General features: G+C 35.1%; 5 protein-coding genes across 8 annotated transcripts; 3 read left to right on the top strand and 2 right to left on the bottom strand.

Moving 5' to 3' along the window:
* Positions 1-20,194: 20,194 nt before the first annotated feature.
* On the bottom strand, positions 20,195-22,293 carry LOC131628454 (uncharacterized). Its single transcript, XM_058899294.1, has 10 exons — positions 22,240-22,293; positions 21,938-21,954; positions 21,773-21,857; positions 21,608-21,679; positions 21,489-21,507; positions 21,228-21,381; positions 20,757-20,867; positions 20,629-20,665; positions 20,395-20,490; positions 20,195-20,293 (listed from the first exon to the last, which is right to left on the bottom strand). Exons 1-10 carry the CDS (start codon positions 22,291-22,293, stop codon positions 20,195-20,197), a joined length of 744 nt encoding a protein of 247 aa, XP_058755277.1.
* A 6,101-nt stretch (positions 22,294-28,394) lies between these two features.
* LOC131628452 (uncharacterized) lies at positions 28,395-28,988 on the top strand. Its single transcript, XM_058899293.1, has one exon. The coding sequence runs from the start codon at positions 28,395-28,397 to the stop codon at positions 28,986-28,988; it is 594 nt and encodes a 197-aa protein (XP_058755276.1).
* Positions 28,989-33,322: 4,334 nt separating this feature from the next.
* LOC131628436 (uncharacterized) lies at positions 33,323-37,578 on the bottom strand. 3 transcript variants are annotated; one of them, XM_058899271.1, is made up of 9 exons: positions 37,248-37,575; positions 37,102-37,161; positions 36,940-36,993; positions 36,556-36,606; positions 35,708-35,770; positions 34,937-35,539; positions 34,618-34,689; positions 34,109-34,365; positions 33,323-33,556 (listed from the first exon to the last, which is right to left on the bottom strand). In XM_058899271.1, the coding sequence occupies exons 1-8, from the start codon at positions 37,416-37,418 to the stop codon at positions 34,132-34,134; spliced, it is 1,308 nt and encodes a 435-aa protein (XP_058755254.1). In that variant the 5' UTR covers positions 37,419-37,575; the 3' UTR covers positions 33,323-33,556; positions 34,109-34,131. The 3 variants fall into 3 exon arrangements, with proteins under 3 accessions (XP_058755254.1, XP_058755255.1, XP_058755253.1); XM_058899272.1 differs by lacking the exon at positions 33,323-33,556 and having other exon boundaries at positions 33,855-34,365; positions 37,102-37,155; positions 37,248-37,578; XM_058899270.1 differs by lacking the exon at positions 33,323-33,556 and having other exon boundaries at positions 33,855-34,365; positions 37,248-37,572.
* Positions 37,579-42,454: 4,876 nt separating this feature from the next.
* LOC131628435 (uncharacterized) lies at positions 42,455-49,532 on the top strand. Of its 2 annotated transcripts, none has more exons than XM_058899269.1 (5): positions 42,455-42,884; positions 42,976-43,037; positions 43,872-43,959; positions 48,477-48,576; positions 48,673-49,532. In XM_058899269.1, the coding sequence occupies exons 1-5, from the start codon at positions 42,742-42,744 to the stop codon at positions 49,351-49,353; spliced, it is 1,074 nt and encodes a 357-aa protein (XP_058755252.1). In that variant the 5' UTR covers positions 42,455-42,741; the 3' UTR covers positions 49,354-49,532. The 2 variants fall into 2 exon arrangements, with proteins under 2 accessions (XP_058755252.1, XP_058755250.1); XM_058899267.1 differs by having other exon boundaries at positions 48,474-48,576.
* A 9,787-nt stretch (positions 49,533-59,319) lies between these two features.
* Positions 59,320-61,575, top strand: LOC131628451 (probable LRR receptor-like serine/threonine-protein kinase At1g53430). The gene is made up of 5 exons (XM_058899292.1): positions 59,320-59,415; positions 59,503-59,713; positions 59,798-59,862; positions 61,307-61,351; positions 61,450-61,575. Exons 1-5 carry the CDS (start codon positions 59,320-59,322, stop codon positions 61,573-61,575), a joined length of 543 nt encoding a protein of 180 aa, XP_058755275.1.
* The last annotated feature ends 10,514 nt before the right edge of the window (positions 61,576-72,089 follow it).

Here is a 72,089-nt window from a genome sequence, read left to right as displayed (position 1 = left end):
CTTTATTTACCGTCAAATGGTATCTTACCTCCAAGTGCTGGTAAGAAGTTTGATGAGGAAACAAACCTTTGAAGTTTCTTTATTTACCGTCAAATGGTATCTTGCCTCCAAGTGCTGGTAAGAAGTTTGATGAGGAAACAAACCCTTGAAGTTTCTTTATTACCATCAAATGGTATCTCATCTCCAAGTGCTGATGAGAAGTTTGATGAGGAAACAACCTTTGAAGTTTCTTTACTTACCGTCAAATGGTATCTTACCTCCAAGTGCTGGTAAGAAGTTTGACGAGGGAACAAACCTTTGGAAATTTTCTCTTTATCTGAGATATTGTCCAAACGCAACTAAGACCAGTTTCGAGATTTGGACATCCGGAACGGGAGGAGGTTGTTTACCTTTCTCTAAGTATCAACACTTAGTTAAAGAAGATGGATTGCGCATCCTACATTGCCATCCATTCACCAGAATCTACATCAAGTATTTCTGCAGGAGTTTGTCTCCTCATCCCCCGCCAAGTGCGACAACGGGATCAAATCATGCAAAGATTTTATCAATTACAACATCTCAGGAGCGTCCAAAATTCGGGCATTCTTTGATATTTAAGTCTCTTTTACGCAGGAGAGATCGAGATCTCAATCTCTCTCCCTCCAGATAAAAGAAACTTAAATAGGGGCATCTGTCATACCCTAATTTTTGACCCCCCTGAGATGATATATCTTCAGGATTTTTTATCAGGTCAAGACAAGTACCCAGAGCAGTCATTTCTCCATCTGGTACCTAATCGAGGATGCTCAAAGACAAGAAAGCTCAGGCAAAGGATCAATCAATACAAAGACTAGTCTCTAATACAATCATGGGGCTCAAAAACTTCACTTTTCTCATCTATGATTGATTAGACATCCAGTCATATGAGTACAGGTTTACTCAGGTCACCAGACTAGGGTTTTGAGCCTATCAAGGACTGAAATCAGGGATCACATCTGGGAAACCCTAAAAAAACCTCAGAGGGTCATTCAAAGACATCAATCATCTTCAAATAACTCATATTACAAGGTCTACTGGACATCACACTTCAATTCAAAGTCTACAGTCATTACTTTCACATGGTCGACAAATTAGGGTTTTGACCTAATTCACCAAGATAGTTGACTTCTGATCAGGGCATGAATCCAAAACTCAAGACATGATTCAAGGATCTCTACTACCTCCATATAATCCATTTATATCATCCATTTGGGGAGAAGATCTTATTTCTACACAAAAGCCCAAAAAAATTCACTTTGTCAGGAAAAAGTCAACTGTGAAGGATCATCATTGACTTTTAAGGTTTTTGGTCAAAAAATGACTTTCAAAGATCAATATCATCAATATATGGATGTCAAAGTCATTTGGCCAAAGGAATTCAAAGAAATTCATCAAGGAGCGAAAAGTCGGGAATTAGGGTTTTTGAAGGCATGGTGAGATCTCAAAATTTCACCTACACAACTCAAAAAACTTCCAACATGAAAGTTGTAGATCTTGCCAAATAAAACAACATCTTACAAGGGAACTTTTTTCAAAAGATCAACCATTTATGAAGTTTTGGAAATTTTGAAGTTTAGGTCATAAACACTTAGAAATTTTTCTAAGTGTTTTAACCTAGTTTTCTTCCAACTTTGGCCTCATTTTTCACAAATTTCCCAAAGGATTCTGAAGAAGACATAAACTAATGATTTAAAGTAGATGTTTAGGGCTTTCCAAATTGTGTTCAACCTTCTCAAAATTCAATTTGAGCTAAGAGTTATGCTTGTTCAAAGTTGGCCTCATGAAGTAAAATTATAGGTCATGCATCATTTTGGAACTTTGAAATTTTGTGCACATGACCTCAAATACAGATGCTACATGACCCATAATACATCTGCAAACATGCCATGCATTCATTTTCACCATGCCATAAGAATTGAAGAAGATTCTAAAAACAAGAACATGTGATTATGTAATGATTACATTTGTGAATTTATGGCAAATTGATGAATCACCCAAGGAATCTTCTCATCAACCAATTAGAGCTCATTTCTGGCTCAGAATTGTCCCCTAAGATCAAGCAAAATCGAGGGCTAGGGGATTGATCAAATGGAATCAAAATTCTCATCATTGCATAAGAGATATTTGCAAATTTCCTTCATGGCTAAGAAACCAAATCAACTTCACTAAGGAAGCTCACTCCTCTGCAGCTATACTGATCCATTTGCCTATAAATACAGATGCATTCCTCATTCAAAAACACACCAAAGCAACCATATTACTTGCTTTCTCTTTCTCTTCTTTTGTTCATTATTTTTCAAAGTTCTTTGGCAAGAAGAATCGATTTCTTCAAACCAGAGCTTATCTTTGGGAAGTGAGCATTCTAACATCTCAAGGGAGGTCATTTGAGGTGATCCAAGCACCTGGATCACTTCTGTAGGTGGAGGAACACCATTGTTGCTCTCACTTTGGAGCATTTGCAGTTGGAGGTCCATGGAGTAATTCAGGAGGTTCTGAGCCAAGCCAATCATCCAGGCACACTCCTCAGGTCATAGTGAAGCTAACCAGATGGCTGCAGCCCATCTGTAACTCTAAATTCAACACCCTCCATGTTCACTTGAAGCTGAAATCGAGGGAGGTCCATAGAACAATTCAGAAGGATTCAGGCTATAATAAACATCCAGTTAGCATCATTGAGTCTCAGGGAAGCTATTGAGATCATTCATTCAAGCCCAGGTGCCCTCAATCATCCTCACGACCTTCAGTTTCAGAGGTAAGTTTCTGAACCTCACCTCTTTAATTTAAGCACTCTTTGTGATAAAGCTCGATTCTATCTTGTTCAGCATCATCAGAGGATTGAAAACCCTCTATCATCATTCATTTATCTTTCAGCATAGCCATTTAATTTGATTTTTAAGTTTTAGGGTTCTTCACGATTTCTGGTAAATTAGTTAGATGTAGTTAATATAAGTACATGTTAGTTACATATTTAGAATCGTGAGTAAATTTAGAGCAAGTTTGGTCTTTACATCTTTGCAATTGGTGGAGAAATGAGCAAGTTCATAAATTTGAAATTTGAGAGCTTGAGGTTGAAGACGAAGATGGTGGTGGCGCGCAATTTTCAAACTCAGGTCTAAGTTTATTTTATTTTGATTGATACCTGTTTCATTAACGACTAAAACGTGATAGCCCAGTGGTAGAGAGTGTTTGTGTGTTGCGCGTGCCCAAAGTCTGGGGTTCGAATCCCCCTCGCCCCAGACTTTTTGATTCTTTTATTTTTTCAATGATTTACTACTTGTTTTAAAACATAACCAAATGAGTGCAAGTTACTATCACCATGCGCGCGCTGGCCCAGTGGTTTGGTTTTGGGTGTGTGACCTAAAGGGCGTGAGTTCAAGCCTTGGTGAAGACATTTCTATATTTTTTACCACTTTTCACACTTATTTCCTTCACAACTTCACATAAATATTTAACCTATCAAATTAAATCATTTTCACTTCATTTTTCACACACTTCTTATTTAACATATCTATTTTGTGAATAATCAAAAAAAATCATAAAAATATTATTTATTTCATGTATTTTTATTAGGTTTAAAATAGTATGTTTTAAGTGTTTTCTTAAATACTTTAAATATATATTATCACTTTATTTTAACCTAATCACTTTGTAAATAAGTTTATGATAAAACCCTAATTATTTAGGTCTTAATTAAGTAAAAATCTTTATTTTTACTTTGATTAAGTTGACTTCTGTCAATTTTCAAAGCTGTTATCAATCTCCGATTAAACGGATGATTAAGGTTTTCAAACAACAAAACCTTATATCATTTCAAATCATTTTCAACTGCTTTTATCACCAGTACTGCAAAGTACTGGGCCTCTAATAGAGTGTAAGTCCCAAAAACCTTCTCTTCTTAGCTTGTTTTCAAAACTGTATTTTCAAAATCTTCTTTCTGTTTTCAAAACATTCTTCTGGTATTTGAAGGGCATTATTCCCGGTGAAACTCTTCAGATACCTATGTGACCTTTGTCCATCTTCACTTCTTCTGTTTTCAAAAACCATTAACTGTTTATCATATATATATATTCAACTGTTATCAACAAAAACAACAAAAATACTGTTGAGGCTCTGTACATACTTCTTCAATGGCCTCCACTCCATCCAGGTTAGGCTTTACAAGCTTTCAATTTACAGTCTTTATTTAAATTACTGTCAAATATAAACTGTGCATATATTAGTTTAGAACTGCGTTTGAGTATAAACCCTAGGACAGTTAAACTATATATATATTATAGGAATATGACCTAGGATTGAGAATGTCTTCCCGGTGAAGGCTCTTTCCTAATTAGAGATCTGTAGTTCAAACCCCCAAGATGAATTATTCCCGGTGAAACATCTTGGCAAAAACCTTAGAATCCAAAAAATAGGACACATCCACCCAAAGAGGAATTATTCCCGGTGAAACCTCTTACCCATTTGCTTAGAGCCAAAATAAGTTCAAAACTACATAGCTTTCTCTTGTGCTATAACAAGGACCCTCGATTAGCCTCCTCTTGGGCTTTGTACAAGGACCCACAGGCTTCTTAAAAGCATTTCCAGCTTCCTCTTGAGCTTGTATACAAGGACCCATCAGGTTTCTTATAAACATAGGAACAGGTCTTTAGTCACCTTTTAGCCTATCCTGGTGAGTTTCTTCCAATTTAAACCAGACTTTAAACAAGCTAAGTTTGTCTCAATTTTGCATTGAGTACACTTTTTGGAATGAGAGACATGGACAGTCTCTGTCACCCTCATCTTCATCAATCTTCCTTAGCAGAGTCTAGGATCCATGTTTGATCATCCTCAGCATTGAGTCAGCCTTCATCTTGGGCTTTAAACAAGAAGTCTCACTAGATAATCTTTCTGCCATTCATTTTAATGTCAAAACCCTGGAAAGGGTTAGCCTCCAACATCTGTCTAAAATGTCAAAACCCCTGGAAAGGGTTAGCCTCCAAAGTCAATTAAAATCAACCTCCATTTCAATAAATCCCTGGAAAGGGTTAGCTTCCACACATTCCTTCATTTCAATAAAACCCTTGGAAAGGGTTAGCCTCCAAAGTCAATTATTAAATGTCAAAAAATAAAGATTCATTTCTCTTAGGAGATAATTTCCCCAAAAGAGTCAAAACCCCTGGAAAGGGTTAGCCTCCAAAGTCAATTAATAAGAATGTCAAAAAAATAAATAATTTCATTCTCTTAGGAGATAATTTCCCCAAAAGAGTCAAAACCCCTGGAAAGGGTCAGCCTCCAAAAAACATGATAAAAGTCAGTCTTTTAACAGACAAATTCACCAGCTGAGTCAAAATCCCTGGAAAGGGTTAGCTTCCAAAGAAAAATAGTCTTTTAATAAATAAAACCTCCTCAGTAGAGTCAAAACCAACAAAAACAGTTAGCCTCAACCTTGGGCTTCATACAAGGCACCCAAACAATAAAACTCCCCTGTCAAGAGTCAGCCTCAACCTTGGGCTTTGTACAAGGCAGATAATAGAGTCTCCCCAGTGAGTCCTTCGTCACTCAGTAGCCACAACCTTGGGCTTTGTACAAGGCAGATAAACCATATCTTTCATGTGTCAAAGATTCCTAACACTTAGAATCTTTCCCCATATAGTCATCAATACTTAATTCATTTAAGAGTCCGCCACAACCTTGGGCTTTGTACAAGGCAGAAAATAGTATTTTTCCCTAGCTAAAGTCAGCCACAACCTTGGGCTTTGTACAAGGCACATAAATAGAGTCTCCCTAAGTAGAGTCAGCCTCAATTCTGGGCTTTGTACAGAACACTAAAATACCCTGTAATTAATCCCCAGTGGAGTCATCTCCCAGAGTCAATAATATTAATTAATCAATCAAAAAGCCTCAAGCTTGGGCCTCATACAAGCCAGCTAAAAGTCAAATCTTTTATACAGTAGATAGACATAGCTTATCTCCATAAAGAGATATTTTTACTACTCTACCACATTCAAACAAACAAACATTCCATTTCAATTTTAATCAAGTCTCCCATTTAGGATTATGAAAGGCATGAGCTGGCAGTAAAACCCAGACATGTGGTAACTTTCCCTAATTTGGATGAGCATCTTTCTTTCATTTAAGAGGCATTTGACTGGTATACTTGCACATACACAAGTAAGGTCCCCCTCTTGAATGAAATGAATTCAGTTATTCTGTCACTCCTTTAAATGTTTGTGGTAGAATAGTACAAATACCTCTCTGTAGAGATAATTTCATGTCTCTTTACTGTAAACAGAGATTTAATTCCAAGCTTCAACCTTGAGCTTCAAACAAGGCACCAAAAAAACAATTAATTTCCCTAGTTAGTTCCCCGAACTACATTAAGCTCTGACTTCCACTAGGGATATGTAGGCATGAGGTTCACAAGGAATCTCAGCGAGCTAATAAAATACCAAAAATAGTCAGTTTGTTTGTCTGTCTGTCTTTTTTTAATCAATTCAATTCCTTCTCCTAATACAAAGGAGAAACTTTCCCAATCATTAGCAATAAACACAATCACAAATGACACAGAGAAGGTTCATGTAGAGTACTACAGATATGTAGGGTGCTTAAACACTTCCCTATGTATAACCGACCTCCCGGACTCCAGAATTTCTAGTCTAGGTGAAATCCCCACACTTAGCAAACTCCTAGGGTTTAGTTGAGATCTTTTTTCCCCTTTCCTACTCGTAGGACAAATAAGAAAGTTCGTGTGATATCGTAGGAAGAACTGAAATAAAATTCATCCCACCACGGGCGCATTCTCCTTCCAAATTTCGCGTGAAGGGTTTAGCGTGCCGTCCTCCCAAGTGAAACGGGGAGGTAAAGAAAACGACCACCACAGAAACTCTCACTTTCTCCTTTGATCTCATCTCGCTGCTCCCTTGATTCAAATTGAATCATTGCGATTCTGAAGAAAGCTCGGTGTTCTTCGAATTGGAGATCTTCGAATTGGAGAAAGATGTAATGAAAGAAGTTGATTGATGATGTATGGAGCGTGGATGACGATTGCAGGTGATGATTGAAGAACGAAGTGATATTGTCGATGATGTGACTCTCAAATTTTCGTTGCGATGATGAAGTGATTTGCAGATGATGTGAGATCGCAGAGAACGCTAAAGGTGAGTTGATTCTTTTTCCTTTCGATCTTTCCTTTTTGCGTTTCTATATCTGTGACGTGATCTTGAACGATGCTGTTACCGTTTTTTGTTAGAGTTTTCTGATGATCATTGAGTTGAGGTCAATTGGTGAATGAAGGTTGTTGAAGCCGATGAAGATGATTGATGTGAAGATTATGCAGGGTTCTAGAGGATCTTGTTTGTCTGTGAATTCAAGGATATCGTCAATTGAATGGAGAAAGATTGATTGGTTCTGCAAATTCTCAATGAAGGTTATGGAGATGGTTGAAGATCGATGATCTTGTGATGAAGATTTGAAGTTGCAGAGATGGTGAATCGAGAGAGAAAGATGAAGATTCAAGGGTGAGAGAAAAAGTTTGTTACATTTTTCTGTTATCTGATTTTTTCCCCTTGCAATTTCCGTTATGCTTCTCCTATAAACATCCTCTGAAATTCTGTTATATGCTGCACTCAGTTTTGGGATGACTTTTGAAATTGATTTTACTCTGCCGAACCGGCTTCGATTTTTTTCTTCTTTCATGTGCAGGCTAAGGCTCGGTTTGATGGCAGATAGTGCTGCAGGGTCGGTTCGTTTTTGAAGGTTCATTGCATATTATTAGTTTGCACATGATGACAAAGGATGTGGATCAAGGACGCGAAGCATGGATAAGGCACAAGGACTCAATGTCACATTTGGATATTTTTTAATAATACGACTACTGTACTGAAACTTTGTAATAGAATGGACTATGATTGTAATGGGCTTTGACTTTAGGAATGGACATCTTGGAGAATTATATTTGTGATATTTGGATTTTGAATTTTGTAAAAATGTGCTTGTATGTTGAAATTGAACGTGAAATGAACAAACTTCCGGGAATGCAATATCTCTTCTTTTTTAAGAAACGAGAGTTTCTCCTTTTCCTCCAACATATCTCAACCTTGAATACCTTGAATTCAACTGATAATTGCAACCACAATGATGAACTCCTAGCTTTAGTCTCAAATTACCTCACATCATAAGCAACAAGTCATAAACGACAGAGAGAACAAACAATTGTCTTGATCGCTACTTTATTTCTTTATGCCATAATTTGCATTTGAACTTCAATCCAACACAACAATAATGCCTTAAGGAATCCTTGAAGAAGATAGCAATTAAAGCACATAAGAACACCTTGACACTGAAATCCAATGACCCTCAGGTGGATTAACGATTGCAGCCACCATGCATAAGAAACTCTTTATTATTTTCTTTGATTTTCGAACGACGAAATAAACGTCCTTTCATAACTTATAGCACAGAGAAAGAGGGCAAATTTTGGGGTGCAACAGTGTCGTAACATCTATCTCGCAAGAATTTCAATAGGGTCTAATGTCGCCTCTAAGGCTATCCCTAGGATTACATGTCACCCGTCTGCATTGCATACAAGGAGTTATGATACGAGGAGTCTTTCGCATACACATGCATTTGCATTTTCATGCATTCATACACTTACATTGACATTCACATTTGCGTTCATATCTTCGCCCGCATCCATACTTTCCGTGCTAGCCGATTTCCCGAGACTCATGGAGAAAAATCAAAGGATCGTAAACTACGGGGAAAGGAGGATTAATTAATGGGAATGAGCTTGGTCTTACAAAAGGAAAAAAAGGTTGCCTTTCATCATGTCAGCCGCTTGTCCATGCCTCATCGTAACAGGATTGTAAATGCAACCAAGGTTATCGTCAAGCAAGGATTTGTTCAACAAAGAAGTTCCCTTATAGATACACTCAAGGGGTATCTAGTCATAAAGGGGTTCATCTACGAACATAGTGAAATTTACAAGGACGCTTTGCGATAATCTGGGGGCAAGGGTCAGTCCAACTGGGGCAATACCCTGAACAAAAATGCATAACTACGATGGAGAGAAGGCGATGTGTGTTAACTCCACACCAAGGGGCAAAAGGGTCATAGGTTCTCTCTATCCATATACAAACTCTGGAGGTTACGAACGGTGTGATACTATCCTTAGAAAAAGCAAAAGAGGTTCAGTCAAAGGAAACTCATGAAGTTCTGATACGACGAAAACCCACCGCTAACAATCTATTCCCGACAGGTTTGACGTGCCCAAGGAGAATTTGAGGTTACCCTTTACTTCTACAAGCCCATGAACTAAGGAGTAAAACAAGTTCAACGGATTTACAAAAGAGATTGTCCCTAGGATCAATAGGTGTTTATCATGTCAGAGTTTCGACCCCTACGATTGCTAAGTGTTACTCAAGATAAAAGTTGTACCTTCGGATTAGCAATTCTAATGAGATAACCATGCAGGTTTTGACATCAATTCATTCGCTCACCACTACGACTTTTCACTCGCACATTTCTATTATATTCTCAATTTCAAATTTAGGATTATTAACAAACTTAAGGGAGAATGACGAATACAAATAACTAAGTCTCGCTAAACGTATGCTTTCAAGGTAAGACCGAGCCGAGGATGTAAAGGCATTGTTTCAATTCCTAAACAATGGAGATATAAGGATGTTAATCCCTCGTCACCCCCTCGAGCCAGGAGTTGGAGTTCGTTTCTACTTTTTCAAAAAACCTTGATTTCAACCAGGGGCAGGGTAGATATCGGTTAATTCAATGGTGTATTTTGGTTGTCAAGAGAATCAGTCAATCCAAGAAAGGTTCAAGCATAAGGATCAAGCAAAGAAAAGGTTCAAGCATATCTTCTTCCTCGCATGAATCCAAGATTGAGGAAACAATGGAGGTAACATTCACAACATCTTCTTCCTCAATATATCATTCAAGACCGAGGACGTATCAAAGACGAAGCTTGCAAATCAAAGTTATGGCAGTCACAATATTCAAAATCCAAAGATCAAAAGGAGCATTAAAAAAAAGGAGGAAAACGCCCGCTAAGTCAAAATGAAAATTCCATGAAAGAAAATAAAACGACTTAGGCAAAAATTAGGGCATCCCGATGGATCAAATTCAAAGGATTTGGTTCAACAAAATAAGGGATAAAAACAAAGGCGAAATACAAAGGATAATCTTGTGACTGCTAAACCATCAAAGCTTCACATTAATACCTGGATCTTCACAACCTTTTCCATCAGTGCTTGGATCTCTACTAAAGTTTTTGCTCAACATCAAAACAGAAACGATTCTCTTACAAACAAAACACATTCATTAGATTAGGCGAATTTTTAGGATTTGGAGAACATCAAGGAGAAAGGGGAGGGTTAAATAAATTTTGAGCCTTGTATCCATTGTTTCTTAAAACCGTGAACCAGGCCAAGTTACAACATTCAAAAGTCCTAATTGAGGCAAGGTTAACTATGAAAGCATATTAAGCAGGATTTTGTTATCCTGACTCCCAAGTTTGTTAAAACTATTTCTAATCACTACGCTTCTTCAAACATTCATTTCTAATCATCTAGTCCTAATTCATAACGGACTTCGATTTCAAAACTTGCATACACATTGCATTGGAGTTACTTCTCAGATGGTACAACGTCATCTGCGAGTATACACTTAGCATCGAGGAGATCTCGAAATGGGTTAATCAAAGGTGATCCTTTTCTAATAAAGACTCTGGAATGGGGGGAACCATATCTAGGGGGTTCTCCTAAACAGGGGCAAAATTTCAAGGATCACAGGGGCATGCAATCAAACATCCTATTCACCAGGGGCATTCATCCTAAAGGTTCAATCGACTTGGGGCACACCTCAAAACAATAACAAACAGGGGCATGTCAAACATGGGAAGAATTCAAATTCAAAAGGATAGAACACTATGGATAGCCCTCCACATACTAGAGATCAAGGGCATACCCTTCAATCTAAACGTTGAAGCATACGACAAGGTTATTTCTCGGGGCACTTCTTTCATGGCTTGGAGATCATAGGCATCTTTTCCACTAAACATTGGGGCATTGGATATCAAATCCATAAGGCGCACAACAAAAGGAAAAGGCGTCTTCATGCTTTACAACCTCGAATCAATCTTTCTCTTAACTACAAAGTTCAAGAAATAGGTATTGGGAAATCGCGCTAGCATCCAACAAACTTAAAACTCCAGCAAGCTATATACGCTTTGGTTATCAACAACCTATCATTGGAGCATCATGCAAGTACATATAACTCATGCATTACATACAATGGCTGATACATTACACAGTACCTTTTCAGGTAGTTTTCTGTAAGACAATTTGTCATCCTTTTCAGGAACCTCCCCAGGTAGTCTTCTTTAAGACATTCCTTATCCTTCGCTCAGAACCTTTTCAGACAGATTGCGTCCTTTGCTAAGAACCTTTTCAGGTAGTCTTCTTTAAGACAAATGTTCATATCCATTCCAAAAACCTTTTTTGGGTAGTCTTATAGAAGACATTATTTCGGTCCACTCACTACATCAATCAAAACATCCAAGTCATCATAAATCATTGTCATGCATTAATCATGTCGCTTCACTCCAACATCAAACCATGCATATCATCTGGTACATTCATATACTATAAAAGCCCAATTTTCATTTGCAAATCCAAATCCTTACAAAGTCCAGTTCTCGTCCTGGCAAATCATTACAAAGTCCAGTTCTCGTCCTGGAAAACCATTACAAAGTCCAGTTCTCGTCCTGGCAAATCCTTGCAAAGCCCAGTTCTCGTCCTGGAAAACCTTCAAATCCAATTCTCGTTTGGTAGTCAGTTCCCGTCTGACTGTTACATTAAATCCAGTTCCCGTCTGGTAGTCAGTTCCCGTCTGACTGTTACATTAAATCCAATTCTCGTTTGGTAGTCAGTTCCCGTCTGACTGTTACATTAAATCCAACTCTCGTTTGGTAGTCAGTTCCCGTCTGGTAGTCAGTTCCCGTCTGACTGTTACATCAAAATCCAAATCCCATTCCAATTCCTATTTCAAATCCTATTTCAATTTCAATCCAAATCGTCACCTATTGCGTTACGTCTTATCACTTTAGTCCCTTAGCAGTGATATGGCACCGAGTTCTTTGGTACGTTAGTCCCTTGGCAGTAACCAAGACTCATTTCAATTTCAATTTCAATTTCAATCCAAATCGTGACCTATTGCGTTACGTCTTATCACGTTAGTCCCTTGGCAGTGATATGGCACCGAGTTCTTTGGTACGTTAGTCCCTTGGCAGTAACCAAAACTCAATCCTATTTCAATTTCAATTTCAATTTCAATTTCAATTCAAAATCATCACTTATTGCGTTAGTCCCCAAGCAGCAATAAGTTATGTCTTATCACGTTAGTCCCTTGGCAGTGATATAGAGTTACGTCTCTTTACAAATAGGGATTTATTTTCCCTGTTTCTCAAAACAAGTTCTTCAAACGGGTCTTATCACGTTAGTCTCTTGGCAGTGATATGACGCTGAGTCTCTTTGGTACGTTAGTCCCTTGGCATTAACCGAGACTCAATCCTATTTCAAATCCTATTCCAATTCAAACAATCCTTCAATTGGGTTTATCACGTTAGTCCCTTGGCAGTGATCTTCTTCAAGATTTCAACAATAACAAACAAGGTCCTATTTTTCTTTTCCAAAACTTACTAACATACTTCAACTAACATAACTAACAATCATGCATCATTCAATAACATACCTCATTCATACATAATTCATATACATACATCGCTCTCATTTATTTTGAGAAGCTCACTGCATCATGCATCGCATGCATCATAACATTGCATAAAAATTCATATTGTCTTTTTAGGCTATGCTACAATCAAAACATCATGTTCCTCCCGCAAAGCATTGGCTGCACATTCTGAAAAATGGTATCTACCTTGAGTGGCATCTTCAAGCCCATCTCCCACAGAATTTCTTCCCAACAAATGCAAATTTCAGGGCATTCTCAGTGTTCAATCATCTTCTACCTTTAGATCACGATAGGCAGACGTGCCTATCCGACTCTTTAGATTTAAGAAGATTGAACAGGGGCAGCTGTCATACCCCAAAATTTGCCCGATCAAATCTATGTCTATTAATTCATCAGGGGTATTAAAATAAGGGTCAGGGGTTTAACATTTCTATTGATAAACCCATTCTCTTATAAGCTGCGTTGAGTAAAAAATGGGGTGTAATTAACAGGTATTTCTGGCCCAATCATTTCGCCCAATTTATCCCATTATAAGGTTTTGACCTTTTGATTAATTATTTATTCAGGGTTTATTTGTATTGGATTATTATTATTATTATTAGCTATTAGGATTTAAGATTTATATTTTTTTAGGATTTATTAGTATTAATTTTACTATTATTATTATTAATTAGTATTAATATTATTTAGGATTATTATTATAATAGAATTTGGGCCTTTTTCTAACCTAATCCCTCATTATAAATATAGTTCTTTTTCTAACAAATAGGGGAGGCCAACTCCATTCATAAAATCCTTATTTTCAACACAAAAAATTCACTGTACATACACACATTACACGAGCCTCTCCCAATTCTAGGAAACTAACCAATAATCCTGACCTACATTCACTCTTTCCACCATTCTCACGTATATAATTTTCCACAAACAATTTCATCCAGCCAAACTTTGTATATACCAGCACACACCATACACAAATCTGCCATTGTTTTACAATAACTAACATCATCAAAAGCAAAAAGATGTCCATATTTGTTCCTAATTTCTAACTAGCAAAAACGTTACTGATAACAACCCTATCACTAGTTTTTATGAATTTCTCTTCACTAATAATGCCTCTAGCACTTTGAGTTTCTTTATTTTGCAGACTAAACATGGTACTTGTACAGAGAATAGCATCAGCTTATTCATCATGTTAAACGACATCAGATTGGCGAGATTCGCTTCGCAGGCCGCGAGAAGCTCTGTAATCCGCCAACAAATCTCTGCACGATACTGATACGCCGTCAGATCGCTGCTACGACACCACCGCCTTGGCCTCCGGTTTCCGATCGTGAAGAAACAGCCGCAAATCCCTGACGAGACGCGACGTCGGAATCGCCGACAAGCATAGCCTCTTCCCCGCCGCGACACTCCCTCCGATTCGCATAGCACCGCAGCTCTGGCACGCAACCAAGTGACATCCTCCACACGCACCACCGACAACCACCGCCGCATCGCACCGTTTGCAACACCAGCTCAAGGAATTGAGATTTGATGGCCACAACATGTTGTTAGAAAATAGAGAAATTGGATCTGAGCAATTTGGGATGTCTATCCAAATAAAAATGGTCAAAGATTACACGTTGAATCCAAATGGGCAATCTCTCTCCCTCTCTGTTATTGACTGATACAATATTTTCATTGGGCCCACGCTAATTTTGTGTTTGACTCCTTCCCTTTTGCATCGATTAGTTTAAACTTATTGAATTCAAGGTGTTTTGCTAACAGCCAACAAAGCTTGGTTGAGTGGTTACGTTGCTAATCTCGAGGTCTAGGGTTCGAACCCTGGCCTCTGCAATATTTTTTACAAGATCTCTGCCTCCAGATCCAGTGCTTCAGGCAAGCATATGTTTATGGTGTTCCCACAGTTCACAACCATCTGATCTCCAATGATCCAGATCTAACGTCCAGGATTGCACCTCCACCATGGAACTTCAAAGATCACCCACACAGGACTGGTGCCAGGTTTAATTTATTTATTTTATTATTTAAACTATTTAGATTAAAATGATAGTTAATATTATTTGTTTTAATTAGTTTATTAATTAGAGTTAGAATATAAAATTAGGATTAGGATTTAGGATTATAATATTTCCCGACTTCGATTATTTCGACTTAATTAATTTAATTTTAATATTAAATCACAAAAACCCTATAAAGGTGTAAGTATTAGGGTTTTCCCGATCCCATTGCCCAGTTGGCAAAACATTAACATTCGATTAATTCTCTCCTCGACCCGACTAAAGCTATTAGTCGCATTAGACGAGAGATAAAAGAATAAAAATTACAAGATTAAAATACATTTAATTTGCTGCCCGCGACGATCGAATCTATCGATCTGAGTAACCAGCAATGCCCCATTAATCCGTTAGCTATACTGATCAAATCTATTGATCATCGCATCTAACGGTGACATATCAAATCAGGGTTGTACGCCCAAAACATCTAAAACACACTAAACCACGACACTACGGATTTTCATCCTTTTCAATCAGGCAACTCAAAATGCCTTGCAAACCACAACATTTCAAAACTACGACAGGCCATTCAAAAAGCCTTCAAACAACCTCATACTAATTCAAAGGCGTACAACCCTGTGCCCAAACTACGTTGACTCTGATTCTCCCTAAGGAGATACGTAGGCACTTGGATAACCAAGGCGAGTCCCCTTCTTTTCCCCTGTTCATTTCCTTAGCTATTAACCTCTATAATTTTGCCATAAATTGTTACCTTAGATTCAAAGCCATAGGAAAGGGTTGAGGGTGCCTAACACCTTCCTTCGACCTGATTATAATAATCTTACCCCGATCTCTTAACTGCGTAGGGTTTCCTATTCGCCCTTCAGAATAGGTGGCGACTCTAAATTTAATTTTTTAGGGCAGGTTGCCACAGCCTTAAATTAGAGTTTTAACTTGGTAGAAAGTAGCAAGGTTGTTAATGGTTAAATTGACATCAACACGGTTTCAAGTCAAGGCAGAGATTGTTGAAATATGCCTTAAAAAATTTGTTGATGAAGAGAAAGAATATATGTTTCGAGATAGTCAAAAATCAAAAAAGTCAAAAAATAGTCTGGTTCGAGCGATTCACAAGTATCGAATTTGGTCGATTCACTTCGATTCATGGATCCATTCATTAATGTTAAAATATTTTATATTAATTTAAATATCATATAAATTATTATAAAAATATATTATAAGATATTTATAATATTATATATATATATATATAATATTCTAAGAGATATTATAATATATTTATCATATTTGAGCTATATTATAAGATTATAATAATATCTTTTTTTTTTAAGAATTAATGACTTATGTTTTGAATTTGTCATGGATATATTGGATTTTAACAATTATAAATATGTATCACTTCTGTTATTACATTATGACAATTTTAGAGCTTTAGAGTAAAAGGTAGAAATAAGGATTTAGGATATTCTAAGGACAAACTTAGAAAGGTAAGGATTTTTTGAAAACCTTTGGAGTTATCTAAGGGGATTGAGAAATACACATTGGGTTAGTGTGATTCATATATTGATAGTTGGAAAGATTAAGAAATACTTGGGTAGAAAATAGGGATTTGTTCTTGGAAACTTTAAAGGATATTTTCTTGTAACTCATTTGTAATCTCTTATAACAACTTTCTGAGTATAGTGAATTAGAGAGATGTGCTCTCCTTTAAACGTAAATCTTTTGGTTGAACTGGTTAAATAAACCTTTCGCCTTTCTCGCCTTATTTTCTTCTGTAATACTTTCTGTTTATTGGTTATTATTGTTGAAGGCCATTAATTTTGGTTGTTATTGTTCTTTGCCTCACATATCAAAGCGTTGATTGAAATTAAATCTTGTCATTATCACAACAATATATATGAAATCAAGGTGTCAAACTTCATATTATGACACCTCTGATAACTCTTTACCACATATACATATAACAAAATCTATTGTTGGATTGAAAGCTATTATAATAGATCATGTTGATAAAATTTAACATCAAACTGCAATGTACATTTTCTTTATCATCTTTGGTTCATCCTTTTCAACCTTGTTTTCTACAACACCATCAACTATGTGTGTAGTAAAAAATATACTTTCATTCACAACCTTCTAAATACCACGATACGTCCCTTATATGAAAAACTTCAATTTCCCTTTCCACAACCCATACCCTTCTCCATTGAAGGATAGAGGTTTGTTTTGCAAATACCTTGAAGTCATCTTTCTTCCTGAGACAATTAGTCCTTAACAGGAGTTAGGCTATGATGCCACTTGTTGAACAAGTGACCTCAAGAACAAGAGAGGGTAAGTTATGGTATTCAAAATTCTTGATTAAGTTTAACCTTTCTTGATTAAGATCATAATAGTTAATTTTAAGTGAGTAATCGCAGCGGAAACAAAATACAGAAAAATAAATTTCAGAAAGTAAAGAGATAAAGTTAGATATATTGCACCAGAGATTTATACAGGTTTGACCAAAAGTTGGCCTAGTCCTGTCCCCATGATGTTTTCTTGAGATTTTCACTATAGACTTTGAGCTTTTAATAGGTTATGCCCACGAACCTTATTGCAATCTGACCTTGAGATTTCAACAGACTTATCCCTAAACAAAAGATAACTTTTACCCCCAGGTTATGCTATCAAACCAATTAGAGATTAATGGTTGATCTCTTTAACCAAAACAAAGCTTTTCTCAACGAAGCTTAGTAAACCAATAACAGAGATTTTACCACAGGTTGATCTCAAGAACTAAGAACTTGGTCTCTTAAAGGTATCACACCTTTAAGAATTTAAATGACCAGCACGACCACTTACCAAAAATATCTTCCTCATAAAAAAGTCTTCACTCAAAAGAACCTAGGCAACCACGAGTGGAAATATGAGATTTTCAAGGAGTGGAAGAAAGATAAATTCTAAATAAATATAAAATCAATGGAAAGTGGCGTGGTTTGAAGTGAGGGAGACTCTACTTTATATAGTAGTTGGACTCACCAAAAAATGAAATGATCCATGGGTCGAATTGATTATCTAATCAATTAAACAAATTTCTAATCCATTAGAAAATTCAAATATAATTGATAGTAAGACCCAAATAGAAAGGTTTGGATATATAGTCGTTGCACAAAATTAATGTGTTATCCTTATTTATTTTGCAATCATTTACCACTTTTCTAATCGATTAGAAAAACCTTGTAATCGATTAGAAAACACATATTTAAAATATTTACAACTCATAAAGAGAATATAGAATATATAGTCGTTGTAGGTCATTAAGATGTTGTCCCTATCGCATGGTTACTTGATTAGCCATTTTCTAATAGATTAGCATAACGTTCTAATCCATTAGATAATAGAAAAAATTCCAGACGATGGCCTTAAGTACCTAATCTATTGGTTAGTTCAAAAAAAATTAGAAAGAGATTCAACAGCTTCTTAATCACTTGGCTTGGCTTAGAAAATAATTTTCATGATAAAAAAATATTTTTGAAAAGTATTTTTGTGTGTGTGTGTGTGTGAGAGAGAGAGAGAGAGAGAGAGAGAGAGAGAGAGAGAGAGAGAGAGAGAGTTACCTTAGTACTTTTAAGCTACCACCTTGATTTTACAATACTCAGTTCCCTTAGACGGATCAATATACATGACTTAGAGAGCTTTCACATCTTTTCCCGAAAAGAGGCTTCAAGACTCTTGCTAGATAGTATATGATTATATAGACACTTTGATCTTGATACCTCTTATGCAAGCACATAGATTCTTATGCATTGTCGTCATCAAAACTTCATATGCTTATCTTCATTACCTGTAAGCACATAAATCCATAATTTTTAGTATGTATTCTTTGAGAAACAAAGGCTTTAAATATATTTAAATGTGTGTTTGATTTATCCATATAACTTTACAAGGATGCTCTTGTGTTTTTACGAACATGATTCACTCAGATGCGACTGTATGAGATTTTACACTTCCTCTTTTCACACTTTGAAGCTTCATGTTTGAATATGCTTGGAGATGTGAGGCTTGAGATATCTTCAAGTTAAATTTCATCATTAGCGGATGTTTGTAGTAATCACCTAATCCTAATTTGTCTGCTTGCATCTTTAACTGCATGTCATAGCTGAATCCTCATAGGTTGCAAAGGTTTTCATCATTTAAGTTCTCATACAATTTTTCATACATGTTGTATTTCATGTTGTCCTTTAAGTTTCCATCATCAAAAGCATATCATCAAAGGCAAACCATAATTGTTATATCATCAAAGACAAACCATAATTGTTATCTTTTAGCTTTAATCACTTCAACAAAACAGGGTTCCATATGATCAAGCTATGGATCTAATAATTATGCATAAAAGGGAACCCACAACTTTTTAGAAAAGTCTTAATTGATATATATTTTAACAGGTTTTTTTTCCAATAATCACTACGCCAAAGAAGACCTTAGACAGCGCTTTAAAGCGCTGTCTATTCCAGCGCTGCTGTAGTTAAAGACAACGCTTTTTTTGAAGGTAAAAGCGCTGTTAAATAACCCCTTCAGGCACCCATTTTACTTTGAAAGCACTGCTAAAGGCCCCCTTTAGCCAGCGCTTTTTTTTGAAGCGTTGCTAAAGCCCCCCTTTAGCCACTGCTTTTACTTTGAAAGCGCTGCTTAAGGCCCCCCTTTAGCCAGCGTTTTTACTATGAAAGCGCTTCTAAAGGACCCCCTTAGCCAGTGCTTTTACTTTGAAAGCGTTGCTAAAGGTCCTCTTTAGCCAGCGCTTTTACTTTTAAAGCGCTGCTAAAGGACCCCTTTAGCCAGCGCTTTTCTGAAACAAAATTTAAAAAATGCTTCTTTACGCAACGCTTTTATTGTAAAAGCGTTGTCTAAAGCCCCCTTTAGGCAGCACTTTTTCAAAGCGCTGTCTAATATCCACGAAATTTTTAATATAATATTTTAAAAAAAAACGCTTTTTGAAATATACAATTTTATATGCACAGATTTAACCATATTTGCACCAGGTTTTCACCACATTTTACACCTGTATATACCATTACAAATTTCACCAAATTTTCACAAATTGGAGCTTCAATCCAATTAAAAACAATACCAAAATATACCATATACATTTACACCAATGTACTTATATATATTATTACTCTTGTACATATATTTACTTTTACAAAAAAAACAACACCAAAAGATATGCCATATTTTGTTTGCACCATCATATACCATTACAAAATCTATTCATCTCTATCTTCTACATCTACACATATAACCTGAAACAACACCAAAATATTGTAATTCATACCATGATTCAAACAAAATATAATTTACCACATGACAAACAACAACAAAATTGCAAAACTTGAATATACTCAAAATTCTCATCAATTAAAGTAAGATTACAATATACCTCATATAATTTTCAACTCAATCATGAATTTACACCAATCCTCCTTAAGTCCATCCAACTGAGAACTTGAGTAATAAGCACGCTTGAATTCATCAAAGTACTACATAATAATATAACATAGTATGTTTAAGTTAAAACTATTTAATTATATGAGAAATATGTGTTAAATATTAAAATAACTCCTAAGTTAGAAATCCATACCTTGGATGGAATCTCTATTCGATCCATAAGAAGAATTTCTTTTATAAACCTCAACATGTAAAAACCGCAATCTACTTCATTACGCTGCCCAGGACACTACACATGAAAAGAAAATATGGATAAGACCTAAGTTTTATCAAGTATCATCCCTATTAATATAATCAAAATTGTGATAATTAATTAATATACCTCTATTATAATTCATGTAATGTTGTTGGATTTACTCTTTGGTACTTGATTACCTCTTTGTGCTCGGAAAACTTGTATAGCACTAATAAAACATAAACGCATATTTTGAACAATTCACATAAATAAATAAATAAATAAATATACACACAAATATTTAGAACAATCTCACTTACGTATCAACCATCTTCTTCATAGCTTCATATGTACTTGGACCATTGTGTAAGGAATCCATATAATATACAACTTCTCTGATAGGATTAATCGCGACCAACAACCAATGTCCACTGTAAGATTAAACAAATGTGAGATGAAAACTTTCTACACAATGTCAAAATATGAAAAATTACAATAGATGAATTTAGAATGAAAATCTAACTCGTTGTCGGTATTAAGCGGTAAAAAGAACAACTTTTCTGAATCTATGCTGGCCATAAAGCGCTCGAGTACATACACCATGACTTCATATGGTTTATGTATGATTAACCCTAAGTTTGTATTCAAGGGAGATAAGAAAGCGAATCTTTGCTCCAATCCACTCGGGCGCATCAATTTTTCATACAAAAACCTTAAATAAAAGACCTCATTAACATTTGAAATGAGTAAATGAATTGTTCAATTAATTAAACAAAGTAGATTGGATATACCTTATGTATGTATTAATAACACCGAGGTCTAATTGCGTATGTTGAAATACTTCATCAAAATCTTCCATACCAATTACTTCGGCATATTGAAAACCAAAAATATCGTCCTCCATAGGTACAAGATGAGTGTTTCCTTTCGCAATATCAGACATTTCTATAAATGTCCCATGGCACACCATAAACTTATTGGAAGTAGGTTTTTTCTTAGTCGTGATCTTCTTAGCAATAACCTTTTTTGTGTGCTAATTTCAGGCTTCTTACCCCTACTGACATCTTCAATCTGTTTAGCATGAAACTAAAGATCATATAATTAGTTGGGGGAAGTATAAGATCATGAATTAACATTTTCCATGCATAAATATCATATAATTGTGATGTACCTCTTTTATTGTTGCAACTGACTCGATTTTCCGTGGAATCCCCTTGTCTTTTGATTTGGATTTTGTTGGAGTCTAATTAACATAACCATGTAAAAACAAATGTATGTAAAATGCGCGTAAAAACTTTGAATACTCAAAGGTTTATATATATGGTTTTAAGCATACCTCATCATCTACACTAATGAGGCTTGACGGCCATGTAACAAACGAACCTATTGCATCTCCCACCAACGTGGCATCCGAAACATCTCTTGCATTGTCCAATTAATCAACCATTGAAGGACCTGAGAATAGAATCAAACAAATAAACAACTCTCTGCCTTATTTTACCTGTGATAATGCTGTGCCTACAAAAAGACATTCTCAAACAGTTTTTATTAAACATTCTGTTAAAGACAATTTACATGATGCCCTTTAATTTTCTTTTGTTTAATGTGGAGAACTGTATTTCTTCTTTATCTCATGAAACTTGTTGCTCTTTCATAGTTTTTAGGGAATTAATGGTTGTCATTTTCTTTTAGTTAAAAAACCTCGTGTATTATTCTCTAAGTCCAATATTAGAAGTTGATGCACATAAAATGAAGTGATGAAAAGGCTATTACTAGGAGCAGAACATTCAATGTCAAAATTACAGCACCAGCAACAAGTAAAGTAAATGCAACTAGCAACACCTCAGACTGAGACATTAAAAAGGAAATGTTAGAAGGAATATGTTTACACAAGTTCATTTGACAGGCTATGCAAAAAAGGTAGAGTATAAAAGAATAAGGTGCAAACTTATAATTTGAACCCCTCAACAAAAATAAAGTTTAAAAGTAGTGTATTTTTTGTAAAATAATAATACAAGAGCAATACATGAGTGTAACTTGGTAAAATTATTTACCCTAATGGATCCACGAACCAATCACTATATCATCCTACTCACCAAACTTATAGATTCCCAATAGATAGTTCTGACATATATGACACTACTAAACAAGAATTACAATTGTTTAAAAAAATGTAAATGCCATTTTTTCTACACCATAAAAATCCACAGGAGTGATCAGCATAAAAAATGACTCAACAATAAAAATTGTATAGAAAAATGTTACTGCCATTTTTCTCGTACCTCAAAAATCCACAAGAGAGCTTCAAACATATTGATTGCAACAAAGCATCAAATTCATAATTCAAAAGGAACCAGTCATTCATTGGATAATCCCAAATAGTAGTACCATGTTACAAGCTATGGATAGCAAACAATGCATCACAACTTACAGGAGAGTTCTTAACATGACTGAGCAACAATATTCAGAAACAACCAGAATGCACGCCCCTTTCCACTCCTAAGATTAATCAACATCAATAAAACAAACCAGTACAAACAGAAATAGAATTCAATTAATCGAAAATCAATGAACAATAAATTTCTTCATTTTGCAACAGATTTCCAACCTAACAGTTATTAAATTCACATAAGAAAGATACCTCTTATGTCGCAGAAGAAGATATAATGCCTCTAATACCGAAGAAGAAAATATAAACCCAGAAGAAACAAATTTTGTTTTGTAGAAGAAGAAAATCGATTCTTCGAATCCCCGTGTTCTTCGAATTTGCTGAAGGGATTTTCGTGTGAGAAGAAATAAGAGATTTCGTCGATGCAGAAGAGATTTAGTGAGAGAAGAAAGGAGCGATTTTGTGGATTCAGAAGCGATTTCGTGAGATTCTGAAGGGTTTTTCAAGGATTCAGTATCTAGGTTTTTTCATGAGAGAAGAGGAACGATAGTAGGAGAATAGAAACAGTGATTAGAAACCATTTTTTAATTTCAATTTTAATCCACCTAAGGAAACACTTTTTTAGAAAGCGCTTTCTAATGATAAATCTAAGGCAGCACTTTGAGAAGCGCTGGCTAATATGGGCCTTTACCAGCGCTTTTAAGATTTTTAGTTTAAATTTATTTGACTTTAGGCAACGCTTCTGAGAAGCGCTGGCTAATGTGGACCTTTACCAGCGCTTATGTAAAGCGCTTTCTAAAGCAACCTTTTAGCAGCGCTTTTCACAAGCGTTGTCTAAGGTCGGCCTTTTAGCAGCGCTTTTACTCATTTTCGTATACATTTTCCGTGTTTTTTTATTTTACTTATAGCAGCGCTTTTGTATAAAAGCGTTGTCTAAGGTGCTTTGTCTAAAGGCCTTTTTGGCGTAGTGAATAAACATAAAGGATATGTGATAAGCTTAAGAAGTCTTACAAAAAGAAGGTTAACGTCTACAAAGATTTAAAATCAGTGAAGTATGTAGTGTATTGTTAGTTGGCCCCAGTAAACGAAATGAAAAAAATGGAAACATTTAGAAGAAACATCAACCAACATGGTTCCCTATGTTAGGAAACACACTCATGTTAGGTTTCAAAACACAAGAAAGGCTAGAAACCAATAGACAACACAACCATGTAGGCTGCATAGACCACTTTCTATAAGGGTGTGCTCGGTTGGAGAGAAAAAGTGAGAAGAGAGAAATAGGCAAGAGAGAGTGTAGGAAGAGAGAAAGTGGCAAGAAATATAGTAGATTTGATGTATTGTTTGGTTTAAAAGAAAGAGAAAAGAAATAGGAAAGAGAGAAGTATTGTGTATTTTAAAAAAATACTATAACGACCTTATAACTAATAATGTTTTTAATTAAACTAACTTAATTATTTTACAATAATTTATAAATTTTTATTATTTATTTTTAATAGAATGTACATGTTTTTTAAAACAAAATATATAATAAAAAAAAGGTGGATATAATTTTTTCTATGACGGCGTCGAGGAAACGGGGACGACTGAAGAAGGTCTCTCGGTCACTGGAGACAGTGAATCATGGCGAAATTGTGGCGGAGAAGGATAGGGCAAGTGTGAAAGAAGGCGAATCGAATGATACGAAGAAGGACAGTGGGGAAGTGGCGGAGAATTAGGAAAGTGATAAGGAGAGTTTAGGGCTTGACCTAAACCCTAAAATTGGCAAAGAGGAGACTAATCCAGTGAATCAGGAGCACAAACTGTGGGTGGATGTGATACAGGGTAACCGGAAATCGGCGAATGGGAAAGCAATTACATATGTAGCACCCAAGATAGTGGAGGGAGTGGCGGAGGCGACTATTGAAGAAGAAGATGTTGCGACTGAAATCCGATTTTGGGACACCGCACTCATCATGTATGCTATTGGGGGAAACCTGAGCATGAACGCAGTAAAGAACTACATGGCAAAGGAATGGAATTTTGTAAAGCTCCCTGAAATGTTTTATAATGATGAAGGGTACTTCATCCTGAAGTTCAAGACGGAAGCAGACAGAGAAGAGGTCATGATGAAGGGTCCATATACGATTAGGAACATGCCCATGGTGCTCATAGATTAGAGACCGGACTTCTCTATGGAGCGGGATATGTTGCGAACGCTTCCAATTTGGGTGAAACTGCCCCAACTTCCTCTGCACATGTGGGGAGAGAGGAGTCTGAGCAAGATTGGTAGCATCATAGGAACCCCTATGTTCACTGATGAATGCACAGCAGCAAAACTAAGAGTCACATATGCAAGAATCCTAGTGGAAGTTGATGTAACGCAAAATCTGTGTGAAGAAATAGTTATTAACTATGATGGGAAGAAAAGAAAACAAAGAGTGGAGTATGAATGGAGGCCCCAGTTTTGTGAACGGTGTCAAAAGGTGGGGCATGTCTGTGAAAGGGAAAAGAAACCCTATGTGAAAGTGTGGCAACAAAAGAAAGAGTATGAGAAGCCAGAAACAGGTCAACAAAGCAATGAACAAACTGCGCAAAAGAGTGCTAGTGCAAGCAAAGCAGATATCACTGAGCAGAGCAAAGAAGCTGCGATTGAGGAAACTCCACAGAAGAAAGGAGTGATGGTAGACAAACCAGAGGATGGAGGAGAATGGACTGAAGTACTCAAAGGGCTCAGAGCAAAAGGTACGAATCCTAAACAAGTTGATATTATAAGGCAAATTTTTAGCAGTAAAGTAATGGATTTAGCACATTAGGAGAATGGAATGACCCTAAGGTGCACCCCATAGGGGAATTATGATTTTGTCATGGAATGTTAGGGGGTTAAATAAAGCAGCTAAGCAAAAAGAGATTAACTCCCGTCTCTTGAAGTTGTAGCCTAGTATTGCTATCTTACTTGAAACAAGGGTCAAAAAAGATAAAGCTGAAAGATGCAGGAAGATATTACTGACAATTACAGTAAGCATGAGAATGGCAGGATCTGGTTGTTATGGGATGATAACAGAGTAATAGTAAAGGTGGAATCCATGACTGACCAGATGATGCATTGTGGGGTGTACAATACTGATGGTGGATTTATGCACTGGATCACTGCAATATATGCCTCTAATCAACTAGATAGAAGGAAATAGTTATGGAAAGATATGGGAAATATAAGCAGGAATCATCAGGGACCATGGATTGCAATGGGAGATTTTAATAATGTTCTGGGCATGCAAGATAGAATAGGTGGCAAAGCAGTTCAGGAACAAGAATTCAAGAACCTAAGAGATATGATGGAGAATAAGGGGTTGTTTGAAATTGAAAGCAAAGGAGAGAGGTTCACATGGTTTAACAAACATACTGAGGACCCTATATACTCATGTATTGATAGAGTAATTGGCAACATAGAATGGATTCAAAAGAATATGGACAAGACAGTGCATATGTTGGAACCTGGGGTATCTGACCATGCTGTGGTGTGTATAAAAGGTGATGTGTTGGACAGACCAAAAACTGGGTTTAAGTTCATAAATGTTGTGACTGGCATGGTAGGTTATCATGAGGAGGTGACTAAAAGTTGGCATGAGCAGATTAGAGGGGACAGAGGGCACAGACTCTGGCAGAAATTGATGAGGCTTCAGTCAGTTCTCAAAAAGTTAAATAGGCCACTGCTAAGCATCAAGAGTCAGATTGAGAAGAAAAGAGATGAGCTGAATGAGGTTCAAAATATGGTGAGGCAAGAGAAAATGAACAGGGATCTGATTATTAAGGAGAGAAAATGCTCTGAGGATCTCCTGAAGCTCAGTGACTTAGAGGAGGAGGTGCTTAGACAAAGAGCCAAAGTGGAATGGATTAGGAAGGGAGATGGAAACAACTCCTTCTTCCATTCTTCCATAAGAAGCAAAGATAAACAGAAGCTGATTACCAAACTTGTAAAGGAGGATGGAGAGATATGTGTGACCAAAGAGGACATGGAAAATGAGGTGTTGGAATTCTACACCAGCCTCATGGGAACTGCTGATACCAATCTAGAGGGTGTAGATATTAGTGCTATGAGGAGAGGCAAACAGTTGAATAGGGAGTAAAGAACCATGCTTAGCAGTCCTGTCCAGGTCAGTGAGATTGAAAAAGCTCTAAAGAGCATTGGAGATCTTAAAGCACCAGGGATAGATGGATATGGAGCAAGGTTTTTCAAGCAATCTTGGAAGGTAATAAAAAGTGATGTTATAGAGATTGTGAGGCTGTTTTTTGAGGAGGGTAGAATGGATAGCAGATTTAACAAAACCTTGTCACCCTTATACCAAAGCATGATAAGGCAAACAATATAAAGGAATTCAGACCTATTTCATGTTGTACTACTATGTATAAACTGATCTCTAAGATCATGGCAAATAGGATGAGTAGTGTGCTTGGAAGCATTATCAGTAAAAATCAAGCAGCTTTTGTGCCTGGCCAAAATATCCAGGACCATGTACTCCTGGCATATGAATTGATTAGAGGATACAGCAGGAAGAGTGGCAGTCCAAGATGCATGGTGCAAATGGATATAAGGAAAGCCTATGATTCAGTAGATTGGTTAGCAATGCAAACTATAATGACTGAAATAGGTTTCCCCAAAAGGTTTGTAAAATGGGTGATGCAAGCAGTAACCACAGTGACATACCAGTTCAAGATTAATGGGAGGATTACTAAGAGCATCAAAGCTGCTAGAGGACTGAGGCAGAGAGATCCTATATCTCCTCTACTCTTTGTGGTGATCATGGAATATTTGCATAGGAAGGTGGATGACTTGAAGAGTAAGGCAGAATTCAGATACCATTCAAAGTGTGACAAAATGCAGCTGGTGAACCTGAGCTTTGCAGATGATCTTTTAATGTTTGTCAGGGGTGATGCTGCCTCTGTCCAACAGATGATGGACAAATTCAATGAATTCTCTATATCCACGGGTCTGACTGTCAACCTTAATAAATGCAAAATATACTGTGGGGGAATGAAGGAAGAAGAAAAACTGAGTATTGAGCAGATCACTGGATTCACTAGAGGGCAGATGCCTTTTAGATACTTGGGGATTCCACTACAAAGTAGAAAACTCTCAAATAATCATTGCATGGAGATAGCTGACAGAATAGGGGTAAAGATGAAGCATTGGAGTACAAGGTTATTGAGTTATGCTGGGAGAGTGCAATTACTTAAGAGTGTTGTGTTTGGCATAGCTAGTTATTGGATGAGTTGTTTGCCTCTACCTAAAATGGTTACTAAGAAGCTGGAGGCCATGTGTAGGTCATTTATGTGGACAGGAAAAGGAGAAATCACAAGGAAATCTCCAATTGCATGGGATATAGTGTGTGGTCCAAAGAGCAATGGAGGGTTGGATGTGATCAACCTTGAAGTTTGGAACAAAGCTTGTCTAACTAAGCTAATGTGGAAGTTGGCTAGTAAAGAAGACTCCCTGTGGGTGCAGTGGGTTCATAGATACTATATCAAAAGTGAGGATGTGATGTAGGCAGAAATCAAAGACAATGGATCATGGATCATAAGAAGCATCTTCAAAATGAGAACAAAGGTGCTTCAGCTTGAGCAGTGGAAGAAGTTGATTGAGCAAGGAGGTTTCAAAATGAAAAAGCTGTATCTTGAGTTTCTGGAAAAACATCCAAAGGTTAAATGGAGAGTTTTTATGAGGAAAAACTATGCCCGGCCTAGGGCAGTGTTCACTATGTGGCTGGCCTGCAACAAGCGGTTAGCAACCAAGACCAGACTTGAGAAGTTTGGTGTGCAAACTGACTTAAAGTGTGTTTTCTGTGAGGGTACTGAAAATATACAACATTTGTTATTTGAATGCAGGGAAACTAAGGAGATATGGGAGCAGGTACTTAGATGGCTTAACATGAAGCACAAGGTACAGGGATGGGATCAGGAACTTCGTTGGCTGTCCAAAGTGTGCAACATTAGGAATTGGAGAAGCAACATCGTGAAAATGGCCCTTGTGGAGACGGTTTATGAGATATGGAAGAAACGAAATGACAAAGTGTATCAGCAACAATATAAGGATAGAAATACAGCTCAAAAGATTATTGAGCTCATTGTGAATAGAATATGGGTTTACCCAAAGTATAGGAAAAGAATAGCTCAAATGTTAGTAGCATAAGTTTGTGGAATAGGTCTTTGAGATTGTATATAGCTGGACCCTAAGGGTCGCTTGTTTTGTAACTGTGCTTGATTATTAATAATAATCGTTTTCCTTAAAAAATATATATAATAAAAAAATTAATATTATAAAATTAATAATTAATTAATTTGATGATTTTAAAAATTCAATTATGCAAAGTTTATAAAAAAAACGTTACATTAAAATTTGCAGTGAATATCATATTACCTTTTGCCTTCAGAGCGTGAAATTTCATAGAGAATGTATTAACCAAATGGATCTCATTTCATACTACCTAGCTCATAATTACAAGGGCAATAAAGGAAACATAAAATTATAACACATTTCTTTCTTCTTTCTTCCTAGTTTAGAGAAGAAAAGAAAAAGGCATGGAACCCACATCAAATTAATTTCTCTCCTTCTTTCCAAACCAAACAAAAGAAGTTTATTCTCTCTCACTAACTTCTCTCTTCTCTATTTCACTTAAAACAAACATACCTTAACAGAAATGCTCTTTCCACCCTTATGTGCATACCACACCCTTGGAAATTCGAAATTTCCCTTCGTGCGTCTGGAGATGCATCTACGGACGCATCCAAAATCACGTCAATGATCATTTTTTTTAGTTTCACCTCAGTTTTAAAAAATGTCCAGAGATACATCTTCTTATACTGTTTGGGTGTATCCGGAAATTCATCTTTGAATTATCTCATGCATTCATTTATGTGGTTTTGTTATTCAATCAACTGATTGAAATAACAAGTCAGTGATATTTCTGTAGAAGCATCTCTAGAAATACCCGGCGGAAAAGTTGATAAAACGCCACCTTGCATGATCTTCGTCTTCATGCTATAACAAGAAACCATTCCAAAACCCTTGAAAAAATTTCACTCATTTTCAATCAATTTTTCAACACCAAAAACATCATTCTTGTATTTCATCTCTTCAAAGGGAGCAAAATAAGCTGAAATTGTAGGTAAATATTTGCAATAGGAAAGAAATGTGGTGTTTTAGTAAACTCTCGACATTGTTCAAGGCAGTCCGCATACGTCATCATCATCATAACCACTACCACCTAGCCGTCAAATTAGTTTACATGTGGGTATTCACTGTCATGATTTCAATTTCCAAGACCGTCGTGGGACACAATAATTAACCGCATTAAAATACAAAGAAAATCATTAATTAACAAATTTAAAATAAAAACCAAAACACAACTTGTTTTGATTTCAAAAGCAAAACAAAGTGTCTCATTTCAAACCCTATATAACTTCTTTTTTTTCTTCTTTCTTCCATTTCACCACCTTTTTCCTTCTGAACCTTAAAAACATTTTGTCTTTCTATAACTTTCATTTTTTTTTACCACTCTTTCTTCTACTCATTATGAGTTTGTTGATAATGGTTGTGTCATACGCAGCAAAAAAAAAGATAATGGTTGTGTCATAATAAATAATGTTAGTAATGATTGATTAGATTAATTTAATTCATTTGTTTATTTTTAACGTGAAATTAATCTTTCGATATAAAAGAAAGAAATTTTAATAAAAAAAATATGAGTAAAAATTGAGAGTATTTTCTCTTTAGTTTTCAGAACTATATTTTTAGCTTATAGATTTGTCGTGGCACTAAACATTGACATATTGGCCAAAACTTCCATAATTGATTGTGGCGTCTTCATAACTTATCAATCATTTATTCATCCTGATTACGACACCTCCCACAAATTCATCTTCGGGACTCCTAATTCAATTCCGACAGCTCCGTGATTTTCATATTTTTAATTCTAAGTTTTTAATTTCCCGGCATTTTCATTTGAGTTTGAGTTCTATACTTATTCAACAAAAACTTTACAATATCTGTTGTTTATTTCATGAAATTTTAAAAGCTTTCTTTAAATTAAGTTCATCTACTTGTTTTTACTTTTGCACCCATTTGTCATAACGAAAATTGCAACTCACTTTTGTATAAAAAAAACACTTTGCCACCACGAAGTAAGGTCGTACAAATTACCAATTAACGTGTTCAAGATCTTACAATTATATGGACTAAACTAGTAAACTAGTAGAAATAATGTTTGGTCTAACTTATTTTTACAAAATCAAAAATTAGTCTGTAAAACAAGAGGTGACGCTCTATATAAAATTACTTTTAGACTCTATCGATCGATTAATGTGAAATTAGATTTTTTTTTCTTTCTTTTTTGATACACTCTTTCATGTCCAACACCATTAGGCTTGGTGTGTGGATATAGATGATAGATGGTCTAAATTGTCAATATTTGAGAATTAATTTTTTAAATACACTCTCTTATGGTTAGTACTATTGAACTTGATGCGCATGTGTAAATAGTGGGTGACTTGAATTTAGGGGTGTTCATGGTTGGTTATTTTCAAAAACCAAATCATAACCATTTTAAAACCATTTAAATGGTTTGGATTTATAACCATAACCACATTTTAATCAAAACTGGTTATAAAACCGGTTATAAATTTGGTTATGATTATATAACCGGTTTTTTTAAAAAATCCAGTTTTAAAAATTATTTTTTCCAAAAATATTTTTTTTCAAAAAAAAATTAATATTTTTAGAATTAAAATATTTGGATTTGGATAATAACCGGATTATAACCGAATCCAAAATAATTTAACCGGTTAATAACCATTTAATTATATCCGGATTATATAAATGGATAACCAAACCATTAATAACTAAACCGGTTAATGACCATTCAATTATATCCGGATATTTAAAAGTGGTTTAGGTTTGGTTATGGATTTGGACATCAAAACCGGATATTTTGCACACCCCTACTTGAATTGATAGGTTCATGAGTCTTAAATACAATTAAAATTTGGTTTAATCCATCTCTATAAAATTATTTTGTAAGGTGAAAGCTGTCACTCTTTTTTTTTTTAAACTGCTCTATCTTTAACCAATTTTAACCAACATGTGAAGTGCCTTGGGTTTTTCTCAATATAACCATTTACTTTTTTATCAGTTTATAAGTAGACTGAATTAGGACCCATAACAATAACTTATTTAGTTTTATGTTTAGATTGTTTTTTTAGTAATAGTTAGAGCTGTCAATTTAAAGGGATATGGTCTAATATTAAGGCCCTTAAAATATAAGTGGCCTAAATTTTTAAATGTCCCAAAAATAAATAGGGTCCTAAAACAAAGGCCCAAAAAATTTAAGTAAGGCCTCAAGGCCCACACTTTTTCACAAAATATTTTTTATAAAAAAATAACTTTTTTGTTTTTAATAAAAAAATTGATTTTTTTATTTTTGAAAAAAAAACCATTTTTTTATTTTGGAAGATTCGAATTTTTTATACTTACAAAAAAAAAATACTTTTTTCGATAAAAAATCGGTTTTTTCTCGAAAAAATTGACTTTTACATTTTCGACAAAAAATTAACTTTTTCTCGAAAAAGTCAACTTTCCATATTTTCGACAAAAAAAATCAATTTTTTCCGGAAAAGTCGACTTTTTATATTTTTGACAAAAAATTATTTTTTTCTCGAAAAAAGTCGATTTTTTATATTTTCGACAAAAAACAAATTTTTCTCAAAATAGCCGACTTTTTAGATTTTCGACAAAAAATGTTTTTTTCGGAAAAGTCGACGTTTTATATTTTTAACAAAAATCAAGTTTTTTCCAGAAAAACCGACTTTTTATATTTCCGGCAAAAAATCAGTTATTTTTCGGAAAAGTCGATGTTTTATATTTTCGACAAAATTCAAAAATTTTCAAAAAATTTGATTTTTTTACATTTTCGACAAAAAATCATTTTTTTTAAAAGTCAACGTTTCATATAACTTTTTATATTTTTGAGAAAAACTTGGATTTTTTTCAATAAAATCGACTTTTGGTATTTTTGCCAAAAATTGAGTTTTTGCCGAAAAAGTCAATTTTTTATATTTTCGACAAAAAATCGATTTTTTTTTTGAAAAAATCGACTTTTTATATTTTAGGAAAAATTGATTTTTTTATATTTTCGAAAAAAAATCGTTTTTTTACCGTTAAAAATTGACTTTTGATTTTCGACAAAAAATCGGTTTAATTTTTTAAAAGGTCGATTTTTTATATTTTTTCGACAAAAAATCAATTTTTTCTTAAAAAGTCGACTTTTAATACTTTCGATAAAAAATTCATGTTTCAGAAAGTCGACTTTTTATATTTTTTAAAAAAATCGTTTAATTTTCAAATCATTTAGTTTCAAACAAATTATATTTTGGGACCCTAACTTAGGTCCCATAAAAAACAAAAATATTAAAAGGCTTTGAAATATGGAGAAAAAAATATTCATCGGTAAAAGGCCTAGAAAAAAGGGACATATAAAGACTTAATTGTTAGGGCTGGAATTTTTTTACTCCTCTAATAATAATATAATGATATGACTATGATTTGAACCATAAAACACAAATTCAAAGTCTTACATTATACCAACTAAACTAACGCATCATATGATAGTTGCGGTACACACAGCTGATCTAAAAGATTTGTACAGCACATTGAATTTGAATCTCCAAATAATGGTTTGGCTTGCTTAAAAATACACACCACACCTGTAACGAATTGAAAAAGCAAAGCTCTAGTTATGTGCAAGTTATTTAAACACAATTCCTAATAAAGGTTCAACACCTTTGAAGTAAATTGCAAATCAAATATTTGAGGGGAGGTTATGGCAGATGTTTCTACAGTTCTAATCAAGAAAGTGAGTGTTTTTTCAAAAATTAGATGGCTAATGCGAATGAATTCAGTAACTATGCATGATGAACTAGATATCTGAGAATTAGAACACTTTTCAAATAGCTATATATATTTATCTCGCACTAAGATTACTCAGGCCAGCAAACTCGAACATTTTTAACAATAATACACAATAACATATATGGATTGTGGTTCTGAATTACCAAAAAATCGCAAACCATCAAAGATAAAAATAAAAACGTATCAAATGTATACTCCCCTCAATACTGTTTTACCATGTATACTCCCCTCAGTACTGTTTTACCATGTACTAGTAGATCTATCTGGTATTGTTGCTTTTACAGCTATGAGCTACAAGGTACACCAAATATGAATAAGACATGATTTCAAAGGGGGGAAAACACTACCATCATTGCTTGCAATTGAACATTCATGAATCTGCAATGGGGAAAACAGATCCAATTTGATTGCCTAAATGATAGCACTTGATGTTGACTGCATATGGACCAAGCTGAATGTGGTTATTTTCTTGACCAGCGAAGAAACACAGGGTATACAAAGCAATTTCAAATTCAGGGCTCACTCCAACCAAAGTGCTTGATACAGATTTCAGAACACCATTCCATTCAAATTGAAGTGTCAGAAGCTGGGTTTCAGAGTCAGGCTGCAAGTTACATAGCAAACAACATTAAAAATAATGTAGCTACAGTACACAAACATAATAGCAAACAAGAACTACCTAAAAGAGTTACATGTAATGAAATGAGATTATGAATGAAAATTTACAAAGGCTATCGATGTTACAGGAAAATAAATTTGTTGAAATACTTTAAACTTTATCTGACGTTTAGCTCGTATGAAGTATATTACTTTCCTATATTTATTTTTAGTACACAAAAATGTAACGATCACTCACAGTTTCACCACGTCGACGGGGAAAAATATAGCCTTGATAATCAACTGTTCCCTTTGCTTCTTCATGGTAAAACTGCCAAAACATATCAACAGATGAGTCAATAATTCACATAGTGACTAATGAAATCAAAATTATAAATTGAAGAATCAAAATAAATATAAGTAGAACATCACTGGAAGGAAAGTTGCTAAGTTGCACTTACTTCCCCTAAAGTATGCTTAAATGACACATGTACCCCCTTGACTTTTACATCATAGAAGGGAGGTATGTGTAATTGAGGGGAAATTAATGTCTTTTACAGAAAAATAAGAGGTCATACCTGCAGCCAGTTATGAAATCCAGAAACTTCACTGCTTTGTTTGATTTCTCCAACAAAAACATGTTCAAAAGCAGAAGAGGAACCAGAAGTTCCACATCGGCTATAAAGATCAAACCACAAACTGGTCAACAATCTTTTGAAATCTTGGGAACTCCCTGATGTGATTCCTTTGGATGCAAGAAACTTGTGAAGATACTTAATCGGTGCTGTTCTACTAATTTCCTCTATGAAAGAAGCTTGCTCTTGTTTCTCTTCAGATGTGACAACCTCCTTAGATCCTTGATGTGGATTGTAATTATCTAAGAGTGAAAGAAATCGAGCATAAGTAGGCTTTCGGAATACATCATCACTAACCCATGTAAACAAGCTCCCCTGCGCCATATCATCCTTTTGGTAAACTTTTTTCCCTTCACCACAGTCGATTTCATAGTCTTTGCCAGGTACCAAACGATTTAAATCCAGTTCCCAGAGTTTTTCACAAGCTCTTGATAGATCAGCGAGTTCATCTTCTGAGGGCTCTACTCTAGCACCAACCTCAACTTCATTGGAGTATTGTTGCTCATCAGAAGGAAGTTTATAGCTGTTCCAGTTATCCTTTGGAACCTACATCAAGTTGGTAAAATCCATCATTCAGATTCAGAATGTGATGCAGCATAAAAAGCTGAGAACTGATTACAGAACACATTCCACAATAAAGCAAACATAAGTAAAGTTTGTAGAAGATACCCTTGTAACAGTATTAACACATTTTAATTGAATGAAATTACAAACCTTGTGTGTCTGTCTTGAAGGTTTGCCAACAGTCTGCCATCCATCGTTATTATCTTCATCTGACTGCAAAATTAAAAAGTGTGCACATTACATACTTCTTCTCATTAAAAGAAGAAAAATAGATTGATCAATGCATATTTGAAAACATTGTCGTGCCCTCATGAAACCTAATTTTCAGTAGACCATTTATCTTGTATATAAATATTTATTTCTTCATAAAATTTTCTCCGAAGACAATCTTATAAATTATGCATTAGAGAGAATTTTCGATCGGGGCGAGTGTCAAAATGAGAGCATTAACCAGCAAACAATAAATTGGTAGGATCATAACCCTATATAAATGAACCAACCAGCAAGACCATTAGAGTGCAGCATCAAAAATTGTCTCTCATGCCACATCAACTCCAATTAACAACATACAACAAACTGTTAAGTTTTATTATGATTGATCTGTTACTATGATGGTTGAGCAATAGAGTCGCCTTGATTGAACACAAACTGATTTTATTTCCAAATTTCTATTCAACTAAAAGTGAATAGTGGTTTTTTCCTTAGCTTAAAAAACATAACATTAAGTTTTAAATTGTTTTTAGAAAAGATACATCCAAACATAGATTAAATCACTTTAAACTCAATATTAACAAAATCAGTTTCACAAAATATAATTCAAACTAACATTTGTTAAAGTTAATCAAACACCCAAACACACACTAAGTGGTAATAATCTCTTGAATACATAAATCAAAAACTTGAAAACTAAAATAAGATGCAGCCATATATATCCGTCAAGGACAATAAAGAAACACAAAGGCGTAAAATTTGCTATCTGTTTAACTAAAATTAAGAACCTTGTTCAGTCTATTGGAAGAATTGAACCTTTCAGATTCCCACTCCTGCTCCTGAAAAACAATGCAGTATACAGAGTTGCATATATTACATCAACGATACATTTAAACTTTTGTTTGAAAACTCAATATTTTACCCAAGTATAGACTAATCCGTGGAACCAATCTCACTGTGACAAGGTTTTAAAAAACGGTCCGTTACCGTACCACAAAAATTCACTATTTTTGTGAAAAAGAGCAACTTGTGGTTAATTCAGACCTTCGCGACTACAATCAGCGTCGCAACACCTATACAGACCGAAATCGCAAAAGCCTTTACGCGGTCGGAAAGTTATTTAAAACCTCTGGTGACAGTGGCTCAATTGAAAAATAGATAAAAAAATTCACCTTATTTGGCCTTTGACGGTTACTATCGTTTTGCCATGGTTCTACTTCATCCTTCTGTAATAATAATATAATAATTAACGATCAAGATTAATTGTTTTTGATAAAATTGAGAATGAGAATCAGAATATATAGGAATGAACGGAAAATGTGAGAGAAAAGAACCTTGTAGTGGTGAGGTCTACCGGATATTCTAGAATCTTCGGATTGCCACTCCTCCTGCTTCTACCAAAAAAAAATTCAAATCGCAATCACGTAATTGTGGTAGTAAAACTAGATCGAGAACGGATCGGAATTGCAGATTAACTAACCTGAGGCTGAGGACGGTGATCGGAATCCTGATCTCCGGAAACGACCTCCGCCCAAGAGGATCTGGATCGTTCGTCTCGTGATTGACGATCATCGTCGTTGTTATCTTGATCGCGATCGTTGTTGTTGCCGCCGAGAGTTACGTCGATCAAGCCCTTGATGAGACCGTCCATGTTAAAGAGAGTGTGTTGTGTGTGAGTATTACTGTGAGTCTGAATCTGAAATGAGTGATGGAGTAATAGGGGGTTGATTGGTTGAATTGAATTGAATAAATTAAAAAAAATAGTTAAGTGGATATGATAAGTCTATTGCCGACAAATACATCAACCATAATGTAACTACCACTGACTTTTCGAAACTAGAAAATAATAACGGGCCTATAGACATAGTCAACTTCTCTTTCAAGTGTGTGTCTTTCTCCCAATAAATTATATAGAGGTGGTCATTCATGTACTAGTATGTGGTAAATGTTACTCCCTCGGGTCCCATTTATAAGAAAAGATTTTCTTTTTAGATATATTGAATAAATAATGTATCTAAACAACATATTGTCTAGATACATTATTTATTCAATGTATCTAAAAATGAAATTTTTTCTTATAAATAGGACCAGAGGTAGTATTTAATTGCAAGTTAGTCCTTCTCTTCTCGTAAAATAGGAAAAACTAACATGCTCGAAGGACTACAGTTCACATTATATGGAGGACATAGACTCTATTTGACAAGTAATTTTGAGCTTATAACTTATAAGTTCGTACGATCATAAAAGACATGTTTGATAACAATATTTTCATCACGAGTTTATAGTTTATTTTACTAGTTTATAGTTTATTTTTCGGACGCTATTTTAAATAGCGTTTTAGTTTATAGCTTATAGTTTATCATTTTTTCATTAATACTCTTATAAATTTTAATTATTTTAAATTTGCATTTAGTTATTAATTAATAAATGTCTTTTTATGTCATTTTACATTTAGCAGCTAGTTAAACCACTAATTTTACCAAACACTTTAATTAGCTTATCAGCTATTAGTCATCACTCATCAACTATAAGCTATCAGTCATCAACCATCAGTCACAAGCTATCAACCATCGGCTATAAGCTAACTTATCACCTCATCCGCTAATTTTACCAAACAGGGCCTTAAGGATTTGCCCGCTTCTACTGTGATTCTGTCTTTTACTACTGCAGAACACAATCCACGTGTGTTGTTGTCATCATCGATATAAAATTTTCCGGGCATCTCAAATAGACTAATAAGACCAGCCAAATACGAAGACCTATGAAAAAAAGACACCTTGAAGACGATTCCAACACTGACACAGCGACACCGATAATAATTTAAAAAATAAATAAATTAAACGTAATTATAAGTGTTGGTGTAGCATCCGATATCGACACGGACACACCTTTTTTCAAAGATGTCGGTGTTACATAGATGAAGACCCAATTTAAAGCTCTATTGACGAACAGGTGAACTCCCGCTAGGAGACTCCACACTGAATTCGGACATCGTGCTTATATATAAGTGACATCGAGTCATACTAAGCTACGACTCATTTTTTTACTTAATGAAAATTCTAGTAACACGCGCTCGATGTCAAACTGGATGTTATGACATCCACAATTACGCAGCACAGACAGTAATAACAAAACAGCATAAAAACAGTAAAGAACACACATAATTGTTTACCCAGTTCAGTTCAAACAACCTACTCTGGGGGCTACCAAGCCAGGGATGAAGTCTACTATCAGTAGTATCAATTCAAAGCTAAACTCCCCCGTTTACAACTTCTCACTTAATCACTACCCAATGACCCTTCTACCTAGGTTCGACCTAGATATGGAATATCTCCATTTCACTCTCCCTCAATCACAACAGTGATTACACATAAACACTTAAACTATTACAAATAGAAGACACTCTTCAAAAACACACCTTGATCTGCTTAAAAGCTTCAATCAAGAGACACACACACGTGCTTAAAAGCTTAGAGTGACATTACACAAACACAAACTAATTCCAACGCAATCATCAAAGATGATAGCTTGGATCACACGAGACAGTTACAGAACAATAGTTCTTCACAAAATAAAATCTTTTGTCTGCGTTCCAAACTAGGATTGCAATCCTTTTTATATGCAGTCTTGGGCCGTGGGCTTTTTAAGAAACACATTAGGGTTAACAAAGTTAACTTAATTCACACGCCAACTGTCTGTTACAAAATGTGCTGTCAGCAGGATTTTCTGGACGAAATATGCAGCACTCAATAAAATGTTTCCTAAACTGATAATTAGGATAAATTTGGAAACACATTTAATAAACAACAACAGCTCCTATTGTCATACACAGATGTCATGACATCGATCATGACATTCACTACAAAAACTGTATTAGCTTCACACATATACAATCTGCATAAAAGAATATACACCGGGTATGTTTTACCAATAATGCATCCAACATGAAAACACCTTCAATCTCCCCCTTTGGCAAATTTTTGGCTAAAACAACCTGTCACACCATACCAGAGAAAAACTTACACTGGACACAAGATAACCAAAACACAATAAAGCAAGCTAATACAAAACATACAGCATACATCACCAGTATGCACACAGTGCTTAGACAAAAATAGACAGCCACAAGAGTAGCACAAGCACAGACAGATCAACACAAAAATAAGCAAATTAGAATTGTTGATCACACACAACCACCATTCTTGTTGTTTTCGGGTGACATTATTACTTATCCCCCTGTTTGGCCACAAATGTTGCCAAAGCCAACAGAAGTGTCTTCTCCACCTGTATTTTTTTTGTTGACTCTATGGTTCTTCAAGGATGTAGAGTCCTAACTTGATTTGCAAGTTTTCAAACTGCTCGTCACTCTTGTTAGGATCATCTTTAATATGCATCAGGTGTACCATTTGCATACTTGCATCATTCAGGGTTCTTACGGGGTTAGTCCCTACTGTATGAGTGTGTGGGCAAGGTATTGTTTTAAGAGAGATGAACCGAGATTGTTGAGGCATCTCAACATTGTGAGTTAGCTCTAAACCTGTTTCTGAGGGAAAATTGTACTCTGTGATCACACTAGTGCTATTATGGTGGGATGTCAGCTGAGAGTCCCCTGAATATCTAGCTTGTTGGTAATATCTAGATCAATAGTTGACTTTTGCACGAGGTTCCACTTGTCCTCCTCCTTGTTTTTGATGTAGTACGGCATGGTTACGACATTCCACTCTATATTCTGGTGAGATACACCAAGGTGTGTCCAACTTGATTTAAACCAGTTCAACAGATTTGTAGGAATCATACCTGTCATTAGCTTAGCATCTTCAGTTGTGATTACAAGAATCTTGCTCTCCTTGCTTTCTTGATCTTTCAAGTGAGGCTGTGAGTCTAGTGCTCTTTCCATCCAGAATCTTGAGACTTGGTCTATCTCTAGAATCTTCTTTCTCAGGGGATCCTGACTGTTGATGAATACCTTCCTTGAGACAGTATTTGGAGCAGTGATTTCCCTTTGAATGATTCTTTGACTATTTACTGAAGAACATTCATCAATCCCGGATGCTTTGTTTGTCTCAATTTGCATAATTGAGCTCTCAGCAAATTTTGATGTTAAGACATCTGTATTGACATTGACATGGTCTGCTGAGTGAGTCAACTCACTTCCTTCTACAATATCCTTCATGACTGTTTTGTTCTTGTTTGTAACTGAGAAACCCACATCCTTTTTGTGATGTTTGTTTCGCCTGGATTTCCTTTTTCTGGAGTTTCCTGCTTTCTTTACAGCCTTCTCTTCAGGTATATGATGGCTTGAGTGATTAGCTTTTATCCACAGGTATATGATGGCTTGGATTTTTGTTAGCTTCTTTGGCTGGTTCGCCAGTCAGAGGTTCGTCATCCTTTACAAGTTTGCTTTTTTGATTGGTACCTATCTTGCTTTTGGCAACACCTTGCTTAGAGGTTGGTCGGGGTATTGGTTTCAAAAATATTTGAGTCTCTTTGCTGCTGTCAGAGCTTTCATCCTCGACCTGATCCTCTGATTGTTTTGATGTAGCCTAAGGAAGACAAAAATAATCATCTCTGATAGTGACGAAACTAGAAGCTAAAGAAAACACAAATTGTAAGTGCATACTTGTGCTTGTTTAGTTTTGGAGATTTTCTTTTTCTTGGGTTGTGTAAAAGCAGTAGGAGAACTTTGACCCCTCTTTCGACTCTAGAGGAAAAATGGATATAAGACTATGCCAAATTTAATAAAGAAACAAATAGGCAAAATTTATCTTTTTAGGTTTGTTTTCTTGGCCATCAGTGACAACGGTCGCGCCTTTGACTTTTTCCTCTTAAGCATCGGTTGCAAAAAAGGTACATGAGAAAGTTGAGATATACAGTCAAAATAAATTGAAATTTAATTGAAACATAGTAGGTACATACTAGCTTTGCCTGCCAAAAATTCCTGCAAGGTCGAAAGAGTAGTTGACAACCTTTAAAGGAAGGTTGATTCAGAAAGGTGCCTTGGAAATAGTTCGACCACCATTTCTCAAATTCTTATTATTGAGTAGTAAGAGTGTTGGAATTTAAATGTCGATAGTTCAAGGGATTGATTACGTTGGAACTTCAAGCAGTCTTAATATTCATGTGGAGTGAATTTACACTCGGACCAACAAATGTTGTTTGCCTATGTGTAGAGAGATGTTGGTACCACTTGGCTATAACAAATTTTTTTTGGTCACCAAATTTGGTTGGTAGGTGGTGAAACCTAAACTGGGGTTAACTGGTTCGATTCAGGTGGATAGAAGTGTTAGAGTCAAAAAGGCTGCCCAAATGACAATCGACATAGCAACAACGACATAGATAACACCGTAGAACCTATTTCTAAACCAAGTTGGACCGAAATTGAATCAACTAATTTAGTTTTAACATCATTAATGTTCATAACATATAAAATTTGAGTTTCAATTTCAAATTCAAACATCAAACATCTGAATCTAAGTATTAAATTACCTAAAAATAAAATGAAATCTTAAAAAATTTCAAACAATCATAATACTTAACCCATTTTTTTGAAATGGTTAAATAAAAGTAGAAGAACTAGTTTTATTGGAGAGATAACAAAATAACAAAATAAAATAAAGTACTAATAAAAGTACAATTAAAATTTTTCATTTATTCATATTTAAGCAAAGTCGTAGCATTTTAATTTTGATTTTTAGTACAAAATCACAATGTCGAACATCAGTTCCTCCCCTTCAAACTTACAAACCCCAGCTTCGCAGGGACTATAACGCGACGCACGGGGGTTAACGCTTCGTAAAATTGCCGAAACAGACTCCACCCTCTTTCTTCACCACACTCTCTTTCAAAAGATTACTCTCATAATTTCAAAAAAACAAAGAAGATTATCATTTTCATCTTATTTTGAATCAACTCTCTTATTCCTCTGAACTGTGTTGTTAGCGCGAAAATCGAAAAGGGGTGTTATTTATGCGGTTATGGCGACGGCGCCTGGTAACAGTTCGACGGCGAAGGTGGGAACCCTAAGTTTGGGATCGCCGATGTCTTCAATGCCGCCGAAATCGCAACGCGGTCAGAATAAGCCCAAGTGCAAACAGTGTGGCAATGTTGCTCGTTCTAGGTCTTTATTTTTATTATCATAAACTTGTTTTGTTTTCGAACTTTGATTTTGAATATTTGTTTGTTTTGATTCTGATTCATGTTATTTGTAGGTGTCCTTATGAGTCATGCAAGAGTTGTTGTTCTAGGAATCAAAATCCGTGTCCTATTCATGGTGAGTTTGGTTCTTTTTATGTGATTCATTTCAGGTTGATAATCGATTGTGTAGCTGAATCTTACTTGAATAATATCGCATTTGTTCTCTGCTGTTGGTGCTTTTTTGTTTTTGTTTTGAATTATGTTCTTTTTATTATCTTCTTGATGGTGTCTGGATTCTCCTAGTTTTGATGCTAACATGCCCAAGATGTAATAGAAATCCAAACACTAGGGTTGTGTTTTGGAGCCGGGTCTTGGAAAGGTTTTGGTGGACCAAGTCTATATTTGATATTTTATTTTAAAAAAATGATAAATGATCATATAATACTTCAATCGCATTTTATTGGCTAGCTTACATGTTTTGAAATTGGAAAGCGGCCCTCTAAAGGGTGTATCGACTCTCGAATTCTTGTAACTGACGGTATTTTAAAGACATTCCCACTTTAAAGGAGCCTTATCCTTAAGACTTGATGTGAGTTTAGAAAAGTGTTATCAAATAGCGGCGTCATGGCTGCTATGATGAATATACATGGCGGTTTTTGGGCTCGCCGCAATGGTAAATACCGATCGATATTGCGGGTTTTTCCGCTATAACGGTGCTGCAACGCCGCCGGTATGGCAGGGTTTTTGCTCTCTGCCATGGACCGCCATCCACCAACACTGGTTTTGAAGGCAAGTATAGAAAATGTAACACCAAAAAAGATGCAATTATTCAGCGAATCTTCAATCCTTTTGCAAGATTTACAGTATTTGTTTACTTTCTCTTACGTTTGTTAATGTTTTCCGTAATAGAATGATTCTAACAGCTTTTCATCTCCCACCCCCTCTTTTTCATGTTATATGGTGATTGTAGTGTTAAAAGCCAGTACAATTCCTGACAACACTCCATCTACTGGTGCTGCCCCACTTGATCGGAAATCCTTTGAACCACCTCCATCAGTGTAAGTTGTGCCGATCAACACCCTACATTTAGATCATATTCTTTATGTTAGTTTTATATCTCAAACATAGTAGGCTTTATTGAAAGAAAAATATATTTTAGGAACAATATTTTCTTTTCTGCGGAATAGCATTGCTATTTATCGTATGTAGTATAGTACCTACAGTTATCTTGTATTTTACTCACGGAAATCATGCTATTTAGTAGCAACAGCGCATACACATTTTTATTCTTTATGTTATTTGATTTGGTTGACATCATTCTATTATTAAAATAGGAAATGTAATATGCCCTTTTTTGTAGTATGGGTGTCTGACATGTATCCGACACTGATACGTGTCTGATACGCCCCAATACATATCAGGAAAGTATCTCACAATTAAATCATTTTTTAAAATGTGGCCAGTATGATTTGAATACGACTATTTGTGTACGAGATACACCTGAATGGCACCACTACGGCACACAAATGAAAAACTCCAAACAAAGTAGATTTTTTAATTTTTTTATTAGAAGCGAGGATTCCAGGATTTTTATTTTTTAGATTAAAATAAAGTGAAATATAAATGGAGTGACTAGAGTCAACAACACGCATAATTGTTTAATAAAAAGCTAGGGTTTGACACCCATTCCGCAGCTGTCTCACAGCCGCCCCAAGAGTGTCCTTTCTTCACTGTGTATGCTTTGTTTCTTTTTTTCCCCTCATCTTTCTATGTGCTTTGTTTCATTTCTTCTCATCTGCTACTCTTCTCTCTACGTGTCTGTTCCATATGCCTCTCTTTTCTTTGCGTCTCTTTTTCATCTGCTTCTCTTTGTGAAAAGATATGGGAATGGGGGAGGGAAGACTGACACCGTTAAGTAGTGAATATTAGACAATTCTATGAAATCTAAATGTTTTTCGGATAATTATTAAGTAGTGAATGTTAGACAATTCTATGAAATCTAAATGTTTTTCGAATAGTACAAATGATGTTATTTTTGTTATATAAATGGTGAAGAAAGGATATGTAATTGTCATTCGTTTTGATCATTTTCAGTCATGGGAAGTTTATTATCATTTTTATGCTACTTATGTTTATATATTGTGCAATATATATAATTTTAAATTAAATTATCTTGGCCGTATCGTATCTGGAATTTTAAATTTTTTCCATGTCGCATTGTATCTCAAGTATCAGGGGTTCATGTCCCGGTTCTCTTAATATATTTTGGAAAAAACCCTAGTTTCATATAAACATACCGGGTGGTGTTGTGTGGCTGGCTGACCCGTTCTTGTACAATTAAACATGTGCAATATTAATGTCAGTACACATACTGAGCCATACTTGGTTGCACTCAAGTATCCCCCCTATATGTACACAACCATTAGTAAAGACGGGGTTCCCGCCCCCAGTAACGGTACTTTACAATTTTAAATGTACAGTTAGGACCCGAGTTGCTAGTAAAGGTCCAAATGAGCAATTGGCCCATCATAATGCTAGTGGCCCCAGAACTTGACTGATATATTCTAGAAGGGGTAAGTTGGGAACTTCCAAAAGAAAGGAAAGCTGAATTGGTGACGTGGGAAGTGAGGTTGGGACTGGTCACTACTTTTTGTTATTAATAGAGGAGTTGCATATCTGGAAAGATCTCTCTTGAGAATCTAGCTGGTTAGTTATGAATAGGAGGCACTAGCTTTCCTATAAGAGCCAGCTATGTAGCAGATTTGGGTGTTTTCCTTTCTGTAATTCCTTCAATAGCATTCATTAATAACACACAGTCTCCCTTTTGGTGATTTCTTCATATATTTTACCGTTTAGAGGATTGATTAACAAACTGGTATGATCTGCTGGGATCAGCGTGACTTAGTCTCTTGATCGCAAGGTGAATGCCACAGAAGGCAACAGAAGCTATGGAAGCAAAAGTAGCAGTGTTGGGAACAAAGTTGTCTGTAATATGATCCACGTTGGAGATTCAAAGCACTGCCAAGGAGAATAAAGCAAGCCTCATAGCCAAGGTAGTCAAATTCTAGATCCTACACGGGATCAAGGAGGGGTCACAAGGTCGTGAATTGGGGGATGGTGAAACGGATTACAAGAAAAACCCTCAAATCACACCCAAAATACTTCAAACAAACTCAGATTAAGGAACATCAAACAAAATTCAAAAACAACCAAAAAAACTCCATGGTATTTAAAGCGCATGAGAGAGGGAGAGTGAATGCAAATAATCTAACAATTGAATAGGCTAGGTGGCTGTATTGGGAAATTTCAAAAAATTAATGGGTGTAATGGGAAGGTTTTCAGAATATAGTTAGGATTTAATTTTTAATTGTGAATCTGTGATTATGGGTGAGAAATAATTGGTGCAGGTTACAACAGCATAAAAAAACCCATTTTCAGTGTTTTTGAAGCCTAGCCGTTGCTACTAAATAACCGGGTCGCAAACCCGACCTGCGAAACCATAAATGCGATGAAGATGAACTGAATCAGCAGACACGCACAATCCCATTGCTCATACGTGTTTGCCTGGCGATCCCACCGCCTCCACCCAAATCCAAAATTTCACTTTCACGGGATCACCAAAGTCCCTTCAAGATCGTAAAATTGCAAGATCCTACGAGTTGGAATGCAATTTTGACTACCATGGTTGCTGCAGCCTCTACCTTTCCCAGAACAGATATGGGAGGAAACCTCCGATTATCTCGCGTTGGCTGCACGGGGAGACGCAGGCGGAGGCTGTTCAGAGGCACATACTAGATCGTGACGAAGTTTTGAGATAGTTGCAAGTTCAATTGCTAGGTGCTCAAGAGAGGATGGAATCTCAAGTTGATGAGAAGAGAGGAGACAAGAGTTTTGAGGTAGGTGAATGGGTTTTTGTTAAGTTCCGAACCACAGGCTGCAGTCGGTTATGTCTTTGCGAAGCTAGCTTCAACGTATTATGGTCCGTATCAATACTAGAAAGGATGGGGGCTGTGGCGAACAAGCTCAAACCACCGGTTACTTCCGAGGTTCATCTAGTGTTTCATGTGCCCCTTTTAAAGAAGGCAATGAGAGAGTATCATGAGGAGAGGGAAGGAGGTGCTACAAGTGTTAATACAGTGGAAGGGGAGGGAGTATTGTTGGACCCAAGCTGCTAGTAAAGGTCTAAGTGAGCAATTGGCCCATCATAATGCTAGTGGGTCCAGAACTTGGCCGGTTTATTCTAGAAGGGGTAAGTTGAGAACTTCCAAATCTAAAAGTAAGTAGAGCTGAATTGGTGACACGGGGAGTGCGGTTGAGACTGATCACGACTTTTTCGTTATTAATAGAGGTGTATATCTGAAAGGATCACTCCTGAGAATCTAGCTAGTTTAGCTTCCTAATAGAGCCTAGCTATGTAGCAGATTTGTGTGTTTTCCTGTCTGTAATTTCTTCAATCACATTTATTAATTATACCGTCTCCTTTTTGATCATTTCTTGCCATATTTTACTGTTTTGAGGATTGGTTCCTAATAACTATCGATTTATAGACTAATATTCATGATGTTCAATTAGTTATTAGTGACATGCCCCACTTAGGTGAGTGGCATTTCAATCTTCTTGCTACTCAACTTACTACTGATATCTGGCAACAAATGCATAGTGTGTCTTTGTTAACCGGACCAAAGATTTGAGGTTTTGAAAAAGTAGGTTATCTGATACTGATATTTTACAGTCAAGAACCTTGCATATTACTCTCAACCCAGGTTTGCAAAAAGAAACTAAGCATGTAGAGATGGTTTCTCATCTAAACCCTCGATATATTTACCTTTTTACCCTTCAAAAACACATGTTTGTCTTGCATTGTTTTTTTCTTTCTTCTTTTTTCAACCTATAGTGAGCATGTATTTTAGCTGCTACTTTATTCTTAGAATTGATCCTTTGTGATTACCTAAACAACGGATCCTTATTTGTGAATTGTAGTGATCGAGTACTAGACATTTTTGCTAAATTTGTCTGGCTTTGAAATACATCTTCTACCTTTGTCCCTAAATTACTTTTCAAATTACACTCCAAATAATTGAAACTCATTATTGGCTTATGTTATTGTTTTTTCATCTTCTCCAATCTTTAATTAAGAGAGAAGTAATTTATCTTTCCCACTACAACAGTTGTTGCTAAGTGGCTTATAATAGTGTAAACTAATCAAGGGTATTTGGATAAGAAATGGAATGAAAAATTTGAAAGTTTTTTTTTTAAAAAATGGAACCATAAAAATTCCAAGTTTGATGTAAATGACATATTCAGGCTCGAGACGGAGTGTTGATTTTATTTGGTTTGGTTGATATCTCGTCCCTGTAGAATAGAAAACAGAAACTGTACCTTTTGTAACTAGATATATCAATCTCTAAAATTTAGAGATTTAAACCTTGTCTGTAATTTTTGATTTATTTGAACTTCGAGTTCCCTCCACGTTTCCTTCTAATTACTTCATTGGTTTAATTATAGAATCAGCATTTACAGCATCTCAGATTCTTTTATTTTTGCCTAAATTTCATTTTGCTTTTTATTTCAGAAGTGCAGGTAGAGTTGCATCACTCCGACAACTTTCAAATAGTTTTGCTCAGTTCAATAATTTGCATCTTTCACTTAGATCAAAGAAACCGCTAACTAGAAAGGTACAGACACACTATAAACTTAGATTGTTTGAGTATAAAACTTTTTGTATCAAGCTGTATGTTGCTTGAAAGTAACAGCATTGTGTGTGATTACAGGATGCTGCAGCAATAAATGAGTGGAGATTTTCCAAATTGAAGGAATACAAAGAGCAAAATGTTGAAGCAGAAAATGAAGCTTTCGATCGATACATGCAAAATGTAGATTTACTGGAAGAAGTATTATCCGTGAAGCATTCAGATGATAACGCGTCCTCCGTATCTGAGGCTAATCCTACTCCAATGGAGAACAGTGAGATCATGATCCCTGGGTTAAAAATGCAGTTAAGGTCAAATCCGACGAGGAGCGATGGTGCGAGAATAAGAATAAAAAAAATTGTTGACGAGGGACTAAAGAAGCTTAAGAAGCGTGCTGTAGATGGTGACAGCAATGAACCAATCGATGAAGTTAATGAATCTTCGAATAAGAGAAAGAGGACTGAAAAGTTATCTGCTATCAGTGATCTTATGGACAAAATCAATAAAGCCCGAAGTGAGGAAGATCTGCAGTCATGCTTGGAGGTGAAGTTACAGCTTTTCAATTCAGACGAAGACTCTGCCATGGTACAAGCTACAGACAATGAAATGCATCAGAATCAAACTGCTGAAGGTGATGTTGCACCAGCAAAAGAATTGGATTTTTCATTACCGAAATTGGTCAGTGCTACTGAAATTGATCAAGAAACTCTCAACACCATAGACAAACACTTTTCTTCTCTTGAGTATGTAGGGCAGTTATGAGGTCAGATTTAGTAGTTAAAATTTTTCTTCTTCAGAATGGAAGAAATCTAAATGCTGTGTTGTATCATTCAAGGAAAATGTTATGTAAAATTAGAATTAGTCAAAATGGAAGTCTGACAATGTCTTGAAAAATCTGAACGAATCCATTTTTTGAATTATTGAATTAGTTGGACCGTGAACTAGTTATATTTTCAGTTTAATCATTGTTTGATTTAAATGAGGTTGAACAAAAAGAACTAATCCGGTTCAATTGTTACCGATTCAATCATGATTTCAAAGTATCACCGGTTCAATTGTCATATCTATTTATTTAAGAATGACCATAATGAGTCCGGTTGTATATAATATGACATTTGAATAGAAGTAGTCTCAAATAGCACAATTAGCTGCAAATATATTATTATGTAGGAGTCTGAAATCGAATTCCAGATTATCCACTTCTTCACACGTTTAGTGAGTGTAGTAACTAGATTATTTGATTAAAAAATAGTCATAGTTCATACCCAATGCGTAAAGATGCAAGGATGCTGTTCATATTTTTGTATTTTAGCGTGTATTTTGATCTGGCGTGACAAAAATTAGTTGAGTAGATTGATTTTTCAAAATTGGTTATGGTTAAAAGTTGATTGAAGACTCTAACTAATTTATTTTTTAATACACTTAATGATTTCAAGAATAAATTTTGATGTAAGAAGAGAGTTATGTTAGACATTTAACAATTAAACGTAAAATTTTGTCAAATTTCTATGACATATATCAGATACCTAATAATTTGGATGTTAGGTCGTTGTCTGTAAGCAATGCAATGTATGGCTCGAGTACAATGTCAAAAGAGTAAGGGTCGATGCATTTATGCTTAGATGCAATAAAAAATAAGCAGGATTTTCAACATTACCATGAACGAGTTTGAGTAAAGAAGTTAGTTCATGAGAGTATGATTAATTTTTTTTTTTTTGATAAACAAAGAAGGTATATATTAAACAAGCACAAGGGGGTGCTAACCCACAATTACAAGAGAGAAAAGCCATGGCATTTCCCACACCAAACAAGACCATCCAACCTACCAACAAAACAACAAACACCAACAATCAAAAACACAACACCGGATGAACACACCAATTCACCCAAAGAGCCGAATCTCTAACTTGGGAGGAAGAGAGGAACCACTCCCAAGACAAGAATTTAATCAATCCCACGGTATCAAAACTATCTAAACCAACCCCTCTAAAAACAATCTCATTTTGATATGTGCAATATAAGTTCACTTGCTGAATTTTTTTGGGAAATAGTTAACACTGTTGTTAGGGGGAAGATCAATTTCATGTACCTACAAAAAACTAAGTGGACGAGTGAACAGACACTTAAGTTTTGGTACACCGATAAAGTTAGTTCGAAAAATGGGATGAAGATTATTATAGACAAAGAGTGAAAGAAGAATATTATGGATGTGAAAATAGTAGGAGATCAAATAAGAAATTTGAAATTTATTATGAAACAAGACATCTTTGATATTATTAGTGTTTATGCACCTTAGGTTGGGTCAACAAAACACCTTAAAGTAAGTTTTTGTAAGAATTTGTAAGGCATATTTCAAAATATACCTGAAGGAGATAATATTTCTCTAGGAGGAGATCTAAATGGATATGTAAGGAGCAAAGGCAGAGGGTAAATTTATCTTGATTTTTCGTCAGCTTTTGATTTTACTATTGCTAATACATGTTTTAGGATAAGAGATGAACATATTATCACATAATACTAAGATGTCATGTTCTCAAATGAATTTCTTTCTTATTACTAGGAAGTAAGACAGAAAGATATGTTTGAATTATAAAGTTATATCTAGAGAAAACTTAACAACTTGATATAGTATTGATTATGAATGTAAGATTCAAGAGGAAGAGGAGAGAAAAGAGAACAAGTCATATGAGAATTTTAGGGATCAATCAGTGGTATTTGAAGAGTGGAAAATCAGGGACTTTCCAATACAAGATTTTGGAGGGAGAGTTTAGACAGCTACAAGGAAGTGCAAACGATACGTGGAACATGTTGACCCAAGAGATTAAATAAGTAGCTAAAGAGACGTTGGAAGAATCAAGAGGTTTTGACCAAAGTTGGTAAAGAATCGTGATGGTGGAATAAAAGTGTTCAGAGAAAAGTTACAGTAAAAAATGGATGCAAGTTTTAAAGAATGATCTAGGTGGAAAAAAGTAAAAACTTGGAAAAAGTATAAAAAAGCTAAGAAAGAGAAAAAAGGTTGAGAGAAGCATGAACCCAAATATTTAATGGACTATACCAATATTTAGGAACCAAGTAGGGAGAAAAGTCTATATGCTTGTTGAGTGAAGAGGAAGAAAGACAAGAGGTTTAAATCAAGTGAAGTGTGTTAAAGATGAAGAGGATAAAATCTTGGTTGAGAAAATGATATAAAGGAAGACATTTTCTACAATTTATTTAATTGAGGATATAATATCTCATTAGACTTTAACATGCTCGACATTAAAGAAGATGATCGAAACTACGATTACTATAATTGGATTAAAAAACAAGAGGTAAAAGAAGTGTTGAAAAGAATGAGTAACAATAAGGCGGTTGAACGATTCAACATATTTATTGAAGTGTGGAAAATTTTCAGAGATAGAGTCATTGAGCGACTCACCAAACTCTTTAACAAAATTATGAGGTCAAAACAAATTTCAGGTGAATGAGGAAGAAACACTTTAGTTTTAACATATAAGAACATGAGGATATACATAATTTTGTAAATTTTAAAGGAATTAAACTTATGAGTCATATCATCAAATTATGAGAAAGAGTGATTGAAAATAGATTAAAAAAAGAGACTCAATATACTAATAATCATTTCGGTTTTATGCTTAGGAAATTGATCATGAAAATGATTTATCTACCAAAATATGTGATGGAACATATGGATGAACCAACAAAAATTACACATAATTTTTATTGATAAGAAGAAAGCATATCATAGAGCGTATGGACCAACAAAAATTACACTTAATTTTTATTAATAAGAAGAAAGCGTATCATAGAGAGTTTAGAAAAATTATAAGAGAAATTATTAAAAAAATTATGAAATTAATAAATTGAATACAAATATGATTTTGGATATATCTTTATGACATAATTCGATCAAAGTAGACAACTTCAATGAGATGAGTTATTGATGGAATCAATTTTAGAATTAAAAGTTTCAATTTCTTTCTTTAAATTAGAATCATTTATAAATACAGAATTAAATTATTCAAAAGTAAAACAATAGGGGTGTTGAAAAAATTAGAAAATTTCTTTGGCCACCTCCCTATGGGGGTCACCCCCAGCGAAAATACCAAAATACCCCTGCTTCGGAAATGAACTTCCGAAGCGCTTTTTTTTTTTTGAAAAAATTGACTTATTTCGGAAGTTCATTTCCGAAGCAGGGGTTTCGGAAGTGAACTTCCGAAATACTGCGATTTCTGCAGATTTATCAAAACACTCCCCCTCCCCCAATCATTTATCCTAAATCAAAACAAAAAGTGGCAAAGGCGAAAATTTGTGCAAACAGAATTCCAAAGCTGCATCAAGGCTCCAATCACACTGCTAAACAACATTCAAAAGCCCTCAATCCTAACACTTTGTAAGTTTTGAAATTTTTAGTTCTATTATTCAAATGCATGTTATTTAGGGTTTTAATTGCATAAATGATATATGGTTAGGTTGTTAGTAGTATTTAGGTTTTTTAGAAGCATTTTGATTTGGTTTGAAGTTTGGTTTAGGGGTCTGCCATGGAAGTTGCAGAAAAGTCCATCGCAGGGGTGTTTCGGAAGTTTATTTCCGAAAACACCTCCCTCCCAGTTTTCGGAAATGAACTTCCGAATTGTATCAGAAGTTCAAATTTTTTTGTTTTTTATTTTGTCTCGCATATTAATCGATTTCAACTGTTTACAGGAACATGTCAGACAACCAACAAGCACGCAGGACTGCGTCTTCTAAAGAGGGCGCTAAGGGAAGAAAGGGTTCTTCAAAGAAGGAGGTGAAAGAGGTGAAGGAGGTGAAGGAGGTGAAGGTGGTGAAGGAGAAGAAGAAGCTTTTGACTGGTTCTGCTTCTCGTCCCCTGGGAGTCCATGGCTCGGACGCGCAGGCTCAGTCTTCAGGCGTGATCAACGCTGATGGTTCTGATAATGAGTGGGATGAAGATTGGTATAATTATCTTCATTCGGAGGAGTTCGCTCGTCGAGAAGAATAACGTGTTTTTATTTTGTTTGATGTGTATTTTGTAACGCTCGTCGGGCAGAATAACATGTTTTTGTTTTGTTTGACGTGTTTTGTTTTGTTTTGTTCGGATTTCGGATTGTATCGCACAATGTTTTTTTATTGGATTTATCATGTTAATAAAAATACGTACTACTGTAAGTAACAAATGACGGAGGAGGTGTAACCGGGGCCGGAACATATGACGGAGGAGGTGGATGTCCGGAGGAAGAAGAACCGGAGGTACGTCCACCGCGAGACAAATGAGCCAATCATTGTAAGCTATAGTTTATCATTATCATCTGGGGACGTCATTTCTAAAAAATCAAGATTAAAAATAATAAGATTTTTTTCCCAATTTTTTGTAATGACGTCCCCTGATGATAATGATAAATTATAGCTTACATTGATTGGCTCCTTTGTCTCGCGGTGGACGTACCTCCGGTTCTTCTTCCTCCGGACATCCACCTCCTCCGTCATATGTTCCGGCCCCGGTTACACCTCCTCCGTCATTTGTTACTTACAGTAGTACACCTTTTGAAATTTGGAAGCCTTTTTTTCTCCCCACCACTCTCTCATCCCCACCTACCCGTGTTCAACAATATGTAACTTTAATTTTATGTAATATTATCGTTGTAATCTTCACCCGATTAAATAAAGCGAATTGTTGTTGTTTTTCATTTTATTCTGTCCAGACATATTTTCGGAGGTTCATTTCCGAATTCTCCAAGGGGGGTGCGTTCGGAGATGAACTTCCGAAACACCACATTTTCTGAAAATGTAACTTTATTTCGGAGATGCATCTCCGAAACCAATATTTTATATTAAAAAAAACACGTTTTCGGAAGTTCATTTCTGAAAACATCTTTTTTAAGAAAAAAAGTACAGTTTCGGAAATGAACTTCCGAAACAAGGGGTAATGTTGTAAATTCACCAGGGGTGGGCAAGAAGGTTAGGAGGTGGGTGAAGAAAAAACCAAAAATTATTCAATAGTTGAATAGGTACAATGAAATGTTGAATAAATAGTTGAAAGTGATGTGGATTAATATGTGTTGAAAAGATTCAGCATGTTGAATGATAAAGTGTGGGCCCACATATATTACTTTGCAAAATTTTATTGGTTGTTGTGATTGTTTAAAATGGTGGGATTGAGTGTTGAATTTTATTAAACAAAACCATTGTAGTGAGTAAAAATTAAATGAGTGTTGAATTATTATGTGGAAAAAATAGAAGAAGATGTAGAGAATAAAAAGTGAAAAAAGAGGGTGTTGAATATGCAAACCATTGTACAAAGCCTAATCAATATCTGCTCCTCAAAGTGTTACCAAACATACACGTTCATTGTATTTGCACTTCTATCTTGAAGTTACAAAATCAAATAAAGAAATATGCATCTGTTTACACGAACAATACACTTTTTAAATTGAACATTTGAATGTATATATATAATACTTTTGTGATATCCTTGTCATACAAAATCGAATAACGTACATTGAGATTGAGTGGCATTGATGTTGCGATACAATAGTGTGCAATAATGCACTATCAACTCTCTTTATGGCCTGTATCTTAGGCATATCTTGGTATACTATAGTGGTTGGTATTTCACACTCTTGATTGGAACTTGAGGCAATAGTGCAAGCACACATTCATATTCATATTGATTGTCTTGTAGTAGTTGATTGCTAAGCATGAACACCCAAGTACAAAACAGCTTTATAGTATTGGTGAATAGAGACTATGCTGTGGGTTATTTTACTTTTTGGGACTTGAAATTCGAGGGCAAAGGAACAGTAGTTTCATCCTTCATTAAGCTTTATAATTAAGATTCATTCATGTAATCATGGTAATATTTTTATGGCAGTGGGATAAATTTGAGTTTTGATGGGAATAAGATAAAGCTGTTGCTTACATTGATTAGGAGCATCCTCGTTGGTCGAAAAAAACCTAAAGCTAATTATAAGATGTTCAAAAGCATCTAGTACATATTCCTGCCCCTATAAATCTTTTCCTCTGTTCACCATCTTAGTGTATATATATGTGCTTTTATTAATGCTTTTTTGCTAACCGACAAAGCAAAGGGAAAATACTTTGATTTTACTCTATACTACTCCATATATAGATGAAGTAAAACACTAAAATAACATATACGAGTTACCTACATGAGTAACTTTAGGGACTTTTTTTTTTTTAACAAAAGAAATTATATTAAACCAAAAAAAGGATTACAAACACAGGAGGGGGACCGCACCAAAACCTCTTAAACACTAAGTCTTAGCCTAGGGGTACCATTCTTGTCAAGCAAGTAATCCTTAGTGATATCTTTATGCACATGGTTGAACCAAGAAAACCTTTTGCTATTAAAACCTATATTTGCCAGAAAATCCGCACAAAAATTGGCTTCGCGGTAAATGTGAGTGATTCTAAAATCAATCTTAAGCGTGTAATCCCAACACGCAAGCCAACGAGATTTAACTTTCCATGGCACTAAGTTACAGTTAGTAAATGCAAGAACAGCCAATTTACAATCAGTCTCGATCCAAACTTTCTTCCAATTCATTTGCTGAGCTTTTTCAAGAGCAAAAATAGTGGCCATGAATTCAGCAACCACCGGTGAGCCTTCTCCAATGAACGCACTAAAGCTCAGGATGTGAGAAGCATTGCTGTCCCGAAAAATACCACCACAAGCTGCCAAGGAACCCTTGGCCATGCCATTCACATTGCATTTGATCCACCCGAATAATGGAGGGCACCAAAGAACATCGATCAGAGTAATAGAGTCTTGGGGATTAATGGTGATGCCAAGACTTTTGAGAAAAGAGAAACTAAGCATAGAGTCGTTGGCTTTCTTCTTGGTTAAGTTACCAACCAATCTAGCCCTAGCCAGTAGCCATAATACTACTAACACAAGATTTCCAATTAGATTGCTTATGCTCAAACCTTGACAGATTCCTGGTTTGCCATATCAAATACAAAGCATGAAGCATCATAGACTTAACCACTGCCCTTGCTTGAGGACTCCAATTGTTCTCCATGATTCTGTAGCAGTCAGATATGGAAATGATGGGGGCAGAACTAGAAACAAAAGCACTCAGCCAGGTCCAGATGTTGCGGGCAAATTGACAATAAAAAAACAGATGCAGGGTAGTTTCATCCTGAGCACAGCAGAGAGAGCAAATTGAAGGAAATGAGAAACCTCTGAGCCTTAAATTCTCATCTGTAGGTACCTTATTGTGAAGAATTCTCCAGCAGAGCATTGAATGAACAGGAGCTGAATCCGGATCCCAAGGGAAGCTGAACAAATTATCCTTAACAGGTGGCTTCAACATATTGTAGGCATGCTTGATAGTTAAGACCCCATTCTCGATATCTTTCCAAGCCAACAAGTCATCCTTGCCCATATCAATGACAGAGTACGCTAGTACTTAAACACGTGCAACAAATCACAATAGTTTTTTTTTTTGGGATTGTTTGTTTTTTCGGTAGAAATCGAGTATTTTCTGTGCGTAATTATATAGATTAATCTCGAGTCGAGAAGAACCACATTGGACGACAAATACACGCCACTGCAGTGACTAACATTTTGAGCCTGGAAAAATCACAATGGACGACAAAATTCCTCTTAAATTTTTTTAACAATCCTACGTATCCGGAATTGAGTTCAAACTCAAAAACTCTAGTTAAACTAGAAGAGATTTCTTATCATCTAATTTGAACTAGTCCATTTTTGGCATATCATATCAATCGATTTGAACTAGTCCATTTTTACCGCTAAAAAGTTTAAAAACAAAATCTAGTTTTGCACACCCAAAATACTTAATTATGCATAGTTTAGATTATTTTTAAATCAAAGACTCATCAATTCAAAAGGCTTGTTAGGTTACAAAGGCACACTAACATGCCATTAGAATTTCTCCTCCAAGCTTTCAATATATACAATTATAGTATAATCTTATAGCATCCATTGAACTATGAGTGTTACTTAATGTTCACAAGTGCTTTTCCAAATTTATTTCTTGCTTTATTTATTCTCCTACTTGATCCGCACCTACTTTCTTGGTGGAAAAATGAAACTTTCAAGAACATTTTCTTCCCCTTGACAAAAAGGCTGTCAATAGTACTAATTACTTTCATGTTTTTTCTATGGCTATATACTCATCTCAACATCACTTTTTAAGATTTTGCACATTTATCAAACCCATTATAATGTCATGCCCATTTTTTTTTGATCAATGTAATGATTCTCTCTTATAAAGTTACAAGGTTTTGATTCGTTATGAATTGATGTATTACTAGGCCACACTAATTAAAGGAAACAAGCAATAAAAAAGTGCATATCTAAAGTGGGAAGTGCTTATCCATAATCAACTAATATGACTTTTTTTCTTAACTTTTGAAGATGTCTAATATGTGGTGTTACTGTTTTTTTCTAATTTTTTTGGTACAAAAATTTAATTTATAATAAAGTAATCCATGAAAATAAATCCATGTGTGGTTATATATTCTTCCTTTAAGAAAGTGATCATCCATGTTTATGTACAATCAATAATTATGGATTCTTGGTCATTTGAATAATGGGTTTTCTAGATTGTTGAACAGGTATTGTGATGGATTGATGATGACATTAATTCCTATGCCACTGGAAATGGTCAAAACAGGTTCTGAGAAGTGTTCTCCACCTATGAAAAAAAGCTAGTAGAAATTCTCAGTAGTCATCTTTGCCTGTCAAGTGTCAGGGGCACATGTTTGGTACTGTGGTAAAATTTGTAAACTGGTAAGTCTTGATTCTCATCTCATGGTAGGTGGTGCATTAGATAAACTAAAAAGAAATACTTTCTGGGTAATATCAATTGAGCGGGTGCTATATTAGAAAAATTAGTTGATTTGAATTTAATAATTATTATGGATTCTTTGTTGCTAATATGAAGATAATTAGGAGAAGAGAAGCTGATTGACAATGGAAATGAACAAGTGAGAAGAATTTAAAATAATCATCTTGTTTATAATTATAGCATAAATGTATTCAAACATAAATATATTGTTTAATTCACTTTTATATAAATATATCCAAACATAAATAAATCAATTCTGTTAAAATCAACTCTATCAAACTTAATTATGTTAGAATCAATTTTATCTACCGTTAATCCAAACACACCCTTAGTCTTATTTATGGATGACAAAGGGAATTTAACTTAGCAAATCGATCTTTAAGAAAAATAACTAGTATAGTCTCAAATAAGGGCGACACCAAGGTCCTTGCCTAGCGTGACCAGGGGCGACGCCAGCGCCCGGCGAACTAGGGCAGCTGCCCGGGCTCCATCTCGCCTGAACCTCAAAATCTCATCGCAGTGGTCTCTCTCACTCAAGAAATCGAAATATCAGAGTCAATCGTCTCTCTCACTCAGGAACAATGATCGTGTTTAGATGACGAATCGTCACGAGTTATCTTCTTCTTCATTTTCTTTCATTTTTAAGCTGGATTTTCGATGCAAAATCGTTGTTGTGAGCTTGTGATGTTATTCTTGTTGCAGGTTGTGGTTTATGAATCGGTGAAGAATTGTTGCTGAATTTATGTTTTCGTGCTATGCACACCAAGTGTTTGGCGAAATGCCTGAACTATGTAAACGAATTATCTAGATAGAATAAACCTGATTGTTCTCAAAAATACTTATTTTTTTATATATTTATCTTATAGTTTTCAAAGGGCAAGATTTTCATATGAGAACATTTACATTACAACAAATTAGAGCAGCCTCGGATGAATTCAGTCCTGCTAATAAGGTTGGGGAAGGTGGTTTTGGTCCTGTCTACAAGGTATTTGAGTGAAAATGCTATCTTCAAAACACAAAAAGTCCGGTTTATTTCTGTCATGTAAAGTTCTAAATAACAATTGAATTACAGGGTCAATTATCTGATGGCACATGGGTAGCAGTCAAACAGCTCTCCTCGAAGTCTCGGCAGGGAAACAGTGAATTTTTAAAGGAGATGGGCATGATATTTTGTTTACAGCATCCTAATCTAGTGAAACTTCATGGATGTTGCATTGAAGGGGATCAACTAATATTGGTGTATGAGTACATGGAGAATAATAGCTTGGTCCATGCTTTATTCAGTAAGTTTCTGCACATAAGTACAATGGCCATTATGAGAAATTTCTATGAAATTTGAGTATGACTTCTTTTTGCACATTCTATAGGTTTAGAAAACCGGCTTAAACTTGATTGGCCATCAAGGCTTATGATCTGCATTGGTGTTGGAGCGGTAAAGCGGCAAGCAACAAAAGATTTGGAAGTTTTTATCCGGGAAATTATCGTCTCCACAGGGACTAGTGCATTGAACTGCCGTTCAACAGTTTCCATAGTTATGAGTTTGGATTGAATTTGTTAAAGATAAAAAATGGAAAAGTAAATATTAACACAAAAAGAATTCATTCTTTAGAGAGAAGAAACTATCAAGTATTGCATATAATCTACTCTTCACAAACTTAAACTTATTGACCAAATATACTCAACTTGTAACCTATCAATATTACCACATGTCAACAACACAACCCACAACATTATCTAAGTGACGATCTCTCAGACACCTAAACAACACATGAGAAATCCGAGCTTCCCGTAAATGTCGATCTCTCAGACAAACACGACCACTCAGACGCATTAAGCACTGACACTAAGTGATTATCAACCTAATTCATCTCTGCAATTAAGTTAATAGAAGATCATCCTAGATAAGCATTAGAGCCCTACATCTCTATAGCAACTCAAACACATAGCAACAAAGCAACAATCTAAGACAATAATCCATAAAAATATGAAAGCAAGCTTTATATAACATAATAGTCAACAAATATACATGAGATCAAAGTATATACATAACAAAACTCACAAAAGAAACTACAAAGAGAAGAAATGGAGAAAAACCCAAAAATCTCCCGGTTTGTCGGCTCCGATTGATGAAGGATTCAACCTCGGATCATCCATTTGACAGCTCCAATGTGTTTTCTAGCATCATTCCACTCAAAAAATGTTATTGGATGGATTGAAGCTCTAAAATATCCAACCATACCTCCAAAAATGTGATTTTTCTACCTTAAAACACGTTTCTGCCGACACTGCTTCGCCCGGCGACTCCAAACAGCAAGCAGACACATTTTTGGGTCGGTTGGGCTCGCCCGGCGAGCCCTTTTTTCGCCCGGCGAGACACACCAGTACAACAAAAAGTTATGCATTGTTTCGGCCATAACTCGAGAACCGTAACTCCGATTTGCGCCCGATTCGAAGCGTTGGAAAGATTATTCCATGCTCTATCCAATAATGAATGAATATCAACTAAATTGATGATTTATTTTTATTTGATTTTGAGATTTAGTCGACGATTCGTTGGTTCCGTCGCTCAAAATTGCGCGTTTTGAAGCCGTGTCTTTGACACTTTATTGCTCGTGCTCCAAAAGCGACTCGATATCTACAAAATGAATAGAAAACTATCAAATGGTATATAAATGGATAAAAACTCAATTAAATCCTATTTATACATATTTATACAAAAAGTGGGGAATTATTCAGAGAATATAATACAAAAGAATTGATAAGTGCCACAAAACAATAGTAAAAATAACGAATTTCTGGCACTCAACAATTGGCATGGAAAAAGGTCTTGCATTTCTTCAGGAAACCTAACAATTAAATGATCAATTTTTTGGCAGATTGTAGATTTAGCTTCAGTTCCAACACTTCATTCGCATGCTATGGTGAGTTCACAACTAGACTCTAATGTAAATTTTTAAATATTATTCTAAAATTGGTAGTACAACTGTACAAAGGTACTTTTTTTGCTATTGTCATGTAGGTATATGCCATTGTTGAGTTTTTTAAACTTGCAACATGCTTACATGCATGCTCATCCATCATCGAAATATTCGAACTGTCGGTCTCGGATCAATATTGGACAGAAGTTTTTGCCCAGGCTTTATAATTTTCCTGGCTTCGCCACTGAGCGTGACATCACATGAGCGACATATTTAAAGAACGCGGGGGCTCGCCCTTGGGACATGTGACGTTTATAGTGCTGTTCCCCTCCCATTAGTCATACGAAAATGAGTCATACCACAACTCCCTCAAAAGTAAGTAGTTAACAATCTCCCATAGTTAAGGGGAAACAATTTCTATTTCGAAGGGTTTCTAAACCCTAGGCCTAAAGAGCCCCTATATATACTTCTCACCTAATGGGAGAAAAAACATATCATAACTTACACACTCATACCTAAGAACTACACTGATATACAGAGCCTCTCACCTCACGTGAGCATGTCATCTAAAAACTGCAGTAACACCACCATATAGGGCCTCTCGCCATAACGGGTAAGTCTTAACCACCATAAATTGTTATAAACCTACTAAGACCAATGAGTATTTCCTACCCTTATAGGGATATCAGAAACACCTTTACTTTTTGACCAGCACAGTGGCACCCACCATGGGGACCTAGTAAAACTAACCTATGCCACACCATATTCATCATAATCATCATACTCACTGTTACCCTCCACTCCTATACCTAGCCTATGACATCCATGGTTAACAAGAAAGCTCTATCCTTTACATCGGAGGATACCGGTGGTAGCAATGATGCCAACACCTTAGCGGAGATGTGCGTTGCCATGAAGGAACTACGCCATCAGAATTAGACACTGGAGGGCAATGTCCATAACATTAGAAATCATCGACAAGAGTCCAATCACCTAGAGGAGATGGAAGTTCTGGATCCCTAGCTACTCTTACACGAGATATGGGAAGCACTTGTCTCTGAAGGATTCAAACTTCCACTCTGGCCAAGTTTGATGGGCATATTGATCCTTATAAACAAGTCACCTTCATCAACACACAAATGACCATCATTGGAGCACTTGACTCCTTGAAATGTAAACTAGTGTCTAGTACATTTAAGGATGCAGCTCTCCGATGGTATATGGGTCTGCCCCGAGCCTCCTTTGCTAGGTATCAGGATCTAGTAAAGAAAGTTTTGCATCATTTTATTTCCATCCGTCACAAGATGATGTCCACCATCATCCTGTCAACATACAACAAGGTCCATCAGAGTCGCTAAGGGACTATCTCGTCCGGTTCAATGAAGACCCCATCATAGTTGTCCCCCAAACCAAGAAATGTTCATGGGGGCGTTCTAAAATAGAATTAAGGTAAGACACTTCAATGAGTCTCTCTCTCCTATAAACCAAAACTCTCATTAGCGGATGTACTAACTAGAGCAGAATGCTACATAAAAGGTGAGGAGAGCAACATTAATAAGAAGGTGCGAGATGTCAAAGAGCGTGTTCCCAGCGCCGGGGGCCCATATCACTAGAAGGAGCGAAATTATACCTCCCCTATCAAAGACAAGAATGTGTTCAATAGAGTAGGCAATATGACGAAGAACTTCATGCCTTTGAACACTCGACCTAGAGAACATTAACCCTTCAAGGGCTCGCTAGTTAGATTCTCTAGAGAGCAGGTGCAAATAAAAGGATACACCACTTTGGTTGTTGATGCCCCATCTTCTTACAATATGATTATAGGGCGACTGATATTTCATCAGCTAGGCTCCTCCTTGTCCATTTTATATTTATGCATGAAGTATCCGCTCTCTTATGGGCGAGTGGGATTGCCATAAAATGTCATGTTAAGAGCCTCAAGCTGAAAAAAAGTCTGCAATTTATGCGTAAAAGTTTGGAAATTGGGTCTGCACTTTTGGTTTGCATTCTGGCGCCACTTTCATTACTATCATTTATTTGTTTTCTTTACCACAATTTAGTTATTTTGATGTTAATACTTATGGGCGAGTATTACATCTCTTCTGTTTGTAAGGACATGTTATTTTATGTGCTACATTCTTCTCCCTACGTGATTTACATAGGGCGAGAGTTTTTAATGAGGCCCGTCATTTTATTATATTAGAGAATCTGTGTTTGTTTGCTATTCCCTTTTTGCAGGAAACCTAAAAGCTCAGGAGAAGAGGGACCCTTGTCGACCTAAGAGGCGATCCAAATGTTGGATTCCCTAAGAGGGATACTTGTCGGCCTATGAGGCGATCCAAATGCTATATTATCTAAGAGGGATCCTTGCCACCCTAAGAGGCGATCCAAATGCTGGATCCTTAAGATGGATCCTTACCGCTCTAAGAGGCTATCCAAATTATGGATTCCCTAAGAGGGATCCTTGACACCCTAAGAGGCGATCCAAATGTTGGATTCCCTAAGAGAGATCCTTGTTGCCCTAAAAGGAAATCAAAATGTTGAATTCCCTAAGAGGGATCCTTTCCGTCCTAAGAGGCTATCCAAATGATGGATTACTAAGAGGGATCCTTGCCGCCCTAAGAGGCGATCCAAATGCTGAATTTCCTAAGAGGGATCCCTATCACCCTATGAGGTGATCAAAATGCTACACCCTTAAGGGAAATTCTTGTCACCTAAGAGGTGATCAAAATGCTGAATCCCTAAGGGAAATCTTTGCCACCCTATGAGGAGATCAAAATGCTGAATCCCTAAGGGAAATTCTTGCCACCCTATGAGGAGATCAAAATGCTGGATTCCTAAGGGGATTCCTTGCCACCATATGAGACGGTCAAAATGTTGGATTCCTAAGTGGATCCCTAAGTTTTTGGAACTATTTTTGAAATATAATACTTGTTGGAGCTTTGAAGAAAAAAAGAAAGTAGGTTGAGATAGAAGTTAAAGATCATTTCTATGACGATTATTTTAATAATTTCTATACATTGATCACTACTAATAATATCTCTTAAATGTACAAATAGTCTACCTATTTTAATAAAAAATAGCTTTTAGTCCTCTTATATCTAAAATTGATTTTTGACCCATCATATTCACAATCGTTGGGGGTTTTTATTTACTACCATTATTGATGATGTAACACGACTCTCAAATCGTCACTTTTCTATTGAACTCCTTCAACACTCTATCCTTGATCCCAAACTCTCGAAAAAACTTTTCGATTTCGTGATCATTGAGTATGAATAATTCGATTTTGTCAAGGTAACACAATTTCACTTCGAGATCCTCAATCTAATTATACCACATAATAGAAAATGGAAAAACCAAAATATCTTAAAAATTTAAGAGAATGAACCCTAAACCTAATTTCAGAAATGAAAGGACCAAAAATTATTTTTGGTCTGAACTCTGTAAACCAAGAGTGTATTAGTAATATGTATCTTTCTTATTTTCTAAATACTATATTTCCATTTAAAAAGCATATACTCAATAAATTAAGCATATATCTCATTATATTACTCTGTCCCTACCACACCCATATAAATCAATTAATTTTTGATAAAGACACCCTTAAATCCTTGAAGAGTTGCAATTAAAACAACCAAAACATGGTCTCAAAAGAGGGTATGTCTGGCTTAATTATTAAACATCAATTATCACTATCGTGCTTAATTTCTAATCCTTAATAAGACTAAAGCTTGATGGACACGGCACAATTGGATTTGTAATTGTGGGATCAAGCCAAAGGAATAAAGGAGGCATGCGCAAATTTTGGAAACCCCGTTATACTAGACTTGTTCCAAAAATCAAAACAAGAAAGTTAATTGTTCACATCAATCAATGGCTCTAATCTCTAAAATAATAATGGAGATGAAAATAGTTAATGTCCATTCCTAGACTGTTTTATTTTATGTGTTTTTCTTTTGCCTAAAAGCTGCCTTATTTGGAGGCATACAAGACAAGACCTTACAATATTGAGAAAACGATTGGAGAACCTCTAACTTAAAGAATTTGCATGATTTGAGTTTAATGTGTCACTTGAATAATGCTTTAGCTCACCCAATACATATATCCTAAATTATGAAATTCTGTCACTTCTTAGGCTAGTCATGGGAAGAGATGGATTTGGATATCGATTCCTCTTTTTAATGCCACTAGTTGGTGTTTCAAAAGTATAGTTTGATAGTATGAGTTGACATGATGAAGACATATAAGGGGTCTCTAAACTCTAAACCCTATTTATTAGGTGGAAAAAAGATATAGAGAAAATAAAGAATACTCAAAAATAAATATATAATGTGAAGATTGTAAAAAAATAAATTATGATTGTTGTCTAATTGTTAATGTCGATTAGAGAGCAATAATTGTTGAGATATTATTGGAATTGATATTATTAATATAATATCAAATAAAATTTAATTTAATAATATTAAATATAATTTAAGTTTCGTAAACTCAAACCCAATCAGAATTGTATATAAATAGTCATAGTCTGTATCATTATTTGTACAATTCAATTCAATTCAATAATATAATCCTTAAATCTTTTATTCTCTCTATTCTCTCCTCACTAAAAATGCCTCATGCACTAACAAATTAGTATCCAGAGCTTCCGATTATTGTTCTTGATCGAGTTTTCAAGAACTTCACGTCAGTGATCATGTTTTTAGGGAACGTGAGTCAATCACTGCAAAGATGAATGGTACTAATGACATTTCGAATTCTCTTCCAATGCTTGACAACAAAATTGGATCCGATGGAGAAAACAGATGCAATCCTTGTTTGACTTCCATGAAACCCTAGAAGTGGTTACCAACGGTGTTTCTGCGCTAGCTGCAAATACTAGCAAAGCACAGAAAGCAGCCCATAACGAAGTTACAAAGAAGGATTGCAAGGCTGCATATTGCATTCAATTGGCAATTGATTCTGCAAATTTTGACAGAATCTCTCATGCTGATTCGACAAAGGAGACACAAAATATTCTTGTCAAATATTATGAAGGAGGTGAGAAAGTCAAGGTTGTCAAGTTGCAGAACTTGCGTCGACAATTTGAATTATTGTCAATAGGAGAAGACGAAAAGGTTGTAGAGTATGTGTTGAAGGTGCAGAAACTCGTCCATCTCATGAAGAGTTGTGGTGAAACCCTAACCGATAAGATGATAGTTGAGAAGGTAATGCGCACGTTGACCTCTCACTTTGATCACATTATCGTAGCTATTTAAGAATACAATCAACTTTGAAACCCTAAAATTGGAAGATTTGGTTGGTTCGATGGAAGCGCATGAGATTAGGATTGTCGTAAGGAAAGGAGTTCAAGATTCGATACAAGCTTTGCAGGCTCAGTCATGGAAAAATAATGGTGGTTCCAACAAATTTAAAGGAAAAGTCGACAAGACTCAGGGAAAGAAGCCTTGGTCGAACCCGTAGAAGTAGCGGGCCGAAGATAGAACTTTTGAATCCTCAAAAAGAGGAGGAGAAAACTATCGAAAGGATAAAGAAGATAAGAAAGGTTTGTAGTGCTATTACTTTGAGAAATGGGGTCACTTGTCTCAACATTGTTGGTACAGGAAAGACAATGGATGGACAAAAGGCAAGGACGAAGGAGCGAACCTTGCACGCTAAGATTCAGATGATTCTGAAGGTATGATGGTTATGGCTGCAGTTGCTGATAACCATGTCGAATCCAAGATATGGTTCCTCGATTCAGGCTGCTCGAATCACATGACTGGTCAAAAGGTGTGGTTGGCAGATTTCGACGAATCGAAGAAGAACAAGGTAAAACTTGCTGATAATAGTTTGTTGCAAGCAGAAGGTCGAGATATTATGGTTGATGAAAATTCTTTATGGGATTGGAATTCGAGTAATTCAATCAACAAGCTATTGATGAGCTCAGACTTCGGAGAAGCAACTAGTGAAGTTGAAGTTGATGCAATTGTCGAAACTTTAGTCGAAATCGAAGCAGTTGCCAACATTATAGACACAGTCAAATTCGAAGAAGGTGTGGCTGCTACAAACCAAAGACATCAAAGAACTCGAATTCTTCCAGCAAGACTTCAAGACTATGAAGTAGTAAGTGATGATGAAGTCACACCAGATGGAGAATTAGTTCTTTTTGCTTTACTTGCAGGTGCTGAACAAATCAACTATAGCGAAGCTTTAAAGATTCAACAATGAAAGTTAGCTATGGTCGAAGAGTTATAAGAAATCGGGAGAAATAACACATGGGAACACATGAAACACAATGCTGATGGGTCGATAGCAAGACATAAAGCAAGATTAGTAGCTCGAGGATTTCTTCAAAGAGCAAGGCTCGACTACTTTGAAGTATTTGCTCTAGTAGCAAGATTGGAGACTGTTCGACTAGTGGTAGCATTGACATGCAGTCGAGGCTGGTTGATATTTCATTTAGATGTGAAATTAGCGTTTCTGGATGGTCTTTTAGACGAAGAGGTCTATGTCACATAACCTTCTGGTTTTGTGATTCAGAAGCAAGCGAGTAAAGTATATAAGTTGCACAAAGCACTCGATGGTCTCAAGGAGACACCTAGGGCATGGAACAAGAAGATCAACTCATACTTAGTCGAATTAGGATTTGTCAAATGCAAATCTGAGTATGGTGTCTATGTTCATTTTGTGGCACAAAATATAACAATCATCTGCTTATATGTCGATAACTTGTTGGTAACTGAAAATAGCTTAGAGAACTTATCAAAGTTCAAAGAGTTGATAATGAAGGAATTTGAAATGTCGGATCTAGAAGAATTGTCTTATTTCTTAGGCATGGAATTTCAAATGTCGAAGCAAGGTATGGTGCTACGTCAAAGGAAGTATGTCAAAGAGATACTCAAGAGATTCAGAATGGATGATTCAAATCTTGCATCCTCACCTGTCGAAACAAACTTGAAGTTGGAGAAGCATGGAGAGGAAGACAAAGTCGATGTAACTTTGTTCAAGCAAATTATTGGATCCTTGAGATATGTGTGCAATAGTTGACCTGATATAGGTTTCGCAGTCGGATTAGTAAGCAGATACATGTGTGAACCAAGAGTGTCACACATGAAGGATGCAAGAAGAATTCTAAGATACCTAAAAGGATCGATAGACTATTTAATTCTATTTTGACTAGACTCTAAAGGCGAAGAAGCAATAATTACAAGCTTTTTAGATGCTGATTGGTGTGGAGATAAGGAAGATCGAAGAATATATAGCAGGATCCTATGTTGCATGTCAAGCAATTTGGATCAGATTAGTACTTGAAGAAATGAAGGTCGAAGTGAAGAGACCTCTTGTGTTGCAAATCGACATCAAGTCATCCATAAATCTAGCGAAGAATCCAGTTCTGCACGGAAGGAGTAAGCATATCGAAGCTAGATTTCACTTCCTGAGGGAAAAGGTAAATCGAGGTGAACTTGAAGTGAGGCATTGCTCGAGTGAAACACAGTTGATCGACATTTTCACCAAAGGATTGAAGATCGACAAATTCTTAAATTTGAGAACAAAATTAAGAATAGTTCAGATTGACTATTTTTAGAGTTGTCCGACAACTTGGATTATAGGGGGTATGTTGAGATATTATTGGGATTTATTGAGATATTATTGAGATTGATATTATTAATAAAATATCAAATAAAATCTAATCTAATAATATCAAATATAATCCAAGTTGTGTAAGGCCAAGCCCAATCAGGATTGTGTATAAATAGTCATAGTCTGTATCATTATTTGTACAATTCAATTCAATAATATAATCCTTATTTCCTTTATTCTCTCTATTCTCTCCTCACTAAAAGTGCCTCACGCACTAACAATAATATGCTAAAATTGTTAAAATATCGAGGACAATGATGACCTAATCTATTTAAATGTATAAAACAACTTTTAAAGTGAGACCTTTAAAAAATATTTAAAAAATAAATTTTCGTTGTTGTCAAGAGTCATATATGAGATATTATTTTACCCACTCTACTATGACAATCATGTAAATTATATGTGATTTTGTATATTTATAATTAAATCGAATATTTTAGGCTTTTTTTGTCTTGGAATTTTGAGATCTAAAGGCTTCGTTGAGTTGCCTTGTCCTTGGACTTGTCTTGATTGGGGATCGATGTATCTTGTAATGAAAAAGTATAATTCGTATATGATATAATATTGTATTTTTCTTTATAATATTCTCTTCGTCTCACAATAGGTGTCCTCTTTCCTATTTTTATTTGTCTTAAATTATTTGTCCATTTAGAATATCAATGCTATATTTATTATTTTTTCCATTAATTTACCCTTATTTATTGTGTTTTGATTCATTTAACTACTCCACCACCTATTATTAATAAGGTTATCTTAGTAAATGACATTCATTTTATCATTGAAATCAACATAATTATCATTATCTTAAAAAATGTGAAAATCTCAAAAAAGACATCTATTGTGAGATGAATGGAGTACTAAATAATGTGAGACTTTTTAAGTGTGTATAAATGTTATCCTCATTCATAATGAGCACTTCCTCTGTTCCTTTTTAATTGTCACATTTTACTTCCTCTGTTCCATTTTAATTGTCACATTTTGATTTTTTACACATACCAAGAAAATTAATAATGATTGTTACTTTTTAAGCTATAATTTTTTTTGATACTAAGCTATAATTTTTTTTGTCTATGATACCTTTAACTTTTAATCATTTCAATATACATTTTTCTCTCTCATAATAATTAGTTAGGGACAATTTTGACAAAACTATAATGATTATTACATTGAAATTTGAAAGTGACAATTAAATTGAAATAAATTTTTTTCACAAAAATGACACTTATAAAGGAACAGAGAGAGTATTTAATACTATCTCCGTTTTTTTATTATAAGTCGTTTTGGACTTTTCACACATATTAAGAAAAATAATGATTGTTGTATGAAAATTAGAAATTATGAGGTTTTTATAAAATTATCCTTCATTAATGACATGTAGAAGATAAATTAACATAATTGAAAGGAGAGAGAATAATAAATCTTTAAGGATATAATTGGAAAAATATTATTAATTATTCATTAGAATTGTAAAACGACTTATATTAAAATACAATATTTTTTCCAAAATGATTTATAATAAAAAACAGAGGAAGTATATTTTTTATCATGTTTTAAAGAAATTATAATTATTTGTTTAGTAGAATTCCACCTCAATTGCAATTAATTTGATAAATCAATAAGTTTACTTATTATTTTTCATATTTAATCAAAATGCAGAATAGCCACGAGTATTATTAAAGTTTCAAATAATTAAAAAGCGAAAATCAAAAACCATAACAAAAATTTCTAACTCATAATATCATTTTGCAAGACCAAAACTCTCATATCTAGCCTCTTTCTCGTTCACATGACATCTCACTTATCGAATAACTTGGCAAATTAATAAGTTTATTTATTATTTTTCATGTTTAACCGAAATGCAGAATAACCACGTGCATTATTGATGTTCCAAACAGTTAAAAAGCGAAAACTAAAAGTTATTTGAAAAATTTCTAACACAAAATATCATTTTGCAAAACCAAAACTCTCCTATCTAACCACTGCCTTATACATAGGGTTGTTAAAAAAACCATGAACCGAACCAAATCGTTGAACTGTACCAAACTAAAGTTAAAATAATCTAATCATTAGTAATGGTTAGTGAATCAAACTTATATTTTATTAATGGTTGACAAACCGAACCGTTAAGCAATTAACCAATATCTAATTAACTCCGAACCGAAACGTTTGTTATATTAGTATCTAAAATGAATTTCTTTTTCAAAAATAAAAAAATTTAAATTAAATTTTTTGACTTTTTAAATAATAAAATCGTTTTTTACGAAAATTAAAAAAGCCGATTTTTAAGAAAAATAAAAAAAAGTCGTTTTTTTCGGAAGATAAAAAAACTCAATTTTACAAAAACTCGATTTTATTGTATTTTCGAAAAATTTGATTTTATTGTATTTTCACAAACCTCAATTTTACTGTATTTTTGGAGAAACTCGGTTATAATGTATTTTCAAAAAACTCGATTTTACTGTATTTTTAGGAAAACTCAATTTACAGGAATTTAGGAAAAACTCAAATTTACTGTATTTTCAAAAAACTCGATTTTACTGTATTTTAAAAAAAAAACTCGAGTTTACATCAATTTTGGAAAAACTAGATTTTACTATTATTTTGTAAAACTCGATTTTACTATATTTTCTAAAAACTCGATTTTACTATATTTTCAGAAAACTCATTTTACTCTATTTTCAAAAAACTCGATGTTACTGTATTTTTTAAAAACTCGATTTTAATGTATATTTTGAAAAACTTGATTTTACTGTAATTTCAAAAAAAACTCGATTTTATCGTACATTCGAAAAACTCGATTTGACTATATTTTTAGAAAAACTCGATTTTATTGTATATTTGGAAATACTCGATTTTATTGTATATTTGGAAAAACTCGATTTTACTGTATATTTGGTAAAAACTTGATTTTACTATATTTTTGGTAAAATACTCGATTTTTAGAAATACAATAAAATCTAGTTTTTTTTAAAAATACAGAAAAATCGAGTTTTTTGAACATATAAAAAATAGTTTTTTTTCAAAATACAGTAAAATTGATTTTCCTAAAAACACAGTAAAATCAAAATTTTTAAAAATATAGTAAAATCACGTTTTCTGAAAAATACAGTTAAATCGG

The sequence above is a fragment of the Vicia villosa genome, unplaced genomic scaffold (assembly GCF_029867415.1).
Source record: "Vicia villosa cultivar HV-30 ecotype Madison, WI unplaced genomic scaffold, Vvil1.0 ctg.000455F_1_1, whole genome shotgun sequence".
NCBI classification, from domain to species: Eukaryota; Viridiplantae; Streptophyta; class Magnoliopsida; order Fabales; family Fabaceae; genus Vicia; species Vicia villosa.
The sequence above is the reverse complement of the archived record's forward strand: the minus strand, read 5'-3'. Positions and strand labels throughout refer to the sequence as shown.

Excerpts from the sequence above, each read along its gene's own strand:
- LOC131628436 (XM_058899271.1), bottom strand. The coding sequence starts at position 37,418 with ATGGACGGTCTCATCAAGGGCTTGATCGACGTAACTCTCGGCGGCAAC. Across the intron at positions 36,994-37,101 it reads GTAGACCTCACCACTACAAG|AAGGATGAAGTAGAACCATG; the intron begins GTTCTTTTCTCT and ends TTATTATTACAG. Across the intron at positions 35,540-35,707 it reads CTTCAAGACAGACACACAAG|GTTCCAAAGGATAACTGGAA; the intron begins GTTTGTAATTTC and ends AACTTGATGTAG.
- LOC131628451 (XM_058899292.1), top strand. The coding sequence starts at position 59,320 with ATGAGAACATTTACATTACAACAAATTAGAGCAGCCTCGGATGAATTC. Across the intron at positions 59,863-61,306 it reads TCTGCATTGGTGTTGGAGCG|ATTGTAGATTTAGCTTCAGT; the intron begins GTAAAGCGGCAA and ends ATTTTTTGGCAG. Across the intron at positions 61,352-61,449 it reads CACTTCATTCGCATGCTATG|GTATATGCCATTGTTGAGTT; the intron begins GTGAGTTCACAA and ends ATTGTCATGTAG.
- LOC131628454 (XM_058899294.1), bottom strand. The coding sequence starts at position 22,293 with ATGTCTCAGTCTGAGGTGTTGCTAGTTGCATTTACTTTACTTGTTGCT. Across the intron at positions 20,666-20,756 it reads ATGAAGAAGATGGTTGATAC|TGCTATACAAGTTTTCCGAG; the intron begins GTAAGTGAGATT and ends ATGTTTTATTAG. Across the intron at positions 20,491-20,628 it reads GAGCACAAAGAGGTAATCAA|TGTCCTGGGCAGCGTAATGA; the intron begins GTACCAAAGAGT and ends TTTCATGTGTAG.
- LOC131628452 (XM_058899293.1), top strand. The coding sequence starts at position 28,395 with ATGAGAACAAAGGTGCTTCAGCTTGAGCAGTGGAAGAAGTTGATTGAG.
- LOC131628435 (XM_058899267.1), top strand. The coding sequence starts at position 42,742 with ATGGCGACGGCGCCTGGTAACAGTTCGACGGCGAAGGTGGGAACCCTA. Across the intron at positions 42,885-42,975 it reads GGCAATGTTGCTCGTTCTAG|GTGTCCTTATGAGTCATGCA; the intron begins GTCTTTATTTTT and ends TGTTATTTGTAG. Across the intron at positions 43,960-48,473 it reads TTTGAACCACCTCCATCAGT|AAGTGCAGGTAGAGTTGCAT; the intron begins GTAAGTTGTGCC and ends TTTTTATTTCAG.